Source organism: Rattus rattus, chromosome 3, assembly GCF_011064425.1.
Source record: "Rattus rattus isolate New Zealand chromosome 3, Rrattus_CSIRO_v1, whole genome shotgun sequence".
Lineage (NCBI taxonomy): Eukaryota > Metazoa > Chordata > Mammalia > Rodentia > Muridae > Rattus > Rattus rattus.
The window spans coordinates 49461677-49522624 of record NC_046156.1 but is presented as its reverse complement, the minus strand read 5'-3'; the positions used below and the strand labels follow the sequence as shown (position 1 = coordinate 49522624).

The window sequence follows — 60948 nt, the reverse complement described above, 5'->3', positions numbered from 1 at the left end:
TTGGAATTCTTAGAAGAATATGGATATTTTGGAACCTGGATATTTTAGAGAGGTTTGAACTTTGAAAAATATTTCTGATGTTTTAAAATACTGAATTTCTAAAGCATTTGAATGTTTAAAAACCATGGGATATTTAAAGTTTGGAATGTATTTTATATTGTACTATGGTTAATATGACATCTTGGGACAAGGAAAGGTTATGGTTTACCAGTGATGCTTTTGTGTGTCAAGCTAACAAGGTGTCAGTTGAGCTGTCTAATTTTATGCCCTCTCAACACAGCTGGAATCATTTTGGAAGAGGGAGCCTGTTTAAAAAGGCCTCCGCCAGACTGGCCTGTGGGCCAGCCCGTGGTGTATTTTCTTGATGAATGATGGAGAGAGTCTAGATCACTAAGCAGTGCCACCCCTGGTGGTCCTGGGTGCTATAAAAAAAGCAGGCTGAACAAGTCATGAGAAGAAAGTCAGAACAGTATTCCTCCATGGCCTCGGTTTCAATTCCTGCCTCTTGTTTCCTGCCACCAGGTTCCTGCCCTGCCCTTTCTCAGTGATGGAGGAATGGGTGACCTCAGAGCTGTAAGATGAGATAAACCCTTTCTTAGGCAATTTGGATGTTTTACCATAATAATAGAAACTCTAACAAAGACAAAGGAGAATCAGAAGTTCAAAGCCATTCACAGCTCTGAAGGTTGTGGGGTAGCCTAGTGGTAGGATACTTGTCTAACACACACGAGTCCCTTGCTTCAAACCCCAGGTACTAAAACAAAACAAAACAAAACCATGATGAGAACAGTCCTTCCACGATGTGGAGTTGTGCTATCATTAAACCCACCTAGTAAAGTAAAGAGAAGAAATACCGCCTACCAGCGGAAACAAGGCTGCCCAACCTTTACCGCCACACTAGGCGCTCCCCATCCCCAAGACTGAATAGCTCTTTGATTGATTCCTCAGCATCCAGCTACTCCTGCTCTCATCTACACAGGCAATGGAGTGGCCTTAGGTCAGCACTTCAGCATCCCGTTGGGATTGTATGGTGTCATCAGCCACACTGGGAAGAGCTGTTGGCATGGCGGGCACTTGCACCCCTCTGCTCAGGGCTGGCTGGGCACTGGGGCCCCTCTGTTCTGCACAGTGACTATGAGCTGCAGCTGAGCACACAATGCTCTGGTCACCTGCGGGGACAGCTGTGTCGCCAAAAGTTCTGTTGGGTTCTGATCAGAATCTCTCAGAAGACACCTTCAGATTCCAAGACTAAGCCGGGTGTTATCAGGAAGATGTTCCAGGCCTTTCCAGCAATCTGTAAGGGCTCATTGTGATGCTAAAGCTAAGGGCATGGGGTGACTTTATTTCCTAGAAAAAGGCCTCGCCATGTTTGGATGCACACATGGGGACACTAATAGTTCTGAAGCTGTTTTTTTTTTGTTGTTGTTTTGGTTTTTGTTTTTTGTTTGTTTTTCTTTTCTTTTCCCCTGTGTGTAATGAGAGAATACCTTGGGCTTATCTTTGTGAGGTCTTCCCTTTGCTTTAGACAAAGTGTGTGTGTGTGTGTGTGTGTGTGTGTGTGTGTGTGTGTGTGTGTGTGTGTGTGTGTGTGTTGTACCGTATCATGTGTGGGGTGGTCAGAGGACAACTTTCAGGAGGTTTTCTTTTTAATCCTCCTTCATGTGGTTCTCAAGGGTTGAACATGGGGCTTGGTGGCAACCATCTTTATCTACTGAGCCATCTCCTCATCCCTTATCTTTCTTATTTGTTTGCCATCTATCTGTCCCTGTCTGTCTGTCTGTCTGTCTATCCATCTATCCATCTATCTATCTTTAGAGTCTAAGTATTCCTGGCTGGCCTGGAACTCACTGTATAGACCAATCTGGCCTCACAGAGATATGCATGCCTACCTCTGCCTCTCTGCCCCTCTTCCCCCTCTCAACTTTCTGCCCCTGCCCCTGCCCCTGCCCCTGCCCCTGCCCCTGCCCCTGCCCCCTGCCCCTGCCCCTGCCCCTGCCCCTGCCCCTGCCCCAGCCCCTGCCCCTGCCCCTGCCCCTGCCCCTGCCCCTGCTGAGATTAAAGGTGTGCATCACCACACCTGCTGATCTTTTATTTATGTGCTGGCTGCACTCACTCCATGTCACATGCCTCACAGGCCTCATGTCCTGCCATCATCTAGAAGCCTGTGAGCTGGGCACTCTCATGCCTACTTTTTCAGAAGAGAACCAGACTCATAAAAGTTAGAGGTAGGGCTGGAGAGATGGCTCAGTGGTTAAGAGCACTGACTGCTCTTCCAGAGGTCCTGAGTTCAAATCCCAGCAACCACATGGTGGCTCACAACCATCTGTAATGAGAACTGATGCCCTCTTCTGGTGTGCCTGAAGACAGTGTACTTATATATAATAAACAAATAATAAATCTTTTTTAAAAAAGTAAAATAGAAACCAAGCAGGAGGCTGAAGCAAAAGAACCACTTAAGCCCAGGAGTTTGAGGCCAGCTGGATATATCTTATCATGTCTTATCATCAGGCTTATATGTCTTATCATCAGAACAACAGAAAAGGTAGAGGAGGAGGAGGGAGGGGAGGACTGACTCTCTAGATGTCATGCGGTTAATGAGTGGAGGTGTAGGAACCAAATCCAGGGTGGACTACAGCTTTCTCACTGTGTCTTCATCTCTCCAGGGAAACTTTTCTTTCTACCCCTTCAACTTGGGTGTGAATAACCAGGAACTCTGCTCACACAGGCCTGCCTTCTCCACTCTGTGGTAAGCATTCGTCTCTATAAACAACTTAAAGCAATCCTGTGGCGATTTTCTCTTCCTCCCCTCTCCAGAGCAGTCTTCACTCTTTAAAGCCTGGCCTCTGTACCACTGGCATGCAACTACGCCTGTTTGTGTTCCTCTTTCCTTGAGGAGCTTTTTCTTCAATTATTTTTCTTTGTCAAACGTATTATTTTAGCCTTTGAGGTTAACTAATAAATCACAAGTTCTTAGACGTAAAAATTTGGATGAAGAAGGACCTCAAAGATCTGTTCACCAAACCCCATCGACCAGATGGGTGGGGCCAGCAGTGATTATGGCCGTCCTGAGTGAGTAGAGCTCAGAACCTGGCTGAGGTAGCCCCCGTCGTCCTACCTAAAAGCTGGGATGCTTTTATTACTTGTAAGGTGCTGCTCACCAACAAGAAGAGTGCTTGCTTCTAAACGGATATTGTGGCTTTTCTGTAGCAAAAAAGGATTTGAACCCAGTGGCAACCAGCTATGTCCTGGCCATTTTCAAAAATACCCCCAAGACACTCCACCACCCCTGGGCTGGGGCAGCTGCTAAGGACTTGCCTCACTGGCAAACTTCCTTCCTGGGTCTGAGTAGAAGAGGGATGTTTGGCTGCAGCCTGTCTTCTACATAGTCAAAAGACCTCCCCTGGCTGTATGTCAATCCTTCTATGGCAGTGGTTTTCCTTCCTAATGCTGCAACCCTTTAATATAGTTTCCCATGTTGTGGTGACGCTAGACGATCCCTTTATTTTTGTTGCTACTGTAATTTGTCATAACTGTAATTTTGCTACTGTTATGAATTGTAGTATCAATATCGGATATGCAATCCCCAAGGGGTTGTGGTCCACAGGTTGAAAAGCACTGTTCTATGCTCATTTAAGAAATATAAGAGGAGGGGTTGGGGATTTAGCTCAGTAGTAGAGCGCTTTCCTAGCAAGCGCAAGGCCCGGGGTTTGGTCCCCAGCCCCGGAAAAAAAAAAAAAAAAAAAGAAAGAAAAAAAAAAAAAGAAAAGAAATATAAGAGGAAACCACTGGGAGATAGCAGGGGGGAGGGAGGAACACTGAGATACAGGAGAGGTGAAAAGAGCCGGGTGCAGAAAGACAAGTACTCCATCTCATTGATATGTACAACCTGAAAAGGCTGATCTGAGGCCGGGAGATGGCGCAGTCTCTTGCTGCATGGCTTAAGAACCTGGCTGCAAGACGCACGCATGCAAGAAGCCAGACATACTCATTTGTAGTACACTGCAAGGAGACAGAGACAGGAGGGTCTCATTGGCCAGCCTGTCCAGTCAAATTGTAAGCACCAGGTTCCGTGAGAGACCCTGTCTCAAAAAACAAGATTGAAAGTAAGGAAGACTCCCGATGTTGACCTATGGCCTTTACGTGAATATGCACATGCATACATGTACAAGAATTACCACACACAAACATATACTCATGCAGCAGGCAGGCAGACAGACAGACAGACAGACAGACAGACAGACACACACACACACACACACACACACACACACACACACACACACACGCTGAGCTTATTGAAGCAAAGAGCAAAACAATGGTTGGCAGAATTATTACAGGGACCAGGAGGACCCGTCAATGGCTAGAAAGATAGGCTCAGAAGAATACATCCTGGTATTACTGACATTCTATTGCACAATGAGGCACTTAACAGTGATAAGTATTTCAAAGTAGCTAAAAGAGAAGATTTTCTAATATTTTACTTAAAAAAAAATCCAAGTTCAGGTGATAAATAAGTCACACTTAGGCCCAGCATGGGGTGCACACCTTTAATCCTACCACCTGGGAGGCAGAAGCCGGCAGATCTCTGAGTTCGAGGCCAACCTATTTAACACAGTGAGTCGGAATTATACAGTGAGACCCTGTAGTCTTTTAATGGCATTATTTTATATACATATAATAAAACACCACATTGTGTGCCACAGACATCTACAATTATGTGTCAATTAGAAAATAAAATGCCACTTTACAAAAGGCAACAGAATAGAAAACTTGGCGTGGCCATGTCCGAGCTGAACTACCCTCCAGCATTATGTGACTTAGGGATGCTAGGGAGGCGTGGAAGAAAAAAATTCCACATTTGATCTTCACTAAAAGGGCTGAGAAGTGATGAGAACAAATGCCAAGCACTATTGCTCTCTCTGGGGAGAGATAAAGATGTGGTCATTAATGCAGGCCACGCCTCCTTAGACTTAGTGGATAAAAACGGCTACCCTTCCATCACTCCCTTTCGGATGACTTATTCTTCGGCTGAGCTTTGAGGCTTGCAACTGAATGACTCTAAGTGAAAAACATCTGCTGTGTTCCTCGGAAGAAACCAGACTAGGCACCGCTTCCTACATGATTCTGACATGTTTACTAATGAGGCTGTTTTCTCTTCTTACAGCATAGAACACACAGTGCAGACATTCAATGAAAACTAGACAACATATTTTGAGCAGCCAAGGCCAGACAGCGGAGGACCACAGATATCAGCCCACACCATCATGGACGAAGCTGACTTTTCGGAAGATATGACTTATAAACAGCAGGAGGACTTGCCTTATGATGGGGACTTCTCTCAGATGAAGATATGCATGTCTTACAACTTCACCTTAACAAATGACACCTTTCCTATCTCACGGGCAGGAGAAGACCCTCAGGAAGCGGAAGCAGTTGTTCCCCGTGAGGCGTTCCCCACAGCTCTGCCCGAGACTTGGGATAGGATGACTGTTGCCAGCAACAGGCGTGATAACGATAAACAGTGCGCCTTGGCTCCTCCTGTTCCAGCCGATAGAGAAGATACCTCCAAGCCCCACGTCTCAGACACTTTACTCCATCATCTCTCCAGACAGCAATTCTTCAGGGGTCAAGGCGCTGGCTCTGAAACTCTCCCAGAGCCCTTGAATGCTGAGGGTCTTGGTGACTCAGATGCTCTTACAAATATCATTTCGCGTTATGCAAAAAATTATTACCCCAGAGAACAAACCCCAGAAGTCACTGGCCAGCCCAGTCCAAAAAAGGGTGCGTCAAATAGCAGCAAACCCTGTTGCTCCCCTGGCACAGAGAGGGAAAATACCTCTCCCTTAGTGACTGCTGGGAAGAGCAGCCATCAGAAAGATCCGAGCCTTCTAACCGGAACTAAAGGTCCAGGTGATAAATACAAAAGCTTCCTGAGGCAGACGCCTCAGAGACAGCTGGCTCACAAAGCTAGTTCAGGCAACGGGTTCAGATACAGCCAGGCTCAAGTGCACTACCAGTTTCCAGATGTTTCTAAGGTTGCTCCGGAAGTGAAGATCCCTAGGAACATTGTAACTAATAAACCACTCACAATAGCTAACCGAGGCAGCTGTTCTCTTAGGTTGAGAAATAAATCAACAGTTGTGCAAGATAATGCAGGAACCCTGTCTGGGTCAAATCGTGTTGAAAAACAACCAGAGCAAAAACGGAAATTTACCGAACCTTTGCAACAAGTACAGGTAAATGAGAATGGTCCCCATCAACCCTAAGCCAGGGTGGTCATCCCAGGGTGGGCTTGTAGCTGGAGCTTCCATGTAGTGCTGAGGTGCAGGCCCCTGGGTTATCCTGGGCAAGAGAACCGACCACTCAGACGCTTGGCGATGACCTGATGAAAAGAATCAGAGGCTCAGAAAAATATAGAGGAGGATACAACCCCAAAGGCCTCAAAAGTCTCCCAATAGCCTTCTTTCTTCTTTGTTTTTTATTATTTTAAGTTTTGGTTTGGGTTTTTATCGGTGGTGGTTTTGTTTTTGTTTTTGTTTTTTTGAGACAGAGTTCCTTTGTGTAGTCCAGGCTAACCTGGAACTCAGGTTTTTTTTTTTTTTTTTTTTTTTTTTTTTTTTTTTTTTGAGCTGAGGACCGAACCTAGGGCCCTGCGCTTGCTAGGCAAGCGTTCTACCACTGAGCTAAATCCCCAGCCCTGACCTGGAACTCAAAATGTACAACCAGGCTGGCCTTGAACCCACAGAGATTCTCTTGCCTCTGCTTCTCAAGTGCTGGGATTAAAGGGATGTGCCACCATGTCCAGTCTCCAATATATTTCTTAACTTGATCTAGAATTTTTTAAATTTTTATTTACTTTTATTGAGAGTTCCACACACACATATAATAGAGTCTATCCCATTTCCTTTTTTAGCTCCTCCCGTTTCCTCCACTAATTTCCCCGCCAACTCCTATCTGCTCTTTTTTTAATGTTAATCTTTATTATTTTACTTTATGTGGGGAGGTGTTTGCTGCACGTATGTGTACCACATGCATATCTGGTGCCTGCAGAGGGCATTAGGTCCTCTGGAACTGGAGTTACAGATGGTTGTAAGCCATGATGTGGGTACAGAGAATTGAACCCAGATCCTCCGGAAGAGCAGCCAGTGCTCTTGACCATCAAACCATCTCTCCAGCCCTTATCTAGGCTTCTAAACTCAGTCTTTCCCTAAGAGTCTTCTTCAAGTGCCTGGCTCTCTCAGACTCAAGTTCTCCAGATTCCTCCTTCACAGGGGACACCCGTGTTTTGTTTGCTCTTTTAAAAAAATTAATCTCATGTAGCCCAGGTTGGCTTTGAACCTCTGATCTTCCCAACTTAACCTCCAAAAATTGGGACTACAGGCATGCACCAGCACACGTGTCTTAGAGCAGCCTAATCTGATTGATCAAAGAATATTATTCATTTACATAGCTCCATTAAAATCTCCCTCAGGCCACATAACTCATCAGAACTACCAGCTCAAAGCCTTCACTTATCAGCTGCTGCTACTTCATCATCATCACCACCACCACCATCATCATCATCTATGCCCATCCCACATATGCCCACTCACACATGCCCACCCCCACACATGCCCACCCCCACATATGCCCACTCACACATGCCCACCCCCACACATGCCCACTCCCACACATGCCCACTCCCACACATGCCCTCTAATTTCTCTTTCTTCCCACTCTCCCTTCCCCTTTCCCTAGATCACCCCACTTCTACTTTCTGTGATCTGCATTATATGACATTACATATTTGTATAAAATCTGTAGAAAACGTGATAGTTGTCTTTCTGAGGCTGAGTTTGCTTCATGTGATTATCTCTAGTTCTACCCATACTGCAAGTGATATAACTTAATCCTTCTTCATGGCCAAAAAATCCATTATATATGTAATCCATGCTTTCTTTATCCATTTCTGTTGTTGGACACTGAATTAGAGTTTCTGAGAAGAGACCCCATGACCATGGAAACTCTTATTGAAGAGAACATTTCATTGGGGCTGGCATACGTCCAGAGGTTTAGTCCATCATCATCGTGGTGGGGAGCATGGCAGCAGGCAAGCAGGCATGGCTATGGAGGAGAGTTCTACATCTTGATCTGCAGGCAGTAGGAAGAGAATAGGACACACTCCCTTCAGCAAGGCCACACCCACTCCAGCAAGGCCACACCTCCCAACAGTGCCCCTCCCTATGTACCCTTCTGGGCCATTCAAACCATCACAAGACACCTAGGCTAGTTCTGTAACTTAACTATTGTTAACAACATTGCAATAAACTCTGATGTACAAGTACCTCTGTGAGCCACTGACTTGGAGTTTTGGGGTGAACATTTGGGCTTGTATAGCGGTTCTATTTTCAGATCATCTTAGCCTGCTTTGAGTCTTCTGCCAGATCTGTAAATTCTGAAGAACCTTATCTTCAGTTTTCCCATTGCTACCTCCCAGAGCCTGGCCGTGTGATCCACACATATCATTCCCTCAGTTATCCACACCCAATGAAATAAAACTAAGCCCTTTGCTACCACAATTCAAACAGTATGTTAGCGCCCATTTAGGATGACGTTTCTTCATGGCTGATCTACACTATTTCTCCCTTTTGTTTTCCTGTCTTCTCATCTATACCTAACTTCTCTTCCTGTTGAGGTTCTGGATCTCATTGATTACTTAAGATTCAATAGTTGTGTAAATTCATCTTTAAAAAAAGCACAGGAAAAAGTTTAATTCTTTGTTACTTAACTGAATGGTCTTCCTCTTACACCTTGTGTTATGGTCATTCTGGGTGGAATATCTCTGTCTTGAGTGTTTCTATTTCTACTCTCATCTACAACATCCTTCCAGTCCAACTGAACACACTGAGGATTTGAGCAGATTCCCAATGCTACCCAGCACAACACACACACACACACACACACACACACACACACACACACACACACACACGGAAACAGCAGACTACCTGGCCTGACTGGGCTGTTTTCTGTCTTAGAGAATTTCTTATAAGAGAGTGTTTATGCATAGCCAGTTCTTGGTGGCCCATGGTTTTGTGAGAGCAAAGCAGATGTCCACGCATGTTTCCCTAGCAATGCTTGAATTTGTCAAGGAGCTTCAGGCCAGGCTTCTGCTCCCCACCCCACACCAAAGTCCTATGAGACTAAATTGGAGAACTGGATCCAATAGGTTTCTTATCTTTCTATACTGGAGATATCCATCTTGGTCATAGTCGATTTTGAACATGGTCAATTGTCTCTCTGGTGGGTATGTTTCTCAGCTGGGAGTCGAGAACAGTAAGACCCTAAAAAGGGAATCAATCAATCAGGAGTTTAACTCTGTCCAGTAGCAGCAGGAGCCACCACCATCTCAACACATTTAGCACTTAATGCATGTGGTATTATTCCGTAGGTCTGGCTGCCATGTCTGGATTAAGTAGAGCACCAGCAACAGAGCTGTGCCAAGGTTGACAATGGCCCTTGCTCTTGTGGACCATATTATGTCTAGGAGACATGTTGGAGTAGTCTCCATGTAGCATGAAACACAATCATAATGTCAGCTGGATGGCTACCCCAATTATCCATGACAGCAGCCCTATAAGATACACTATCATCCCCCACCTTACCACCAAGACATCTGAGGCTCATAGTGATGAGCCATTTCCGGTGTCAGCCACTCACGGTGTCACAGTGACGTTCACACGGCAATCACAGCTTGGAGCAGAGCACTGTGCTGCCGCCCCAGTGACAGGACACAAGGCATTGTGAACACTGTGGCTGATTAGTCTCAAAACCAATGCCTCCTTACTCTTTAATTTTGCAGGTGCAGCCTGCCACACACACCTGCCAAGAACCTCTCACAGGTAGTATCTTAAAACTATTTTTATTCAGAGAAGCATTTTGAAAAACTTTAAGGAAAAAAAAATCCAAATGGCGCTGATTGTCACAGACTCCTATTTGTAACATTTAGTAAAACTGAGGAGAGAAGAAATGAGTGGGAGCCAAACTTAACCTTTTTGTTCGTAGGACTGGAACCTGAGAAAGGGTGCTTGAATTTGACACCGACACCTCCAAAAGATCCTTTCTCGAATTCTTACATATTTCAAAAGATCTCCCAAGGAAAACAGATGTGCCAGAAACTGGAAGAACAGACTGAGCAACTGAAGAATAAGGTAATCCTTACTAAGAATATATTAGGGCGGGCTGGAGAGATGGCTCAGCGGTTAAGAGCACTGACTGCTCTTCCAGAGGTCCTGAGTTCAATTCCCAGCAACCACATAGTGGCCCGCAACCATCTGTAATGGGATCTGATGCCCTCTTCTGGTGTCTGAAGACAGCTACAGAGTACTCGTCATACATAAAATAAAATAAATGTTTAAAAAAAAGAGTGTATTGAGAGAGAGAGCCAGACAGAAGGTCGAGGACAGCTTGAAGGAGCGGATTCAGACTCAGGTCGTCAAGCTTAGCTGAAAGTTACCTTTGCTCACTGAATCGTCTCACTAGGCCCAAACTTGTTTCAAACTTGTTTGTCAGTAGCATTAGAAACATCAACAAACAACAAACAGGAGAGGCTGTTCTGTGAATGAAATGTTGCATTTTTTTTTTAACTGCAGGTACAAGAATTTTCCAAAAGAATAAAACAGAACTCTCTCTGCTGTTTGCGAGACATAAGGCTGGTAATGAACTTAATCTGGCTTTTTAAATCTTTATTTGGAAATTCCAGTGGGAAAATGCACACCCATGAATAGTCTGCCCAGTGGTAGGGGAGGAAACGGAGAAGGAAAATTAAAACCATCTTGGTTTCTGGAGCTACACGGTTTAGAGTTCTGCTTCTAGATGGATTTATCCTTCTTTTCTTCCCAAGGAAGCTATTTCTTACCTCACCAGTCATTGTATAATAAACCCCAGACCATGAAATGTTCCAGAAAATACATTAAAGCCGCTGTAAATGGTGAATCTGTCCATAGCGGAGGGCCCAGATAGATTTCAACTGTAAAAGTTGCTGGTATCTGGCAGCTCGAGACTTAAGACTCTGGAAATGCTTAACAATGAAACTCAGTGCACGGCTTTCAGACCCTAACCTTTACCACACTCTCACACCCTCGCTTGTTATCACAGTCCATTGGATGACTAATTCGTGTTGTCACCAGAACAGCTGTGCTCTCATAGGAGACAGAGATAGAGCAAGGGGGGGCAAAGGTGGAAACCGGGCAAAACAAACGAGCTGAAGATGCGGAAGACGGAGTTCAGGCCACAGGGTCAGCACTGGGAGCAGCCAGAAGACCCAGTGAAGGCTTGAGCAAGATTCAGGGCAAACTGTGTGCAGAATCCCCACACTACGGGCCAAACCCAGTGATTATTCACTCATCGCATTAATTAAGCGATCCATCCTCCATTTGCTCACCACCTTGATTAACTGCTCTGTTCATCCAGAAAACACTTATCAAGCATTTTTTAATGCCTGGCCCCGGCACCAGAGATTTGGGGAAACACCTCCTTCGCGAGTGTCTCTTATTCTACTAGGAACAGATTGGTGAACAACTCATTAACCTGCAGCTTCAGGGGTGAGAGCTGATGCACGGCCAGCAGGAGTTCATTGTTTGCCATTGAGGGGAGACACTGGATGCTCTGGAGAGTCCTACAGGAGAAGCAGCGTGCTGGCAGGATAGGGAGCAGGAATCTTCCAGGCCAGAAAGGAACAGCACATGAAACAGCACAAAGGCTGTATACAACTAGTGTGAGGACACACCAGGCATAGGGCTCACAGTGCACGTGGAGACCAGAGGAACAGGCAGGGGCCATGTCACGAAAGGGGCTTGGATTTCATCCTGAGTTTGATGGTGCAGCAACAGAAATTGAAGCCAAGGGGTAGCAAGCGCCATGGGGCTGAGACTGTAGGCAAGGACTGATAAGAAACAACACCAGGCAAGTTGTAAGGGTCTGGAGGATGGACAGGGGGTGATAGACTTAAAGGAATGGAATCAAGAAAATGAGGTGTGGATAGGTAGAGAGTCCTGGGTTGGAAAACTGAAGTCAGAAATCAAAGTAGAGAATCCAGTTCAGAAAGGGCATGGAAAGCAGGAAGAGGCGGGGCATCAAGGATAGCTTAGGACATTGAGTTTGAGGTCCCCCTGAGGACCGGCAAATGAGGAGGTCTAGCTTCAGGAAGTCAGAGCAATGTCCTGACCTTGGGCAGCATTTGGGTCAGAACTGACACTTAGGCAGAGCTGTGGTTTGAAGTTCTGGTGTGGGTGAGACGCCCCAGCCAGTCTCAGGGCGATACATGGAGAGAGTCAAGGATGGAGGCCCAGTCAACAGGAAAACAGAAACCCACAAAGGGGACTGAAGTGGAAGGACTCCAAGGGAGTTTTGAGAGGCAGGAAATGGGTAACACAGCATCACATGCTCAAGAAAAGACAGGAACATACAGATGGGTTCAGCAGCGAGATATCCTAAGGGCCCTCGCCAATCTTGAAAACCAGAACTAGAAGCCAGAGCACAGGAGCCGCAGAGTAAATGATTGACAAGGGGCAGGGTGCAAATGGACAAGGCAGACTTTTAAAGGGCTCAGCAAAGCGGAACTGGTCTGAGTCTCGGGCTTTCAGGGGCCACAGTTCGAGACGCTTCTTTCTTATCGTACAGGCTAGATGGCCTTTTAGACTGATAGGTGTCGGTCGGTTTGTGGTCTGAGAGTTACAGGCCCACAGCATTCAGTGTTGGAAGGAGAGCTAGATGCAGCTAAAACCAACCTTCTTAGTACCACACAGTGGAAGACATTCGGACTTTAAATATATAATCTTAGATACAGTATAGCATGTCCTTCACCTCGGTGCTGTTACAGAATTGAATGAGATAAACCCTGTCTTCTGAACTGTGGTTTAGATACCTAGAGCCCTTTGACCTTCCAGACTGGGTCTGTGTGTGTGTGTGTGTGTGTGTGTGTGTGTGTGTGTGTGTGTGTGTGTGTGTGCATGCTAATGGGTTAGCTTAGAACCCATTGTATTGACCAGTCTGCACTTGAACTTAAAATGATTCTCCTGTCTCTGCCTCCATGTATGGAGCATCATGAGTGTGCACCACCATGCCTGCTTTCTTGTTTTCTCACCCTCTTTATTTTGACCACCTCATCTCCTCTCCTAGCTTTCACTGCCATTTTCCTGCCTCCCGCTCCCAACGGCTAGCCCTCACTTTTTACCTGTGGCTCTCGGTGTCTGGTTCTTCTTCTCTTGGACATTCATGCTCACCGAGAACTCTACCTTGCCCCTCGTTGAGAGAGAGCTGCTTCACCCCTGGGCCTGAGGGAGGAGCTGCAGCTGCAGGAGTAGCTGAGGACTCCTGTGACTTTCAGTAGAAGGATGTAGCCAATGTGTGATGGCACACGAATGGGACAATCAGAGAAGTCAGGACTCTCCCCAGCTCCTCTCTCCTGCTGCTATCTTCTATTGACAAAAACCAACCGAAGCCAGAGTAGAAGGCTCCTGATGGTGTAATGGAGCCAGGGCCGGCCTTCTGCAGAGAAAGACAGAGGGCAGCTATAGGGAGAAAATGGAAAACACTCACCAGGTCAGCCACATGTATATCTAATCATCCGTAAGTTTCCAGAGCCATGTTTGTTCATTTTTAGTATTGTTTTTTTAAAGATAAGGCTGACTTTGAACTCACAGAGATCTTTCTGCCTCTGCCTCCAAAGTTCTGGGATTAAAGGTGTGTGACACAATGCCTAGTGACTTCTATATCATTAGGAATTTGCAGTATCAGCAGCTACGATCTATTGAGGGTACACAGTACTGACTTGAGGTAACTTGACTTTTAAGTTTTCAACTTTCCACGATGCAAATGGGATAGCCATTCAGTAGACGGCTTAGACTCCGGGTGAGGGACCCAGAGATCCTGACAAAAGAAACGTAAAGCTTCAAGTTAAACAATGGCCTTCGTTGCCACAGTAGATACTTGGATTCACACTCACGTGAACTTTCCATTTTAAAGGAGTCATTCTCTTCTCTCTTCACTCCACATGATTTTAAAGCTCAGTGCAGAACTCCAGGCTGGGTTTGCTTTCTTTAACCTCCTGGTACGAATTAAAAGAATCCATTGAGTAGGTTTAATATGTGTCAAGTCCAGCTCTTTCCACTCACAAGATTTTAACAGGAAATCTCGGTGCCAAAATATTTTAACAATTCTTGTTTGGAAACAGCATCCTGAGGTAATTTTTTCCCTGAGGCCTCATTTCAGTTTTTAGAAAAATAAATGAATGCTGTCTACCTTAGGTCAATATTACGTAATTAGCCAGTAGCAATTAGTTTAGTGTTGGTTTTCCCCCCAGAGGCTCTTTTTCTATATATAAGAGAGTAAGTATATTTGTTTTCCAAGGAATCACTCATTTTGGCAGCCATTTTCAAGACAGGCCTCCGTCCACATTGAGACCAAAGTTATACAATGTTTATTTATATCCTAGCTACAACCACACTGTGTCTGGCATGAATATAAATCAAAAGAGTTTGAACTGCAATTATATCCCATATACGGGAGAAGCGCTCTCGCTGGGCTAAGGGAGGGACCAAGTCTCTCCCCACACTTACTTGAAGCCACATCAGGACAAAGAAGGACCGATAGCTCAAGAGGAGCTTTCAGTCTTCTGTGAGCTAACAGGGCAAGGAGTGGCAGCCTATGAAACTTCAGGGTCTTGCAGAGTACAGAATCATCTAGGATCCACCCAATGGCTAATGTGGGTGACGTCTCTCTGCAAGGACAAGAAATCGGCAAACCTGTTGAGTAATCCCATGCACCTTTATTAAAACCATGTTACCGTTGAAGCCAGGTGTGGTGTTGTTGCACACCTGCAATCTCAGCACCCAGGAGAGGGAGACAGGGGATCCAGAGTTCAAAGCCAGCTTTAGCTACATAGTGAGTTCAAGGTCAGGCTGAGCTACATAAGATCCCATCTCAAAGTCAAAATGGAGCAGCTACAGTTGCATGCACTGGGAGACAGAAACAAAAGGCTTAGCAGTTCAAGGTCATCCTCAGCTATTCCGTGAATTTCGGGCCAGCCTGGGCTACATGAGGCATCATCTCAAGTAAAGAGATGCATAAATACATTTGAAAAACAGAAGGTTTCTCAGTGACAGTGCACCTAGTAACCTAGCATTTACAAAGTCCTAGCAACACACATCACACACATGCACACGCACACACACACACACGTACACACAAATTAATATGCAAAAATAACTTTAGGCTCTGATGTTTCTTGCTCATTAGGATAAATACAATGTGTTAGCATTTTTTACACATTATCAGAAGAATCTGGAGTCAAGACCTGCGTCTACCTGCATAAATCCCTTTCCCTGATATTTCCAGAATACAATCTTGTCTTCCACTTTACAGAAACGTCATGAACTTCCCCCAGAATTTATTCCCTATGTCTCCTTGTCCCTTTTCCCTTCAGTTACCATCTATTGTCCAGGCGTGTCCTCGAGCCCCCTACTTTACACCACCTGGGGGGCTGCTCTCCATCTTGGTTGTTATTCCCACCGGGGCTTGCCTCTGGCCTTGTGTAGGCTACGTGTGATGGCTGGAATAGAATGTCCTCCACAGGTCACATATTTGAGCACTTGGTCCCCAGAGGGTGGCTCTGTTTCTCTGGGGAGATTTAGGGGGTGCAGCCTTGCTGGAGGAAGTGTGTCCCTAGAGGCAGGCTTTGAGAGTTTAAGATTCATGTTATCCCTGGTTCCCTTCTTGTTGTTGTTCATGCTCTGGCTACCACACTTGCTGTTTGCCCCCATGACGGACTCTATCCCTGTGGAAACGTAAGCCCAAGTAAACCATTCCTTCTGTAAGTTGTCTTGGTCAGGTATTTTATCCCAGCCCCAGAAAAGTGACTGATTTCCTAGGCAAGCACTTTACCCCTGAACTGTCATCACCTTCACTTCTTGTTCCGAAGTTATGGCCTCTTCTGGTCTCCATTTTTCATTTTTTTTAAGAGTGTGTGTGTGTGTGTGTGTGTGTGTGTGTGTGTGTGTGCGCGTGCGCGTGTGTGAATGTCCATACATGAGTGTCATGGCATGCACATGGAGGTCAGAGGGCAACTTTTGGGTGTTGGCTTTCTCCTCCTCCTTGGGTGAGTCCATGTCTGTGCCAGGCTCCTTGGTCTGAAGGCTCTGGATGATGCTCCCGTCTCTCCGCAGGTGTTCCAGTGTTCTGGGATTACAGCTGTGAGTCGTCACGGGCATCTAGCTTTTCACTCAGTGACTCAAGTCGCCAGGCTTGCATAGCAAGTACCTTTACCTGTTGTGCCATCTTGCCAGCTCTGACTCCCATTTTCTATTTCCAACTTAATCCAAAGTTATTTAGATGAGTGTTGGATAAAATATTACTTTATATAAATACGTACAGAGATTAATAAAAGACTCGTTAATTAGATTGTAGATTTTTATCTACCCTCCTATAATGTTTATGTAATAATTCTTTCCTCAGAATCCCAGCTTTTAGAACTGTGAGAGTAGGGGGGAGGGTGTGGCTCACTGAGAACCACTTCCACTGAGGCTCACTTGGGTTTGGTCCTCAGTGCAAAACTGGGGTCCCTTTCAACAACTCATCAGAAAGACTTGGCGTTGAACTCAAGGAACGAACATCCTCCTTAGCAGCTGGCCAGATGACTCAGCATGTAAAGGCGTATGTTGTCAAGCCTGACGGCCTAAGGGTATAACCTGGAACCTGCAGATAGAGAGAACCAGCTCCCACAAGTTGTCCTTTGACCTCCACACAAGTGCTGTGGCACACTTGGACACAGCCACAGAAACACACACATACAAATAACAGTGATGATGATGATGATGATGATGATGATGATGATGATGATGGTGGTGGTGGTGGTGGTGATGGTGGAGGTGGTGATGGTGGAGGTGGTGGTGGTGGAGGTTGTGATGGTGGTGGTGGTGGTGATGGTGGAGGTTGTGATGGTGGTAGTGGTCGTGATGATGATGGTGGTGGTGGTGGTGGTGGTGGTGGTGGTAAAGCAACCCTGAGGGATCTTGACATCATCAGATCCAGGGAAGCACTAGGTCTATCATGCCGTAGAGCAGAGATGTTGGAAGCAGTGAGTGAGGATTAGTGCCTGGAGCACTGGGATGAAACTCTAAACAGGATGCCACTCAGGGCAGATAGATGTATCGTTTCCATCATGCCATCAATAGCACAGCCCAGGGTCCCATTGATGAGCTGGTGTCCCAGGTTGGAAGGCTGACTGTACAGCCCAGAAGACACCTGTTTGTTTTTGTCTACTCAGAGCGGTGGAAGGTGACATTTTCAAGTTGGAGATGTTGCTACAATACATTGAAGGGAAAGCTGACACACGCAGTGTACTAGGGCCCCTCTCTTCCTGGAGGCTCGACAGTCTTCCCAGAAATTGTAGCATTCCTATCCTCTTCAGCCTCAGATGAGGTAATACAGCTGCCAACAGCCTAACATGGCACCAGGAGGAAGGCTGTGTATGCACACATAGACTCCCAACTCAGGGACATGCCGGATTCTGTTTTGATCCTTCTCGGCTTGCCAAAGCTTCGTGAGTCATATCGTTTAAAATGGAGCCAGCTTCTCAGGATTGGAAGCTATTTCAAGTGTTAATTTTTGAAAGACTTCATTAGCTTAGGATCCAACGCTGCAGTTCAAAATGACAAACCACTGAAGAGCTGGCTGGGTGGGATGAATCACAAAACTCTCATGGATGACGCCTGGGCAAGCTGCTTCCTCTTTATAACATTATATTCCCTCTTTAAAAAGTTATTTTTAGTTATGTGGACATGTCTGTGTGGATATGTGTACTTGATTGCAGGTACCCTGGGAGGCCAGAGGCATAGGATCTCCTTGGAGCCGGAGTTAAGACGAACCAAGTTATGTGGGTGCTGGGAATCAATTCAGACTCAGTTCCTCTGTGAGAGCAGCTAGTGCTCTTAACTGCTGAGCCAGCTCTCCAACCCCTATGCTCCCTCTTTTAAATAAAAAAGGCAAGCTCAGTAAAGTGAAGCTGCCCTCTGGGTCATCTCCATATTCTGTCTCCCAGTTCTTTTGCATTTCCTGCACAAGGTTGAGAATCAGCCACCAGTGGATTTTTGGATTTTAGGTTTTACACCGCATGCACTTTATCGGCCGAGCATCCTCCCAATCCTTGTTCAAAAAAAAATCTTTAACGACAGGGTCTTACTGTGTAGTCCGGGCTGTCCTAGAATTTAGCACAAAGACGAGGATATCTTCACACTTGCAGAGTGCGGGGACTGCAGACTTAAGTGAGCTACCACACCCAATGGAGCCTTTTGTCTTTGTAGCCTCGACTGTCAGCATGACTCAGTCTCCATTAACATTCAGAGAAACTGAGTCAGGCAAATCGCTGCCTTCAGTTCTCTTCAGTTCCCTACGGTATTGAAGACCCGGCCTGAAGTGGAGATTCGAAATCTGAATGGGACTTTTATTGGCTAAAGCCAAGACATCACGTAAACATAAATCCTGCATGGAAGTATGTCTGCTTCCTCAGGCCCCTGCTCCCTGGCAAAGCCTCACTTATCCAAAGCCCAGCTTCAAAGGTTGCTATCTCTGTGCCCCTAGTACTGAGCAGGCTTCCTTGCCCCAGCTTTGTAGACTGTTAGCCCGAGTCCAGCTTTATCCTGAATACCAGACATGATGTGAGGACTGCATATCGGAAGCTCGTATCTTGGCGCTCCACGAGATGCTGGCATGGTACCCTGCTGGGCCTGAACTTGAGTTAACTTTAGGGCAGTGGGAGGGAGTCTGAGTAAGCCCAGCCATTGCCCAACAAGCCTGGATTTGCCTTGACAACTTTGTTCTCAGCAACTGTTATGAAGTGATGACGCCCGCAAGCCCAATGTGTAGCCCTAAGAGAGAGTCTACTGATAACACCGTGCATGAAGTAGTTTATCCATTCTTATAGCAGTGATTGGTGAATGCTAGGCACTTTTCTATGAATATAGGATAGGACCAAAAATCACCTGTCATGGAGATGGGTCTGCCTCTGTGAGGAAGTCATACTTAGCAAACGGAATCAGAATGGCAGGATGATAAAGGGCTTCAAGGGGTAATGATAATAAGTACGTTCTGCACGACTCTGAAGCCGGACCAACTCAGTTCAAATATCCATTCCATCATTTATCTGCTTTGTGGGCCAGTTATGCAACCTTTCTAAGCCTCAGTTTCTTCCTCTGGAAAATGGGGATAATAGTGCCTGCCTGGCAGGGTTGTTAGCACATTTAAATGAGTTAATGTATGAAAGGTACTTAAAACAGGGCAGGAATCTGAGTAAGCATATTGGGTGTTAGCTTGTCATGCCTATTAAGTAATGGGATATGACCAAAGCTAAGCGTGGGAGGCCAGCGTCCTAAGGGACAGATGGTGGCCAGGGACATTTAAACTAAATCCTGAGGGGAGTGAGACCCCAGCTAGGTGAAGAGTCTAGGGCAAGCGTCAGGAAGTAAAAGCACCTGAAGTGTTTAGGTTCAGACTTCATTGAGTCATTCTCTGCCTAATGGGTCCTTCTGTGTGTTTGTGCAGATGACCAAGGAACATGTTGGCTGTCTTCCAGAGCCCTGGGTCTCACAAGGACGTGAGGTGAAAGGGCTGCCAAGGGGAGAGGCCACCTCCAAGGAGCTCAGTGAGCTGACCCCAAAGATGTGAGTCCTCCCCCGCCACTTGGTATCAAGCCTGACATATGATGGGGTAAGGGTGGGGGTCTGCCTACATCTGGCCACACAGGCCAGAGGCAGAGGGTGAGAGTGCCACACAGCAAAGAATGACAATGGTCGAGTAGCTGCAGGACACTCACACAATGTGGCTCCTTCCATGGGTCGAGGCGCACTGAATTAAATTCCCATGGGCCTTCCACCAGCTGGAGAAGAAAATTCAGAATTGTTAACATGCACACTGACTTTTCTTCCTTTTTATTGAAACCAAAAACAAAAACAAAAACAAAAAGGCCCATAGGAAATAGGTCAAGTATGGTGGTAGCTGCCCAGAATTAGACAGCTCGAACGGCCATTAGGCTGCTGTGGTCCCTCAAGTGTCACCTGGAAACTTTCTGTTGCCATGGTGCATGCCTGCAATTCTAGCTGCTCTGGAGGCCGAAGCAGATGGGCCCCAAATCCAAGGCCTACCCAGTTTGCAGTATGAGTTTCCGGCCAGCCAGGGCAACTTCATGAGCACCTGATTCAGGATTTTTAACAAGTGGAAAAGACTGGGGGTGTGATTTAGGAGTGAAGCACAGAGTTAGCATGCAACGGCCTGGGTTCAACCCCAGTGCTTAAACCCTCAAATCCCAAAACCCTGTGCATGACTTGGCTAGGCAATGACCCCAGGGCCTCAGAATTCTAGATTCAGTTCCCACTACCTCTGCCCCAGGCTCTAGACCTTGTGGGCAACCTGAGGTAGCACTGCAGCTATAGGTGTTCCCCACCCTTTCAGTTCTGGAGGAACTTGGGGGGTACCTGGACCTAGACCAGGGCTTCCCACGTTCTCTGGTCCTCATTTTATTGTTCCCATCTGGAGATAGCCATTTGAATAGCAAAGGTCTAGGGGTCACTTCCCTGTGAATGAATCAGGAATTCCTGGATGAAGTAAGTACCCTGGATCTGAATTGTGGTTGGATGTCTATTGCTGTGATAAAGACCGTAATCAAGGAGGAGGGGAGGGCTTGTTTCACCTCACAGACTGCAGTCCATCATCGAGGGAAGTAAGGGCAGGAGCAGATGCAGAGACCATGGAAGAATGCTGCTTACTGGCTTGCTCCTCGTGGGCTACCCAGCATACCATACACACACACACACACACACACACACACACATATATATATATATACATATATATATATATATGTATATATATGTCTCACCCAGGACCACCTTCCCAGAGATGGCACCGTCCCAAGTGGGCTGGGCCCTCCCACATCAATCATTAATCAAGAAAATGGTCTACCAGCTTGCCTACCGACCAGTCTGATGGAGGCATCTTCTCAGATTAGAGTCCCTCTTCCCATAGGACTGTAATTTGCAACCAGCACTAATTATAACGGGCAGAAAATAAAATAATAATAATAATAATAATAATAATAATAATGCAATAATTGTGTTGATCGGGAGCCTGAGTTTGAAAAGACTTTTTGCTGAGGAGAAATACTTTAGAAAGGTGAGGCATACGTGGGACAAATGACAGAAAATAAAATCAAGGTCTCCCAAATGGTTGGAGGGCACCTCCATCCTGCTACGGTCAATGTAGTTTAAATGTTAAGTGCAGAGATGCCTCTGTAAGTGTAATGGTAATAAAAGAAAGGAGAGAGAGAGATGGGAGGGAAAAACATTCTTTTCAAAATTATAAATATGAGACCCGGGTGTGGTAGTGCATGTATACAAGCCCAACATTTGGGAGGTAGAGGCAGGAGGATCAGGAGATCAAGACTAGCCTAGGCTTCATGGAACAGCCTGTCTCAAAAAAACAACAAACAAATTAATAATGTACCTATTACAGAAATAATCAGAAAGTGGAAAAGTATAGAGAAAAATCCCAGCCAGGAAGGGTAACGTATTCCCGTAATCCTAACACTTGGAAAGTGAGGCAGGAGGATTGCTGTAAGTTTGGTGTGCACAGTGAGTTCTGAGCCAGCTAGGGATATATAGTAAGAACTTTTCTCAAAAATTTCCCTGAGAAAAGTCAAGTCTGTGGTGTGCAGCCTTTCCCCTCTGAAAGTGCCCTTCACATCACATGGCTTTTGTCAGGTAGCGTCATGTCGCTTGCAAGCTTAGGTCCAGGGTTGACTAGTTTCTTAGAATCACATCTTAGTTAGCATTGCACGGGAAGGATCCCAGTGCACACAGAACCTTCTCATGAAGCAGGTAGGGACCACGTGCAGGACTCAGCCCTACACGGGAATGCCCGCCTTCTTACCTCAGTCCACCCAACAGTCTTTTCTTCCTAACCTTTGCTCAGCTGGAAGTAAAACCTGGTCTCTCCCTGTTCGTTTTTTTGACTGTGAAATTCACCAGTGTTCATTTGTTTATTGGCTGTTCACAATTTCTCTTGGACACCAACCCTGTAACTACATTTGTAGCACCAAAGCCTGTTATTTTTTTAAAGACAGATGGTTCAGAAAATAGGAAGAGCGTGTAACACTGGTGTGGAAATCGTTATTCTGTTCAGTGCTCTGACAAAGAAAGCACAATTGGGATCAAGAGCTCAGGAGTCGCGCAGTAAAGGGGCAATCACAGCTCAGCGATTCTCCCTTCTGTGACGACCCTAAGATGTTCTCTGTGTCAGTTGTATTTATCACTAGAGTGGAGGTGTGGGAGCTGGAGTGCAGAGTCACAGAGAAGGCTATCTGAGAAGCATCTGGAAACGCAGTGGGAAATCAAACACTGTAGTTGTCGCCACAAAGGAAAAAAAATAACAAAACTGAAGCCCTTCAAAAGAAAATGAATGAGCAAATAGGATGTGAACTAAAAGGTTGTAAGTTGGAAAGAAAACCAAAAAGTGACCCTAAGGAAAGCATTCACCTTTGACACTAGGAAAGACGCTAAGCAACACTGCTCCCCCACCCCCACGTTAAATGAGCAAAAACACTTTCCAGTGATAATTCTTGGTATGAGAAACGTGTGGCCAAGCCGAGCCGCCCACGCCGTTGGCAGCTGTGTGATCCAACCGAGAAACGTGTAGAGAGCAATCTGGCAAATGTGTCATCACACAAACACATTCAGAACCTTTGGCCCAGATGTTTCCTCGGGAAGTAATTCAGAATGTGGAAAAACCTACATGGTCAGTAATGCTTGGATCAACGCTGTTTATAATGGAGGAAAAGGGACCCTTATGTTCTGTTTATATGAAGAGTAGGGCCACGGTCAAACTACATGGCAGGGGCTTCAGCCCATTGTGCTGTTGTTGTATGTGTTTACAGTGTTTAAGTGTGTTTCCAGCATTTAGGATACAGGTAGCCCCTACATCTTGTATTAATTCACTATGAATATGTTTCTTTGGAAAGCCAAAAACCAAAATCAGCTTTGGGCTGGAGTAGCTAGTGGTCACACTGCTTTAAAACTTATCTTCTGGAGGCTCAGAGATAGCTCAGTGGGTAAAAGTGCTAAGTGTGTAAACCTGGCGACTCAAGTTTGATCCCTGGAACCCATGTCAAAGGACAGATGTAGTGACTTTCCTACAGAGAGATGGGAAGCAGAGACAGGAGAGTGGCCTGGGCTGGCCAGCTAGCCTGGACTACACACAACATCCACAGGAACAAGAGGGGCCTGTCTCTGCAGGGTGGAGGGTGGGGAGGGACACCTGCAGCATGTCTTCTGACCCACACACATGTGCTGTGGCATGTGACACACACACACACACACATACACACACACACATACACACACACATACAGACACACAGACAGATACACACACACATACACACACACACATACAGACCCACCCACACACACACACATACACACACACACACACATACAGACCCACAGACAGACACACACATTCAGACCCACAGACAGACACACACACATACAGACCCACAGACAGACACACATACAGACCCACAGACAGACACACACATACAGACCCACAGACAGACAGATAGACACACATACACATACACACACACAGACCCACAGACAGACGGACACACATACACACAGACAGACAGACAAACACACACCTGTAAATACTAGGGATACAGACACCTGTAGCCATGCCATGCATATGGTAGGGGTTTGGGGATCCAAGCTCAGATCCTCATGTTTGAATGGGAAGTATTCTTACCCACTGAGCCATCTCCCCAGCCCCAGGAAAGACTTTGCTCACCACGGAGAGCAGAGAAAGACCCAAGTTGGCCAATGTTCAACCGAGGATCCTGCTGCGCATGCTCGGGCGTATGCTGCCTTAGGGAAACGCTCATCAGAAGACAGGGAGACTTCCAAGCATGGCTCCTACAGAACTAGCCCCTCCTAGCAGTGCTGGCACGGTAGGTGGGGTAAGGTGTGTTCGTCATTTTAAAAACTTCAAGGATTTTGATGCTCTCTGAGGTAAAGAACCAGCAATGGCAGATTTTCAAGGTGAGGGCCCAGCCCCTTGGCCCAGGCTTCAGTAGCTGCCAGCGGCTTGGTTTAGCTGGAATCCACTCTCACTGGATTCACCTGGGCCACAAAACATGCAGTTCAGCACACAGCTCAGACTTGGATGACCTGGCCACATCAGGACCAGAGACAATTGCCAGGCAACTCTTACGGACAAGAGGAGGAGCCCAGGGGGACCTGAGGAAGGAGCGGGGGCTCCTGGCGTCCTTGTGAGCTCCTCCTTAGCTCTGACGTCTCACTGTGGACAGAACCTCTCCTGGCCTGGTTGATGAAAAGGAAGCTTCCTTCTTCCTTCAAATATACTTTGAAATCTGGAGTGCAGTTGAGAGAGAATTCTTTCCCTTCCCCCATGCTCACCTTGCTTTCAAAGCCCTCCACCCTCCACCCCAGGATGAACAGATTTGGGAAGATGTAGGGATTTTCTTTTGTTGCAAGGATAAAATGAATCAAGGCTACACAAGCGTTCTGCCACATCTACAGCTCTCCCAGAAGAAGGTCGGCCAGCCTCCCAGTTCATCCGGGACCCTGCCTCAAGGAGATAAGGTGAAGAGCAGTCTCTGCTTACATTGCCATTGACACACTCCATCATGTGACACACACACACACACACACACACACACACACACACACACACACACACACACACACACAGTCTTTCTTTCCTATTGGGTCTCACTGGAAGCAAGCCCCATTCCTCTTCTCTGGGCAGACCTTTGAATTCCTAAGGAAGAAATCCTCCGGCATTAACAAGCTGTAAGCTATAAACCCTAAGGGAGGTCAGTACCGCTTTGAAACACCCATGGAGCACCAGCTGGCCTATGTGGGTGGCTTCAAGACATTTGTTTATAGCGCCTATCAGTCAAGAGAGGCCCCGCCTCTTAGTGCTTTACCTGGGCTGCTTTACCTGGAAAGGTCAAGAGTCAAGGAGGGACGAACTGTTTTGCAAGCACTGCTTAAGTCCATAAGCAGCTCCGATAAGAGTAAGTGACAAGGTCTGGAGGACTGTAGCTTCCTGTCAGAGAGCCATTTTCCACGGGAGCCACCTGTCATGAGCGCTTTATTACGGTTCTGCCCCTAGAAAAGAAACAGCTGGGTTTGGGCTCCAGAGCCCCATGCATTGCCTGGCACGGACTAGTGAGAGCTTCAAGCCTTTGGGTCTGTGTTCCCCTTGAGCGGTCCCTTAAACATAGGGCACCCCTGAGCCTTACTCACCTGGGCAGACCGGGCTTGCGATTTTTAGTGGATTGAATTAACTAGCAATCCAGATTTGGGATCCTTAAAAAGAAGATTTTTATTAGGCCTAATGAAATACTTTGACATTTATAAAGGATTTTGATTGCTGGGCGTGGGGCCACACCTTTAATCTTAGGAGAGGCAGGGAGATCTCTGAGTTAGAGGTCAGCTTGGTCTACACAGCTCCATGATGAGACTGACTGGAAAAAAAAAATTCGATTGAGCGTTAAAGTACCAAGAAGGTGGGAAGAAAGTGTAGAATCACACAGGCGACTTTGCGGCTTCGCTCTGGGAAGCCACTGTATACAACATGACTTGGGAACTGGAATCACAATCTCTGTAATAGTCCTGAGGAATTAGTCACTGACCAGAAAGCTGTGCCGTCCTCACAAAGCCCAATGATACACCCACTGTAAACTGTCTAATGTAAATATCCTGATGGGATACATTAATATACATCCAAGTGCTGTTTCCGATGCAGGCCTTGGGATGGGAGAGTAAATGTTAGCTGCTTTGTCTCGCTGGAAAACGGCCTGCTCTGGGCTCTTCAGTTTGGCCAGATCTGAGTGCGGAGAGGAGTCTAAAAGCAGCAGAGAAATGTAATCGATGTGTTGGCCTGAACTCCCTTGAACGATATCCAAGCTTCCCATTCAGAGAGCAGATGTTGACAGGCCTCAGCGGCAGAGGGTGGAGACAGAAAATGAGGTGTGAGGAAATATATGACTCACGAGGAGGACATGTTTTTCCAAGAGTAGCAGGCAGCTGGAAAGGGCCTGGCTTTCCAGTCCCATCCCCGAAACCCCAAATGGGGTCCTCTCTCCGACTACAGTCGGACTTTGGCACAGCTGGAGGGAGGGAAAGTGCTTGTTCAGCAAAGCTCCAAGTTCTTCAACCAGCCCTGGGCAAGCCAGCCCCATCTGTCCCATGATGTCCTAGACGCCGTGCCTTTCACACTAGAACGTGCACTCCCCTCCAGGGGCTTTTACTGTATCCCAGGGCTGAGCAAGGGAGTTGTTAAAAGCTGTTATTAGTTAAAATTCTTTTGGAGGAGTTAGAATCTGTGTGAAGGGAGGCTTAAACTACAAGGGCCAAAGACGGCTCCAGATAGTAATTGTGTCCTCTGATGCCCCCTGGTGGCCAAATGCTATTAAGCGAACTTTAGGTTCCTAGCCATTAACCCCTCAGACAAAACCCACCTTGCTGGACTCTGTTTAGTTTGTACTTAGAGCCATTTGAACCAGTGCTAATGTATAGCGTGCTTTCTTCCCCGAACCAGTGCTAATTAATGTATAGCGATGTATAGTGTGCCTTCTTCCCCAAACAAGAATTGTTCTTAGGCAGGTGTGATGGTCTCAGTACTGAAGGTTGGAGGCAGGAGAATTGTTGTTATAGGGCAGCCTGGATTAATTAGTGTGAGATCTCTCCTGAAAAATAAAACCAACAAAAAACCCACAAAACACACCACACCACACACACGCACACCGATTTTGATATATTATGAAGAAAACACCAATTGTTATAATTCTGTACTGCAAATTGATTTTTAAATGTGTATTCTTTTTACATTGAAGTAGTGTGTGTGTGTGTGTGTGTGTGTGTGTGTGTGTGTGTGTGTGCGCGTGCGTAGGCATGTGCCATGCCTTATATGTGGAGGTCAGAGGTCAACTTGTAGATATCAGTTTTCTACACGATGTAGGTTCTGAGGATCAAACAAGCCATTAGGCTTGGTGGCAAGCAACCTTACCCACTGAACTATCTCACCAGCCTGGAGAATACCAGAGAAATTTTAAGTCTTCAGTTTACCCACATTAGTACTAAAATTTTGAGACCTTATTTATTTTTTTAAGGAAACAGAAAATGGAGAAGAGGGGACACAGAAGGACCAACTGTGGGAAGTTTTCCAGTAGCAACCACGAAAAAACACCACACCAAGACTGGCCTCTCGGTAAGCTGGAGGGGTTGGGTGTACGGAGTTGTTAATGATCCCTCTCTGTTCGATCTGCTGACTGCGAGTCCCAGCTAGCCATCTGCCATTGTGATAGCATGACATTTGACTAGAATGGTGTTTGTTTCCCTTTTTCAAAAAGCGAAGAACTGTAATGGGCTGTTTAGGGAGTGGTTAAGCAGAGTAAAATCCAACACATGCTTCTAGACTATGCCCGGCACCGGCTCTAAGCTGGACCCATAACTGCACCTGGCAAGCTTACCAGCCTTGTGGTAGGTGCTGCTGACTCATCCCCACGCATTACACAGAGGCAGAGAGAGCTGGGGGCGGGAGCAGGCAAAGAGGGCACGAGTATGTGAGACTCCACGACGTTAGTCATAGGAGCCTTGCTCTGTAGACGGTTTAAAGCTGAGAAACGTACCCTGGCCAAGCCGCCGAGGGTGATAGAGCGGTGACCCAGAGGCCTGCCTGCTCAGGCAGCTTCTGAGCTTGCCCGCATCAGTTCCTCATAGCTGAGTTGAAGTGCAGGCCAGAGAGCTGACACTGTGTGCTTATGCGCATGCTCCCTGTGCCTAGAGCCTTGAGGGCACTCAGCATCCTGTTAGATCCCACTTGGTTCTGAATTTACTTCTCTGGGGATTGTATATTTTCAAATAGGAGCTTTGGAGGACTGGAAAGGTGTCTCAGCAGTGATGAATACTTACTGGTCTCGCAGAGGATCAGGGTTTGGTTCCCAGCACTCAAGTTTGGGAGGCTCGCCTGTTCTGGTCTCCACGGACGCTTGAGTATGCATGCATACGCGCGCACGCGCATGTACATACATTACATCTTCAACTAATAGGCTTCATGGACTGAATGCTCGCTAAACTTGATGCTTATACCAGGAATTTTCAAAGCCCTTTCAAGGAGGGTCTTTCCTTTTCTCAATTGTATTGTAGGGATGTAAGGCCAGCATTGTAACATGCTGATAATGACTCTTCTCCTTAGCCTTGGGTTTCATTTTTTGGAAAAAAAAATTTTTTTACTGAAAATATATCAAGATGAACTCATTACGTTTATTTCTTTTTCAAAGGGAATGTCTTGTATGTTACCTATGCTATCCCCAAACTCCTGGACTCTCCTGCTTCAGTTAGGCAGTTAGGATGACAGGCAGGTGGCACCCTGCCCACTTTCTGTTGCTGTCATTGATGGTGCAGAGGCTTGAACACAACTCAGGGCCTCACACATGCTAAGCAGGTCTTCTGCCACTGACCCACATCCCAGCCCAGACCTTTTTATTTTTATATCAAATAATAAAGTATTTGTAATGTCTCAATTCAAACTTTAAAAAAAATCCTCAGAACTGTTCATTTAGCCTTAGGAAGATGTGGGCACTGATATGTTTTACACTTTACATATCAAAATACCTTCTCGAATCTATCTGCAGCCAGGACTAAATATTCTATGGCGGTTTCTTATTGGGGAAGGCTTTTGTGTTTTGAGACAGGGTCTCATATGGCCCAGGCTGGCCTCAAACTTTCTATGTATCTGAGGTCAGCCTTGAACTTGATCTGTCTCCCAAGTGGTAGCATTATGGGCTTTAGTAACCCGCCAGCCTTTATGGTATATAAAATGATTTATGTTCTTATATATAGTAGATTAAAAAAACATATGAACACAGTTTTTTTTTTTTTCTTTTTTTTTTTTTTCAGAGCTGGGGACCGAACCCAGGGCCTTGTGCTTGCTAGGCAAGCACTCTACCACTGAGCTAAATCCCCAACCCCACAGTTTTTTGTTTTTTTTTTAAAGATGTACTTATTTATTTGAGGCATGTCTCTCTATACAGCCCTGGCTGTCCTGGAACTCACTATGTAGATCAGGATGGCCTCAAACTCACAGACTACCTGTGCCTCCAAATGCTGATATTAAAGGCATGCACCACCATGCCTGACTTACTTGTTTTTATGTGTATGAGTGTTTGACTGTGTGTTTATGCACACCACACACATATATCACACTGGTGGAAGCCAGAAGAGGGCATCAGATCCCCTGGAACTGGAGTAACAGATGGTCGTGAGCTCACGTGTGGGTGCTGGGAACTAAACACCCTTCTGTGAGGATAGCAAATGCTCTTAACTTCTGAATTAGCTCTCCATCCCTGTGAGCCCTTGGTTGTTACTGTAAAGGGCATTGATGTGGTATCTTTTCATTATTACAACACCTTTGTAGGATGAGAATTATATTTATTGTACTGGTAAGGAAATACAACTCAGAGAAATTAACTGGGTCAGAGACCTGGTGTACTACTTCCCTACCACTCGGTAACAATGTCCCCCAGAACTAATGGCTCCAAATAATAGCCATCGTTACCTGGCACTTTCTGTGGCTCTGGTATTTGGGAGCAAGCGAAAGGTTCAGGCAGGCACAGAGTTCTCAAGAAGGATGTGCATCAGGGCTAAGATTGCCTGAAGGTTTCACTAGGGACCAGAGGATCTGGCTTCAGAGAGGGTCACTCACGTGGTCTTTGACAGGGAGACTCAGTGGAGCATCCAATAGGCCATTCTGCTTGTCATTGATATTTGACAGACAGCTTCCTCACCGGCAAGGATGGGGGCGGGTATTAGACTGTCTTTGCTGCTTTGTTAGACACAAGCCCATACCCAAGGATTTCAGACCAGCACCTTCGTTTTCCCTGTAGTTCTGAGCTGGAACCCAGGGCACTGTGTATGCCAGGCAGCTGTTTTGCCAAACCCTAACCCAGGTGCCATCTTTCAAAGCGAGTAGTCGCTGGGTGTGGTGGTTCACCCCTTTAATCCCTGCACTCGGAAGGCAGAGGCAGGTGGATCTATGTGAGTTTGAGGCCAGCCTGGTCTACAGAGTGAGTTTCAGGATATCCAGGACTATGTAGGGAGAGCCTGCTTCAATAAATAAATAGAATATATATGTTTTATATATATATATATACACACATATATATATACACATATACATATACACATATGAATGATATGAAGAATCAATGTAGATATTTCAGCCATCGCAGCTAATAAGTGGCAGAGCCAGGTGTGAGCCCCAGGTCTTCACCCTCACCCCATTTGTGATTCATGCCTGCCTGGGCCTGTATTTCTAATCACCTTGGTCTTCTCTGGTCTCACCATAGCCACAGTGGGCCCAGCACACCGGCGCTCTACGCTCCACACTTTACCTGACTGTTTGACAAACCTACACTCCGGCTACCTTTTTAGGTTCTGATCCAGGGCCCAGCTTCCGTCCTGATTCTGGCACTGGGCTGCAGAGTAACAAATGTGAGGCGGACGGCAACAAGACGCAGAACTCCCAGAGAGTCTGCGAGGAAGACCCACCGAAAGGTGAGAAGGCTTTGCTCCAGGAGGGGTCGGCGCAGTCACGGTTCCCAGGCTACAGGCTGTCTCTTCAACCTTTCCCTTCCAGAATTTTATTATAGATATGACACTCCAGGACAAGATGACTTAAATCACAGAGGAGGATTCACCTTTGTCCAGTCTCACGTCTTACATGAAAATAAAATCTCTTCATCTTGTAAGTAGTCTCCTGTATGACCCCGTCTGTGTCAATAACCACATTTCCCCGCCCTCTCTAGACGGCTGCCTGGGTCTCCTGCACTTACAGGAAATTCAGGCTTGCCTGGGGGTGGCAGAGAGCCTGAGCAGGGGCTGGGAACTGGGAAATGCTGTCAGTGTAAGTTAGAGGTGCTGTACCAGTTAAGTCAGGGGCAAACGTACACTCCAAACCGACGGATGGCTGTCTCCATTACTCTCCCTACTCAGTGTCCAGAGTATACACGTAGACATGTTAATTTCCAGTGTACACTTTTGCAATCTTAGGGGAAAGTGGAAACGCCACATGTATGTATAGAGATGACACAAAAAGGCAGGGCACCTCCCTCCCAAGACCTTCCTAATTTAAAGGGACTTGGACCTAAGAAAGGAGAACTCAAAGCCAATGTGGTAAGTACTAAAAGCAAGGCCCAAGGATGCTGTGAGGACAGGGAGACGCTACATCCGTTTCATTCAGCAGCCACTCACACCCACTTTTTTTCCCCCTCCATCTTTATTAAATTGGGTATTTCTTATTTACATTTCGATTGTTATTCCCCTTCCTGGTTTCCAGGCCAACATCCCCCTAACCCCTACCCCTCCCCTTCTTTATGGGTGTTCCCCTCCCCATCCTCCCCCTTGCCGCCCCCCCCCCAACAGTCTAGTTCACTGGGGGTTCAGTCTTAGCAGGACCCAGGGCTTCCCTTCCACTGGTGCTCTTACTAGGATATTCATTGCTACCTATGAGGTCAGAGTCCAGGGTCAGTCCATGTATAGTCTTTAGGTAGTGGCTTAGTCCCTGGAAGCTCTGGTTGCTTGGCATTGTTGTACATATGGGATCTCGAGACCCTTCAAACTTTTTCAGTCCTTTCTCTGATTCCTTCAACGGGGGTCCCGTTCTCAGTTCAGTGGTTTGCTGCTGGCATTCGCCTCTGTATTTGCTGTATTCTGGCTGTGTCTCTCAGGAGAGATCTACATCCGGTTCCTGTTGGCCTGTACTTCTTTGCTTCATCCATCTTGTCTAATTGCACACCCACTTCTCTAACAGAGAAGTCCTTTCCTCTATCCTTCTAGAATTCTTCCTCTCGGAGGCAAGCACTAGGCAGAATGTTTCTCACGTTTCACAACTGTCAATGCCCCACACCAAAGAATGCCACTTAGGTAATTTAGTCAGGCTCCTCTCCCTCCTCCCCATCTGACAAATCCTCAATTGGACATATTTTCCCGAAGTGAGTCACTTTGATCCTGCTGAAGGCTCCTTGTGGATTTTTTTGCTGTATTCTTGGTCTTTGGGCCTTTCTTCCTCCTCTACATCCCCCTCCTCCTCTCATCCCCCTGATACCCTCCCCCTTCCTTCTTCCCCTTCTATGGTACAGGGAATGGAGCCTGGAGCCTCACACAGGTAAGTCAGGTGCTCTATTACTGAACTACAGCCCGGCCCTGGACTTCACATATGAGAAATGCCACGGACACACTGAAGGGTGATCCTGAACTCCCTTAGAGATATTTGAGTGGCTTAGGGGCAGATGCCATTTTTCCCTCAGTCTTGGAAAAGAACCTTCAGTAAAGGGAGCTGTGGAAACACCGTCAGGTTCCTCATCTGAGAGACAATGGAATCTGGTGTCGATCTGCAGTCTGGTCTAGAACTGAATCCCACGGCACTGGGCTCATTTCAAATGTGTATTTCTGGTTCCAGTAAACTCCAAGCTACATTTAGAGACAACTGCCACTTGAGATCGAACTCACTAGCATCTGTGTTAATGGCCCAACACTGCTTAAATCCATACCTTTTGACATCCGCCCTGTGTCCTGGGACTGAGGAACAGTCTGGGCTGATTGTCCTGGTCTGGTGGAAAGGAGCAGAGCCTCTCTCTGAGATACCAGTGACTTAGAGCAGAGTAGGAAGGGCAGAGGGCGGAGGAAGAGGAAGGGAAAGGGGGGTCCTCCGCAACTGAAGTGTTACTTATCACAGCCATGTTACTCCTGACAGAACACTCAAGGGAGGATTTATTGTGGCTCATGGGCTGAAAGAGTAGAGCAGAGAGAGCTGGTGGTTGGGGTTGGAGAAGGCTGGTTACATCTTTCCTAGTCAGGAAAAATAGTGCTGGCTGGAAACAGAGCCAGCCTCTTACCCATAACACGCACCCTCCGGTGCTCCACTTCCTCCAGCTAAGTCCTACTTCCACCTAAAGGTTCTTCACTTCCCAAAGCATCCCTGTTAACTGGCAACCAAGTTTTCAAATGTGGGAAGCAGGTTGAGGTGGAGCAGTCATGCATTTCATATACACTCTGTAACAGACAGGGCACACCCCATATACACTCTGTAACAGTGCACACCCCATATACACTCTGTGACAGACAGTGCACCCTCCATGTACACTCTGTAACAGTGTACACCCTCCATATACACTCTGTAACAGTGTACACCCCATATACACTCTGTAACAGACAGGGCACTCACCCATATACACTCTGTAACAGACAGGGCACTCACCCATATACACTCTGTAAGGATACTCACCCATATACACTCTGTAACAGTGTACACCCCATATACACTCTGTAACAGACAGTGCACCCTCCATATACACTCTGTAACAGTGTACACCCCCATATACACTCTGTAACAGTGCACACCCCATATACACTCTGTGACAGACAGTGCACACCCTCCATATATATTCTGTAACAGTGTACACCCCATATACACTCTGTAACAGACAGGGCACTCACCCATATACACTCTGTAACAGTGTACACCCCCATATACACTCTGTAACAGACAGGGCACACCTCATACACACCCTGTAACAGACAATGCACACCCCCATATACACTCTGTAACAGTGTACACCCCATATACACTCTGTAACAGACAGGGCACTCACCCATATACACTCTGTAACAGTGCACACCCCCAAATACACTCTGTAACAGTGCACACCCCCAAATACACTCTGTGACAGTGCACACCCCCATATACACTCTGTAACAGACAGTGCACTAACACATATACACTCTGTGACAGTGTACACTCCATATACACTCTGTAACAGACAGTGCACTAACACATATACACTCTGTGACAGTGTACACTCCATATACACTCTGTAACAGACAGTGCACTAACACATATACACTCTGTGACAGTGTACACTCCATATACACTCTGTGACAGTGAACACCCCATATACACTCTGTGACAGACAGTGCACACACCCATATACACTCTGTGACAGACAGGGCACTCACCCATATACACTCTGTAACAGTGCACACCCCCAAATACACTCTGTAACAGACAGTGCACACCCCCATATACACTCTGGAACAGACAACGCAGACCCCATATACACTCTGGAATATTGTAGGACCCCTGCCCCCCATACACACTTGTCTCCTTCCTTGGCTGTTTCCTTGGTTTCCACGGTAACCCTCCATGTTTCTCTTCATCATTTAGTTTCTCTTCTGGACTTAGTTTTTGTCTCCTAAGCCCCTGGTGCTAAAATCCGTGAAGAGTCTAGAATGCACTTGGGTTTCACCTTTTGGAAGTGGTTCCCTGCCTATGCTCACCAGATGGAGTGGCCTGCAGCTGAAAAAAATACCGATCACATATGACACCCAGGGACATAAATTCTTAGTCTCTTACTTGCTAACAAACAAACAAACAAACAAATATCTGCAAGTAAATTAAATAGAAATAAATATTTATATAATATATTTTATAATAATAATATATCATTTATATAAATATGTATAAATATCTATTTATTTTGTATTTTGAGGTGGGGTTTCTCTCTTCAGCCCAGGCTGACCTTGGGTTTACGGCAATTCCCCTGACTTAGTCTTCCGAGCGCAAGAGAGTTTTATGCTGGAGTTTCCTGTTGGTTATCATGGTTCACATCTGCACTACTAACAGTCAAGAGTACTGCTGCGAGTTCAAGGCCAGCCTCGGATACAGAGTGAGAACCAGAAATGGGTGCCACTAAGGTGCCTTGGCCAGTGAGGGTCCTTGCGGCCATGCCTGCCGATGTGAGCTCAGTGCCAGGGACTTGTGGTGGAGGAGAGGACCGACTCCTGCCAGTGTCCCCTGACCCACACATGGGCAAGGGGCATGGCGTGTGTGCACTGCATATGATAAATCAATAAATGCAATACAAATGCATTTAAAAATAAAGCTGAGTTTCTTTTCATGAACTCAGAGTTCTTGAAAGAAAATTGTTTTCTGTGTTCTTTTACTCTGTTGCTTACACAGTTGTCACGTTTTTCTGAACTATTTCACCCGTGCTGCAAAGTTGAGGAACACATCCCCACCATTGGGAGTTCTCTGGCTTTTTGTTTTTGGCAAAACTCCTCTTGCTCCCTGTTTTTGTCTCACTCCTGCTGCCTGGGACTTGCAGTGTATACCAGGCTGGCCCCCACCTCAGTGAAGGCCATTTTGATACTCTGAATTTAATCACAGCTAACATTTTTCAGCTTGTTCAAAAGCAAAATGGATCTGGTCATGGAGGGCGAACTCAGAACCTTTTGGAGACAAGCACGGTTCTGCAGCAGGGTAAGTGTTTTCATTATTACTAAGAACAAAAGCAAAGCCAGGTGTGGCGGCAGCTCTCACCCATGTTCTCTAAACTTGAGGGGCCAAGACAGGAGGCCTACCGAGAGCTGAAGTCTAGACTGGGCTACATGGTGAGTGTGAGACCAGTGGGTGCAGAATAGGACTCTGTCCTTAAAGTTAACACACACACACACACACACACACACACACACACACACACACACACACACCCACCCCACCCCACGTGTGCACGCACACACAAGAAATCGAGTTTCTGTATCCAGGTGCATACACTATACCACTTAACTACCTAGACGAGATTTCTTGTCCTGGACTGTCACTGGTAGAGCTGGAATTCAAGCCTAGATCTAACTGGTATTTCTTCAGTCACTGACTTGTTCATTCAGCCAATGTCTAAGTGCCCAGGGCAGGACTCTGTGCTCGGTGTGGAGGCAGAGCCAGCAGCAGTGTCTGCCCCTGAGTTTGGTTTTCTGATGGAGGAGTCGTGAATGTCAGAAGGGAGCACGCAGAGTGCTACTGGCCTTATTTGGTGGTTTAAGAACCTGAGCTCAGAGGCAAAGTATCTATGACTGAACTATCACAGGATGTCAGGAGGGATGTGAAGAACTCTAGATTAAGGCATTTTGAGGAGAAAAGGCCCGTGAGCAAGTTCAGGAACCTGTCAGTCAGTGTGCCTGGAGCCCAAAGGGAGTGGCAGAGGCAAGACGAAGCAGGCAAAGGCCTGCTTCAGATTCTTCGGAACAACGGGAAGCCAAGGGACTTTTAAAACAGGGACTTTTATAGAATTATAGGAGCGCACTGTAGCGGCCAAGCTTAGTGACTTGCGTCTGCAGTCCCAGCATTCAGAAGGCTTAGGTAAGAGTTCTGGCCAGCCTGGGTAACATAGTGAGTTCTGGGCCAGCCGGGAGATGGTCTCATAAACCAAAACAAAACTAAATACAAAACACTGCTGCAGCCAGTGAGAAACAAGGAGTGGATTAGAGGAACAGACACTGGAGCCAGAGGTCAAACAAGGCAGCAGTGGGAGACTCCACTGGGGTCGTGGAAGATTGGCTCAGGGAGATACTGGGAAGCTGTCGTTGGGAGTTTAAGATAGAACAGATAACAGGGCAGAGTGGCAATAGTCCAGGCTATTCACCCAGACAAATTCAAGCCTGAGCCTGCTACCCAGAAAAATACAGTGATTTAAAATATAAAATTTGAAGTCAGGCATAGCACGATCACCTGTAATCAGAGCTCGGAGGCTGAGGCAAGAGAATGGGTGAGTTTGAGGCAAGCTTGGACTACAGAGCAAGACAGGGCAGTCAGGGCTGAATAAGGTGACTGTCTGAAACAAAACAGAACAGAACCGAACAGAACAAAACAGAACAAAAGAGGACTGTAGTCTGACTCCCAGCACCCACACCAGGTGGCTCACATACGCCTGAAACTCTAGCTCTAGGGTCCTCTTCCGGCTTCTATGAGTGTGCGAACACACATACACACACATTCTCTCTCTCTCTCTCTCTCTCTCTCTCTCTCTCTCTCTCTCTCTCTCTCTCTCATATACACAAATATAAGTCATTAAAAAAAGGAAGCCAAATCAACAAAAGAATGTAGTTTTTGGAGACATCTTAGGTTTATGTCATATCTGTCCTTGGAAAGGTGACTTACCCTCCCCAAGCCTCTACTTTAAAATGGGAATAAGAGGACCAGATTCACCAAGACTACCTAGAAAACACCAAGAATGGTACTTGGCTTAAAATTATATTAGATTTCAAAATAAAACCAAACAAACAAAAAACAAAAAGCAAAACACCAAATTTGAAGTGGGATGGGGACTTGGTGGTAGGAGGGGGGAGGGAGCTGATGGGAGGAGATGGAGTGGGATCAGAACGCATCATACAAACGTATCATATACATGTATGACGTAACACATTTTAAAAGACTCACACGTGAAGTACTTGACAATGCTGTGCTCCTGTTGGAGGCAGTGGGAGCTTCATATGGGGAGGGCTCCAAAGCCCCTGCACTTCCTGTTGCACCACACTGCCACCCCAAGAGGCAGAAAGCCTCTCACCTGGAGGATGGCTCCGATGTGCTAAGTGAACTTCAGAACCAATTGATATGAATGTGATAGGGGCACAGAGACTCTGAGGTGACATGCATTTGAAGCGACATCCTGGAGGAGATACTCCTCACGCATGTCAGTCCCAAAGCTGTGTTTAGCAGAGGGACCAAATGCATGAGGCTCTGCCACAGACCTATGGGCCAGTACCTGTAGCAGCCCCTCTCCATATAGACTAGGGAACAGTTCAGCAGAGCTATGCAGTGGTCGGCCTGAACCCAGTGTCACATGACAGACACAGGACAGGAGGTAGCATAGAGAGAACCATTGACTTAGAGTCACTGCCTTCTTTTCCCTGCTGCCTCGTCATGCATGATTGGTGCTTGGGTGAACTCACGCCAAGGTAGTATCATTGGCTTTTGTGTGCATTTGTTTTATAAATATGCAGGGTAAAAGGTTGGCCCCAAAAGAATAACAAGTGAAGAAGAATCTCTTTGGCTCTTTCTGTTCTGGAGAAACAAAACAAAACAACAAACAAGCAGTTCTGGAAGAATGGACCTCATTGGCTGTAGTAACCACTTTTCCTTCAAGTTAGCTGTGGTTCCATGGGGTTATGAATATTGTAAAAGACAGGGTCCCTCAGCTACAGACAGACAGACAGACAGACACACATGCACACAGGCACACACTCACACATGCACCCAGCCATCATGGAGCCTAGAAGGAGAACGTGCATGTGTGTGTGTGTGTGTGTGTGTGTGTGTGTGTGTGTGTGTGTGTAGGGGCCATACATAGGTTAACAATATGCTTTTGTCTTCTAGAAAACATCCCAAGACTTACCTGACCCCTACCTCCGACCTTGCAACACCGTCACCCCACCTCTGCTTCTTCAGGATTCCTAGAATCCAGTCCTTATGTGTCAGCAGCAGCACGGAAGAAATAGAATCTAAGGTGAGGACCGGGAAAATCCTCGCAGCCCAGGCACCTGGCCTTCGTGAGCACAGACAAGCTAGCTTTCGAGCCAGTAAAGGACAGGCCTTCAGAAAATGTTCTAAGAACAATTTCTGCTCAGCGCTACCCTAAAAGTGCAGGGCCTCAACAGCCACATGGTTTTCATTATTCCTAAACTAAATCCAAAGGAAACTTCCTGGAGAAAGCGTTTGGTGGGTGGGACCTCCTCTGCAGGCTTGCCCTGGCCCAGGCTCGAAGGCCCCCGTCTGTCGCAGTGACTGTGGTCAGGGGCGCCTACTGTGTTCAGACTGGTGACACCAACCTCGGTTACTTTCATATGCCTGTGTGGTGTCAGTCGGTGCCCACTCTCAGTCCTTGTCGATGGGCCCTGAGAGCTGTTCTTCTCTGTGGCAGGAACAGGGAATCGGGCTGCTTTCCTCCCCCTCTGACTCACTCTCATCAGTCGTGTGTTCATCTCTTTCCTCTCCCTCCCCTTGACAAATACATTCCATCGCAGACTGGTTGCCTAGGAGACCAACCCTCAAAAAACAGAAATAAAAGCTTGTGGAGACAGAATGCTCCAAAGATTCCGTCCTGTAATGTTTAATAATGAGTGGATCCAATGATCAGAGACATTAGTAGATTTATGTAACTAAAATGTGTGGGCTTTCTCTCTGTAGATTTTAAACTTGCCTTTGGATCATGCCTTAAGGACAGCAACCAAACTGAAAAAAACCACCGACCAAATGATCAAATCCATTGCAGAAGACCTCACCAGAGCACAGCGATGGAGACAGCAGCTAAAATAGCACTAAATCAACCCCGGGCAGCCAAGTGTTAGTGTTGGGTCTTCTCCAAAATATCTTACTTGTGACATAATGTAGGAAGATGATTTTCTAGAGAAAACACTAAAACTTTAAGAAATGAATTATGCAAAGTGTTTAAATGGAAAAAAAAACAACGCAAAGTAAGCCCTCTGGCATTTATGTATTTATGTGAAAATAAATCTATGTTCTTCCTAATTCGTAATGAAATAAACACAATAAAACGAATACCTTTCATCTGTTAGCCTGGGAAGTTTCATGAATCTGGGTCAGTGAGATGGGAAACAGATCTTGTGGGCTGCTACAGAGGGAGGTGCTGCAGATCCTGATAAAACCACAAATAAAGTCAAGGGGTTTTCAGGTAAAAAAATGCTTGGAGTCCAGCAGACAACACGCTGAACCCAATTGCTTAGTAACACACGTAACGTAAAATACTCCGCTTCTCTCTGCGATTGCGCACCTGCCTGGGAGGCGTCACTGCGGTCCAGGATCAGTCCAGGAGAGTACTGGGCTGTCTTCTCATTGGCCTGGGGCAAAGATAAAAATCCAAATTTCAGGCTGGGGAGATGGTTCAGCGGGTATTTATTGGCTGCCAAACGTTCGACAACCTGAGTTTGATCCCTGGGACTTGTGTGGTGGAAGGAGAGAACCAACTCTTGAAAGTTGTCCTCTGACCTGGGCATGCCACAATGCTACACACACACACACACACACACACACACACACACACACACACACACGCACGCACACGCACACTGAAGGTCCAAGAATCTAGCAGCCGTTCAGTCCCCGAGGCTGGATGTGATCTCGACTGGTCTTCAGTGTCTGCCAGAATCCTGAAGGCGCAGCACTAATGCCAGTGAAGGACTGGGCAGTCGCTGGCGAGTGAGTGCAGGCCGAGAGAGCTAGCCTCTTCCTTCAACGGCCTTATCTAGACTTCCAGCAGAAACCCAGATTAAAGGTGGATAGTCCCAGGTCAAAAGATCCAGATTAAAAGTGGGCCTTCCCACTTCGAATGATTTAATTATGAAAAAAAAAAATCCCTGATGATTGTACCTAGATGCTTGGGTTTTAATTAATTCCAGAGTAGTCAAGTTGACAACCAAGAAAAGCCATCACAGGGCTTATGAAAATTTGTAGCATTCCCCTTAGAATACCACAAAGGCTTTTGAGTTGCCTTTTAAATGTCTTATTGTTGTTATTGGCTGGTGTGCTGGTGCACTGTGGCCCTGAGGTACACATGTACAGGTCTGAGGACCTCTCTGTGGATTTGCTTTTCTCCTTCTACCATTACACGGGTTCTGGGAATTGAACTCAGATCATCAGGCTTTCAAGGCAAGTGTCTCTACCCTGGGAACCATCTTGCTGGCCCTTGAGCTCCTTCTTTATAATGACAGAGTAGCAGATCATTGACCTTTGCACCCACTGCAGCCTCCCAACTCCATCACCCAAACACTCAACTAGAAGTTTCCCAAGCCCCAGTTTGGATTGGCAGCTCTGAGAAGGCATGAACACCTCACGTGAGGTTTTCATACTGACTAAGGCCACTGCTATTTGTCTAACTCAGGGCAACTATTTCTAGCTTTGGGACTTGGGAATTTATCTAGAGATAAAGCAGAGGCTGGCCTGAAGATAAGTCTATTTGTGGCTTAGTTCAGTCTGCAGCATTGCAAGAAGAGAGCAAAGACACATGGTGGTAGCCTGAGAGAGGACAGGGAGCATCAACTGCACTGTCAGATTTGATGGGAAGTAAGTGGGTGTGACCAGGGCACACCTGGCACGCCAGCACTCAGGAGGCAGAGGCAGGTAGAGCGAACTGGTGCATGTCTGAGGCCAGCCTGGTGCAAGTCTATAACGAGACTTGTTGAAAAAAGCAACGTGAGGGTGGGGGTCATTTATTTTCCCAAGTTCCTATCTGGGCTTCGACAGAGCAAACCAGAATGAGGCCACTCATGCTAGGAGATACATACTCAACTGAAGGGTAAAACTGGCCACTTGTTATTTAATTTTTAAACCAGACGATTCAGTCACCACTCAGACAAAGGCTAGCCAACCTGCTTTAGCATGCTAAAGAGATCTCTGCTTTGCCCCACACCAGGGACAGGACTGAAAGGCCAGCTGACTTTTCTCCCTTGCTTTCTGCCCGTAAGGCTCACTTGCTGCACTTGACTTCTCTAGGCTTTTAATGCTACCCAATTCACGGCTGTACCAAAAGCCAATTTGACCATCAAACTTAATTTACTGAAAAAACCATGCTGATGAAATGTTTTGTGTTAGTTATGTTTTGCAGTTATGATCAAACACTTATAACACAAATAAGATACCTATGTTGTCATAGAAACAGCTCGAGGGAGGTAAGCTTATTTTAGCTCATGGTTTCAGAGGCTTTCGGAGCATCCTAGCTGGGTAGGTATGGTGGATCAGCTCACGATGGGGAGTGTGGCAGAGCCTGATCTCACCATGGTGGCCCAGGAAGCAGAGAGCATGGCAAGGACCTCAGGCCATGAATCACCCTCAAAGGCTCACCACTCTCAGTAGCCGCCTTCTGTCAGGTCGGCCCTACTTCTTAAAGGTTCCCAGCTCCCCAACACAGCACCAGCAACTAGGGGATGAGTATTAAGACTTGGCCCATTATGAGCACTTTATGTTGAGACTGTAACACGGGCAATGACCTCAGAAAGCCTGGGGAAGTGCCAGGCTCTGACTGACGAGGACTCTGTAACCTGGGCTGTCTCTCCTCAGAGCATAACTGCATTAGCTATGACTCGGCAATGCTTGACAAGTATCATTACCCCATCCCCAAGTTTAGAACTGCACACTTCTGGGCTGCTGAAATGGCTAAGAAAGGGCACCTTTGCCAAGCCTGACAACCCAAGCTGGAATCCACATGGCAGAGACACTGACTCCTACAAGCGGTGCTCTGACCTTCGCCAACACTAGTCCCCCTATCCCCAATAAAATATAATTGCTGAAAATGTAAAGCTGTGCGCTTTGTGCTATGCTGGAGAGAGGTCTCGGCAGTTGAGACCACTCCTCCAGGGGGCCTGGGTTCAATTTCTATCACCCACAAGGGAGTTCAGTCTACAACTCCGTTCCAGAGGAGCCAACTCTCTCGCTGGCCTCTGTGGGCACAGGGCAAGCACGTGGTGCACAACCATGCATGCACACAAAATACACATACAAATTAAATTAAAGTTATAATAAAAATGTTTTAATCGTACACTTCTCTGGCTCAGTTTAACCTTTTTCATATCCCTCACCAGTTCCTAATCTGTTTGGGGTCCTGCCTTTGAGACCCTGACAAAGTCACCAAGCCTTTCTTCTCTTAGGCTCTATCTCCTACACAGAGGTATATCCACACTTACACAATTTTGCACATTTTTAAAAAGCAGTCATGGACATGCTGAGGAGACGGCTTGGCAATTAAGAGCACTGGCTGCTTTTCCAGAGGGCCCAGGTTTGATTTCCAGACCCACACGGTAGCTCACAATAGTTTATTTCTGTTCCAGGGTATCTGACGCCCTCCTCTGGTCTCCACAGGCACTGCATTCACATGGTACACAGGCTCTCACACAGGCAAAATAATTAAAATAAAAATAAATACATAAATAAAAATCATGGATTCCTTGAAATAAGAGCATGGAATCCCAGGTCCTGCAAACTCATTTTCTTTTTTTGGTCATTAATGCCCACTCACCGAAACTCAGCTAATTCAAGAAATAAAGGCATGGGGCAATGCCATTAAAGAAAATCAAGGCTACAGAGTGAGACCTTAGTCTTCAAGAACAAGTTCTGGGAGAGCACCCACCAAGTTCTGACTTGTCCAATCTGTAACCTGTGCTCTCCTGTCTCCTAGCTCAGGGCTGTCCTCTTTTAATTCTGCCCCATTAGCAAACCAGAAAGGCCAGCTCGTTATGTAAGACTGTATCCTTGACACTGAGGCCAGGGGCTTGTCCCTGCCTGAGGTTGGGGCTGCTGAGAACAGCCAGCTTCCTGATGAGAGGGAAGCCACATCATGGAGTTTCCATGGAACAAACTCCTTTAAAGATTTCTTGACTAACTTTCGTTTGAGTGCTCTGCACCCTTGTATATAAGTTATCATAAGCATGTGGCAGCCACCATGTGGGTGCTGGGAATTGAACCCAGGTCCTCTGGCAGAGCAGTACATGCTCTTAACCTCTAAGCCATCTGTCCAGCCCCATCCTCTATTTTAAACAGAAAGGGATTTAAGAGAAAGTATAGAAAATAGAAATATCACTGTCACAGGTTATATTTAGGATTATGTATTTACACACACACACACACACACACACACACACACACAGATGCATGCAGTAACAGAAAATAGAAACTACATCACTGTCACAGGTTATATTTAGGATGTGTATTTACACACACACACACAACACACACACACATGCACACACACATGTATTCATGCAGTAACAGAAAATAGAAACTAGGTCACTGTCACCATCTATGAGCAAAGGACAGGGAGTGAGTGCTTTGTTACAGGCTGGAGGTGGGTAACGGCATTCACATCGGGTGAAGCTGCTACAACTGGCTTCACCAGTGCAGCTGGAGAGGAGCTCCGCCTTCCTTCCTGCCTTCCAAATTTTGACAAAATAAATGCCTATGAGTGGCAGGCCTGTGCTTCAGAGTCTATAAAACTTCACTCCCAGGGCAAGGCACAACAGTGCCAACTGCTGGAAGACAGGATTAGACATACACATTCATACATTAACATCAACTCCAGACAGATTGAAGTAACTGTAAAAGTCAAGACGGTCTCGGAGAAGACCGTCGTAGAGTGCAATTCTGAAGCCCAGAACAGAAGAGCTATGTTTGCATAACCACTGTGATGGCTACTCAGGTTATCACCTTGACTATATCTGGAGTTTGCTAAAACCCAGAAGTGGCTGGGCACACAATGAGGGATTTGTGCTTAATTAAGTCACTTGAAGCAGAAGATCCACTTCTAACCTGGACCTTTGAGGTGAGAAGACACTTTCAATCCAGATCTTCTGACCTGGGAAGACCCACCTCTAATCTGGGCCCCACCTTCTGCTGGAAGCCTATATAAAGATCATGGAAGAAGGAAACCTTGTGTTTTTGCCTGTTTGCTTTTGCCCTTCCTGGCAAGTCAATTCCTTCACAAGCAAGAGAGCCTACTTCTTCAGGATTCTGGCATATATCCGATCTTTATGAAGATCGGATCATCTTCATAAAGCCTCAAGGACTGGACAACTACTGTACTGTTGAGCCTTCATTGTTGGACAACACAGGCAAACATTGCTGGATTAGCTGGACCAAATGGCTTGTAAGTTATTCCAGTAAATCCCTTTGGTCTCTCTCTAATCCATCCATCCATCCATCCATCCATCCATCCATCCATCCATCCATCCATCCATCCATCCATCCATCCATCTATCTATCTATCTATCTATCTATCTATCTATCTATCTATCTATCTATCTTAGTCTGTAAGTCCTGTTACCCTAGAGAACCCTGACTAATAGAACTGTGAAGTAGTGCTGGGACGTGGCTCAGTGGTAGAGCACTTGCTGAACATGGGTGAGGCCCCGTGTTCAATCCCTAGCACTGGAAGAAACAATAATGGTAACAATATCCACGAACAGTGTAAGCACGGATATGCTATGCCACTGGTAGCAATTTGCATTATGGAATATTTATGTAAGTTGGCAGATGTTCACAGAGAATGCAGCATTACCTGTAAAAACAAAAGTCTGAACAGGATCCATTCAAAGTTAGGATGCTGAGGTCAGGCAGAGATCTGAAATAAAGACTCCTGTGGTGATATGAATAGGTTTGGCCCCCATAGACTCATGTGCTTGAATGCTTGGCCTAAAGGGAGTATTGCTCTTGGAGGCGTGGCCTTGTTGCAGTGGGTGTGGCCTTGTTGGAGGAAGTGTGTCACTGAGGGGGAAGGTTTTGAGGTCTCATACGTGGTCTAATTAGGCCTACTATGGTAGTCTTTTCCACTGCACAAGGATCAACATGAAGAACTCTCAGCTCGTCCTGCACCATGTCTGCCTGGATGCTGCCATGTTTCCTGCCATGATGATAATGGACTGAACCTCTGAATCTGTAAGCCAGTCCCAGTTAAATGTCCTTTTAAGAGTTGCCTTGGTCAGGGGGTCTGTTCATAGCAGTGAAATCCCTAAGTAGGATCCCTTCTGTAACAAACATAACTGTAGGCCTATCTGTATCACCCAACCTCACAGACAACACAGTAGAATATTACAGCATCTTCTCTCTCCTTTGTGGTTCCAATTCAGAGTCAAAAAAAAAAAAAAGAAAAACTCAGAAAAATTTGACAATATATTTATTTTCTCTTAGAATGTTCATGATTATTTTTGGTTTCTAAGTTAAGCAGACACGATCTCAAACATATAAAACTGTGTTCTTTAGAATTATCTTGCAGGTAATATACATAGTGAAGTCATCATATTAATAACAAATTATTTTATACATAAAAATTATGAATTTCAGTCTTAAGAAACTGCATTATAATAACTCTATCATACATACATTTACAGTTTTTACGTTTATGATCTCTTCATTCAAAGTCGTTTTCGCCCACACTGTATTTCAGCATAAGTATCCAGTGAGTAATTAGTGAGCACATATACAGCTGGCTGTGAAAACACCCACACCTCAGAACAGGTTCTGCTCCAAGGTGAAAACTTCCTGATTACAAGGCCCGTTAACATCATGTCTTGAACAAAGCAGCAACAGTACTTAAATTATTAGAAATGGCAAATCCAGTAACATAAGCTTCCTCAAGGTGTCCACCTGAAGACCGCGTTCCTCCACACACTACACCGCTTCAGTGACCGCAGCAGCATCTGCTTTAGCTGTGCGTGTTAACAAAACCTCTAAACCACAATAAAAAAGCTACTCATCCTTAAGAAAGGAAACTTTATCCTTGGATTTATTTAGCATTTTTATGTCATCCAGCAGCTTTCTGGGTGTTAAAATATGTGTGGAACCTGGTAGAAGAAATTGTAAATGGTTAGAATTAAATAATTTTCTGACTTACAATCTTGTCGCTTTCATACACAAATGTCTAGTGCATTTGAACAATGCTTCCAACAGCATTTCTCCAAAATTCACACCAACCCTTGCCACTGAGCATGCTCAGTAACTTCAGAAGTCCTGCCCGTCACAGTGTTTTGTCTGATTTGTACTATATATTGGTGTCTAGAAAGAGAAACATGTTCGCCATCCTCATAACAGGACTGCAGCAGCTGTCACTGCAAACAGAGGACCTCTGAGCAGTGCTGTGACTCGAAGCCTGTCACACAATCCTGCAGGTTAACCCCTGGGTTAGGAGGCTGCCTGCCTGCAGCGGCTTCAGTGGAAAATATGCTAACTTACTTTACTATTAGCGTGTGTGCACATGCATGCACACTTGCAGGCACACGAGTGCCGTGGCTCAAGCACGGAGGCCAGAGGATGACTTTCAGGAGGAGGCTTTCTCCTGCCACTGAGGGTTCTGGTAGTGAAGGCTGTCACACTTGCTCAGCAAACGTTTTTTTACCCACTGAGCCCTTTTGCTGGTCCAGACTGGTGTTTTAAATTCAGTTCCACATAGGCCTCACTAATGTCAGATCCATATACACAAAAACAAATGCTTCCGAAGTAAAAATGTTTTATATGTCACAAAAGCATTTTAATGATCAGAGCAAATAGTCAGAATAGCAGTTTTAAAGGAACAAGCTCAAGTCCCTAAAACTGGAATATTGAAAAATAAAACTATTCCCCACAGGAAGGACAAACAATATCAACCAATCTGATTCCCCAGAGCTCCCAGGGACCAAACCACCAACCAAAGAGTACACATGGAGGGACCCATAGCTCCATCTGCATTTGTAGCAGAGGATGGCATTGTCCAGCATCAGTAGGAGGAAAAGCCCTTGGTCCTATGAAGGCTCATTTCCCCAGTGTAGGGTAATGCCAGGGTGGGGAGGTGGGGGTGAGTGTGTAGGAATGGGAGCATCCTCATAGAAGCAGGGGGAGAGGGGGGCAGGTTATGGGAGAGGAGGGAAAAGGGATAACATTTGAAATGTAAATATATAAAATATCCGAGAAAAATTTAAAAAATTATTAAAATGTGAACCAGGAAAAAAATCTTCAAGTAATTTTACAAAGAATGTTTTATAATTAATTTTTTTTCTGTATGTAATAATACAGTCTTAAATTTTCCCATACATAATTTTGCCTTAACCATTAAGAAACAAAAAGATGAAAGTCTTACCAATAATAACTTCACAGGATTTATGTGCCTGAGAAACTTCATAAGCACAACGCATCTCAGAGTATGTAATTCCTCCAATTACAAAAATAATCAGCCTCGAGCCATTTTTCCGGTCCAGCTCTAAATAGTTAGTTCTGGGTTTCTGTCGAGCACTAGAAAGTAAAACACAGAGCAAACGCTGTGAACACACCCAGAGCCACGCTGCGTGTACCTCAGACTCCCTTTGGAAGCGACTGTCTTGATTTGAATGAAATTACCTAACCGCGGTACGATTTCCCTACAGCTAACTAGGCAAAGGCTGCACATCTCCCTTTCAAATTTCAATTTGAATAAATCATGTAGAGTTTTATTTGTAATGAGACAGTAGGAAAAAAGAGATAATATATATATATAAAACCGTGGGGGGGGGGTGAACCATGGATTTCCAAAAACTATAATAAAAACCACTTCGTCTAAGCTCAGTATTTTTATCTATAAAGTTAACATTTTATTTTAATATTTAAAATATTTTTTAATTTTTATTTTGTGTATGGGCATTTTGCCTGCATGTAAGTGTGTGCACCATGTGTGTGTGGTACCTGTGGAGGCCAGAGAAGGGAATTGAGTCCTGTGGACAGGGGTTACGGATGGTTGTGAACTGCCGTGTGGGTGTGGGATAAACCTGGGTCCTCTGGGAGATCAGCTGCAGCTCTTAATCTCTGAGCCACCCTTCAAGCCCCCTGTTTTATTTTATATGATGACTTAATGCTCTTGAAATGTTTAGGAAACCAGGGGCATAACCTTGCAAGAATGAGATCTGAAGACGGGAGGACAGAGTCTGACTGACTAGGGCCTAGCATGGCACTGGGACAGCCACTGCTGGGATGCCACAGCAGGATGACGGCTGCAAAGTGTCTGAACTGAGCAAGGTCACCTGCCATGGGCCACCACCTCTGTCAGAAAGTTATCAGGGAAGGCCGGAAGTGAGGACTGGATGCCGTCGCTGCCGCCCCAAATAACCCTAAGGTTCTGCCGTGCAGGCGTTGTTAGGTAACCGCCCAGCTCCTTCCATGCAGGGAGGCTCAGGGACATGTAGGGAAAGGATGGGAAGGAAAAAGGGAGCCTGCAGAGCAACCCTTAATCCTCAGGGTGACCAGAGGGTGGAAGGGACAGGCCTGAGGTGTCTGACAATGTCTGCCCAGGCAACTGGCTGAAGGCTGACTACACAGACAGAAACAACCACTAAGCCAAGATGAAAAATTGAAAAACTCAAAAGACAAAAGTGGCTATACACACAAGAGAAAGCCCAGTTTACGTCTTCATAAACTGCCGCCACAAAGGGCAGAGAGCTAACTCAGAGAGCATCACTGTCGCAGAGGGTGTGGTTCATGCCTGTGACTCCTGTCCCAGGGGACGGAGGCATTTCTGGGTTCTGTGGACCTGCACACACATGCACATACTTCCCCCAGCCCACACATATCCAGCACTAGGGCGGCAGAGGTAGGCAGATCTCTGAGTTTGAAGCCAGCCTAGTCTACAGAGTGAGTTCTAAGACAGCCACAGAGAGAAACTGTCTCAAAAAACAAAAGCGAAAGAGACTAAGCTTGAAAACTCGCCAAAGGAAGTAACTCAGAGCTGCTCTACTCCGCTAGCTAAAGGGTCCTTCTCAATAAAAGGTTGTAGATAAAGAAACGGTGTGGCTGATACTTCGGTAGAAACTTAGCTTTGTAAAAGTAGAGATTGATGGTGAAGGAGCAGTCAGTGCAGCAGACATGACAGGGGGCTGACGGTGAAGGAGCAGTCAGTGCTTGCCGGGCCCCAGGTTTCAACGTCAGCCCCACAAACACAAACAAAAGCAGAAGCGGAAACCACAAAGAACCTCCAGCAGCTGCACAGCTGCCTGTCAGATGATGCCACAAGAGCACTGTGAATCCAAAGGGACTAAGATAAACAGGTACAAGACAACTGAGAACACAGAGAAGGTGGAACTCCAGTGACTCTAGAGCACGGGGACCAAGAAACAAGAAAACACCCCAAAAATACAAACCTGAAAGCCCCTTATCTGATGAAGATGCGGGCAACACAGCAAAGCCAGGAAGAGCACACAGGGGAGAACACAGCACGGTCAGGCTGAAGGAAGCCAGCCAGTGTCAGGACAAAGCCCCACATGGGCCATGGCCCCCAGTGGTGGAGGGAGGGAACTGTCCCCTGTGAGTTGTCTTCTGACCTCCGTACATGCTCTGTCATGTGTGCATCCACACACAGGAACAATTCAATACCTTACATAGGCCAGTAGAAAAAGGTATGGACATACAGGTAATGAGTAAACTAAGACAAACACGAAAGTTAAAAGGGGAGACTAGACTCAGAGCATGATCCCGGGAAGCTCCAATTATATTTCATCTGTTAACTGGGCTCTGAGTGCAGGAACATGCATGAGAATATTGTCTCTCTGGAGTTAAAATACTAAAAATTATCAAAAGGATTAAATCAAGTTGGATGTATTACTTAGCACTCTAGATTACACAGTGAGATCCTGCCTCCACAAAAAAGAAAGAAAGACAGAGAGGAAGGGAGAGAAAGAAGAGAAGGAAAAGAAAAGAAGAAACCAGAACAAGCCAGAGGGCGGTAAGGAAGCAACTATGCTATGGAAGGAAGAAGATGTGTGGGGAGGTGATGTGTGTTTTTATGAAAGGATTCTGTATTGTAACGTATGCTTTCCTGAATTTACTGAGTTAGATTACGGTTGAAGAAAGGCTACCTTCTGCATCACTGTATGTTTCAAAGAGAACTCCTGCTCAGAGAGAGTGTCGTGCACATTTAATCTGCTGTTCTACAGCATCCGAGCAGACTCGGTTCAGTGGCTCTGTTTTCAGGTTTACCTTACAGCTCCAGAGCCATTCCACACCGCTGGGCACCGGGAACAGTATGGCCATTCTTTGGAATCCAATCTATTATCAATGGCATCCTAGGGAAGAAAATTATTAACACCGTCAGGAAAATTTTGGGAATTTGTTTCATACACGCCTTGATGAACATTAAAGGGGCATAAATATTAAGTAAGACTAGCCCTTCTTTACACCTATGAATGCTAACTGCAGTCAAAATCAATACATGAGGACTAGAGAGATGGCTCAGTGGTTAAGGGCATCACAGTCCTTCTGGAGGATTGAAATTCAGTTCCCAGCACCCACTTCATGGAGCTCACAATGGCCTGGAACTCCAGCTTCAGAGCTCAATGCCTCTCTGTCTTCCATGGACACCTGCACTCATGTGCACATACCCACATAGACACGCATAGTTAAAATAACAAAGAGAAATGTAAAAATTAATATACTAGTTTACTTGCATAGTAAACATGCATTTCAGATCTGCCTTTCTTTACTGGAAGGTTCTGCAATACTATGAGGACCTTTCAGCTCTAGGGAAGCTACAGGTTTCTCAAGGGCATCACAGGCCACTGTCCTTCATAGCAGCTCCCCTAAAACAGAATGCACACAGCTAACCTTGAGACACTGAAGACAGTCCAATGACCACAGAATGTTTTCCTGTTTATTTTCTCAGCGCTGTGTTTTATGATACACTTTTTGCATATGCTTATGATGAATAGACAGACTATGAATGCTTTATTAAACAGTAATACATATTTGGTCAATCAACAGGTCATGTTCATAATTGGTTATGGTTATACTTTCTATTAGCCACTCAACTTGCTTTATAGATGACAGCACAAAGGCACTCAAAAGCAGACACGAGAAGGAAAAGCAACTCAGGAAGGTTTTACTATGACTGCCAGAGGAGGGGTTCACTGTTAGGAGAAATCCTAAAAGCCTGAGATGGCCACAGATCCAAAGTGCAGTCTCTGGATTTAGTATGCAAACCTTGTTAGAGAGTTTAAACAGGTTGATTTTCATTTTAAAAGCCATTAACAATTATAAGAAAAACTATTTGGCTTGGGGGATTGGGAAGGGAGATGGCTCAGTGGTTAAGAGCACTGACTGCTCTTCCAGAGGTCCTGAGTTCAACTCCCAGCCACTACATGGTGACTCACAACCATCTGTAATAAGAGCTGAAGCCCTCTTGTGGTGTGTCTGAAGACAGCTACAGTGTACCCATATACATAAAATAAATCTTAAAAAGAAAAGAAAAACTACTTCTGAAAATTATGCGGGGGTGGGAGGTGACCTACATTACAGAAGACAAAGTCTAAGTTCTTTAGAGACTTTTCAAATATGTTCATGCATTTGCACATGACAGACAATTTTGAAAAATAGAAAAACAGTAAAATCATTAGCACATAAAGGAAAGTAGAAATTAGAACTATAATTAGTCAGAGGAAAGCTACAGTGAATGTTTTTCATTTAGTTCCTAAGGCAATTTTAAAATTCAGTTTATAATTCCTACAAATTAATATTATTTTCTTAAGAGCAAGCAGCACTAACAGCATATTCACCCAGTGACTTTTCATGAAGCATGTGTGTGCAGAGTTTTATTATTTATTTATAGATAGTGGAGAATTTTTGGGGGTCCTTAAGACTTCACGAAGCTTCTTTGCCTATAAAATCCTACCAGATACAGATGGCTGTCCTCTGTGAACCTCCCAGCCCTCCAGAGCTCCTGCCTGTGAGCCATGCTGCAGTGGCAGATGACCCGAGTGGGAAGAATAACCCACAGGCGGCAGTGGGGTAGCAGCGAGGTGGGGACTTTTACCTCCATGATATCTTTGATAAAAGGTGTCCATCGAGAAAGCTGAAAAGTCTCTTCGGCAGACCGATCTTTTCTTGGTGGTTTGGCTTGTTGGGACTAACATAATTGAAGAAACAAATAATTTCATTCAGTAATATAATTATATTTTCTAACAAAGCTTTAATTACACCAAAACCAGCTACTTTAAAAAGGAAAAAGGAAAATGAGCCACTGGTGCATGGCCACAGTGGGCTGGTGCATGGGCACACTAGGCTGGTGCATGGGCACACTAGGCTGGTGCATGGGCACACTAGGCTGGTGCATGGCCACAGTGGGCTGGTGCATGGCCACAGTGGGTTGGTGCATGGCCACAGTGGGCTGGTGCATGGGCACAGTAGGCTGGTGCATGGCCACACTAGGCTGGTGCATGGGCACAGTGGGCTGGTGCATGGCCACACTAGGCTGGTGCATGGGCACAGTAGGCTGGTGCATGGGCACAGTAGGCTGGTGCATGGCCACAGTAGGCTGGTGCATGCTGGTCCCTGCAGTATGCTGTACCTCAGCAGTGCTGTATAAAGGCCTCATGTAAATAAAATGCAACCATTGGCACAGATAGATCTTGAAGAGGCAAGTATAAGGAGCAACTTACAATAGAAGCAGAATACACACACTCACTAGAGACCTCGTCTCAGAAAATGTAAACAAACAAACAAAAAAAACCAAAAACCCTAATTGCTTACTTAATAATCAAATTCTGTAAGATGAAGTCAAGATTCCCATATACAAAACCAGTTCACACAAGGACCTTGTGGAGCAATGGTAGTATGTCTGACTTTGAAAGTACCCCCACACAGACTCAGACAGACAGACAGACACTCTCCCTTACTGGGGGAACAATGGGAACACCGAGGTGACTCCAGTTCCGAATCATATCACTGTCATCTTCTATCTTTACATTGTGGATCAGTCTGTCCAGGTTTTCTTCAGTGGTTCCTTAGGAAGTGAGACAGGAGTGCAGTCAGACACCTGCTTGTGTGATTACTTCTAGGACTGGGTTCTTACTACAGGGACTAAAGCTTAAGGGAAAGCTATAACCCTCAGGCTTCTCTCAGTTTCTAAGGAATTTCCTTTGTCTCCACCTTACTTAGGCATTTACTTTTGAGGTCTCCACAACTCCCTTACATTGAGTAGTAAGAAGCTCATTATTAAACTATGACGTGAGGGGTAGGAAAGGGCTCAGAGGCTAATGCACTTGCTGCCAACACCAACAGCCTGGGCTTAATCTCTGGAACCCACATGGTGAAGAAAAAGTGGAAACTCAAAATGTAACCCAAACTTCGAGATCAAGATACCATGTGGGGACCTGGCCAGTGTCTGTGGTGCTATAATCTGAATACAGAATCACCTCCAGTCAGTCTGTGACACATCCCTACCACACACGTAAATTACAGGTAGCAACTACACGTAAAGTGAGTCAGGACTTTAGTACCGTCCTAGAGCCAAGCAGGCGCCCCATTACCATTAACGCCGAAGATGTAGAGCAAGACTGCCCGTATTTTGTCGCAGTTGTCGTGGTTTTTGTTGAGCAGCACTGGGAGGAGCACCAGCATGGAGTCCTTCACCCGCTGGCCCTCTGCATCTGTTCCAAGTGCCAGGTCCTAATGACAGTCAAATGCAGACAGTGCTCTACAATCCACATTTGCTTTTCTGTTAAAAGTATCTATTATTAAACTGTCAAATTTTGGTGGAACAGATGATATTTCACAGGAGACAAGAATGTTAGATGCGTACTACTCATTGCACAAAATACAAAAGGTCACAAAGCAAATCAGAGGGAGAGGATTCATGCAAACCTGAGCTACACACTGTGGTGGCCACTAAAAACCAGAGTGGGTACTGCTGATGTGCTCAATCTGAGTCAGGATGTACTCTGGGTGCAAAGCAATGGATTTTGGAATATTCATAAAAGAATGGAAAATATCTCATTAACAGTTTTAGTATTAACCACATATTCAAACAAAAGTGTGAACACATTGGGTTGGGTTAAATTTATTACCAAAATTAGCTGCACTCCTTTTTAACTTTGTAGTAGGACCATCATAATAGTTAATACTGCATGCAACTTGCATTCAATTTCTGTTAGTGTAATATTCTGAACAGGTTAGGAATACTAAAAAAAAATTCAAAACAGAAATGTGGGGTGCCGAGATCTGCGGGACGGCGCACTGCACTGTGCCCCTGGAAAGCCCTGACATAAGCTCCACTAATGCAGCATTGTGCAGCTCAAACTGCAAGACCACAGGGAGGGGACCACCATCAGTGTTGGGGGCCACAGGTGATCTGAATCACCCCAGGGCCCACGACAGGGATGACTTTGGTGTTTCTGAGAGGTGGAGGAACTAAGAGCAGGACCTAGAGAGAGGACTTGAGGTCTTTGTGGTGCCTTTGAAGGGGACAGTGGAACTGCTGTCCTTGCTTCTATCTACCTCTTGGTGTCCTTGCCATGAGGTGAGGTCCTGGGCTCTGTCAGGCATCCCTGCTATGATATGGCACAAGCCTAAAAGCAGTGAAGTCAATTGTTTATAATACTACAAGTCTCCAGTATTCTCAGTCAAGAGTGCCCCAGCACCAAACCCAACCAAGCAAAGCTGAGCCAAAATACGCCTTCCCTCGGTAAAGATTATCATTCCAGCGTTTGTTAAGGCAACTCAGCCATCAGGCGTCAAATACTGCCTAGGTGAGTCCCCTATAAAAGTCTATGATTTTGTGGAACTCAACTGCTGTACTGAGCCAACCTTTTATGTGATAGCTTACAAAGCCGCTCTGGAAATCTGTTACAGACGTGGGCATTTCTGGCTCTGTACACACCTGCTCAGCTTTGTACACACCTGCTCAGCTTTGTACGCACCTGCTCAGCTTTGTACGCACCTGCTCAGCTTTGTACACACCTGCTCAGCTTTGTACACACCTGCTCTGTTTTGTACACACCTGCTCAGTTTTGTACACACCTGCTCAGTTTTGTACACACCTGCTCAGTTTGTACACACCTGCTCAGTTTTATACACACCTGCTCAGTTTTGTACACACCTGCTCAGTTTTGTACACACCTGCTCAGTTTTGCAGAGCTTCTCAATATTCAGCTTAAACTTATTCATGCAGTCTTCAGCTAGGTTAAGATGGACGACTTGCTGAAAACCAGAGGACACTGATTACTGACAACTCTCTAATTACTTTTTGTATAATTGATAATATTAAACTTTAAAAAATATGCATGTGTGCATAATTTCCATGCATGGGTGCCAGTTATGTGTGCTCCTAGTGCCCAGAGGCCAGAAGAGGGCTTCAGATCCCGTGGACCTGAAGTTACAGGTGACTGTGAGCCACCATGTGGGCACTGGGAACTGAACCAGGATCTTCTGGAAGAGCAGACAATGCCCTTAACTGCTGAGCTTTCTCACCAGCCCCAATGTTAACGTTTTAAGACAATATGGGTTTCAGTGTAAGAAAGAAACATTCAATAAAGAGAAACAGCTCAAGACAGACAGACAGACAGCAAACACAGACAGACAGAGCACAGTGCTGAACCTGTGTGGGGGCTGAAGACTCATGAAGCCGTGGGTAAATGAAAAGAAGAGTCACATCCTAAAGGGGGCAGTGAAAGGTGTCTTCACATTATAGGTTCTTGACTGCAGTAGGTTATAAAAGTGTGAAAAGACAGTGACTGCTAGAAAAGGCTGGGCTAGGCACGATGGTCACACCTACAGTCCCAGAAACCCCAAGGACGAGGTAGGAGGACCTGCCACAAGTGTGACAGTAGCCTTGGGTAGAGGGAGTTCCCGTTCAGTCTGAACTAGAATGAGATCCACCTCCCCCTATCAAAGATGAATGGACAGATGGATAAATGACAGATGGACAAAAGGAGAGGGAGGGAGACAGGAAGGGAAAAGAATGGAAAGAAAGGGAGTGAATTTATCTAGACAGCTCTATACCTCAAGCAATTTTAAACCTAATGTGTAATTATTAATTTAAGGAAATATGTCTGTTGACAAAACATACACTAGTTTACCTAACACTGATTATTTTTCTACAAGTTTGAGAAATACTAAAATTATTCTGTTCAGCTGTTCAAGACATTTTTGAAAGCATTTAAAAACACAAATGATGAAGATGGAAACGTCAGTGGCTGCTTCAGTGGGTTTGGAGGTTTCTCAGATCTACAGCAAAGGGTGGGAGACAATCAGCAACTATGTCAGGGACAGACAGACAGTCAAAGGCAGGGCACGCACACAGGACCGTGCTTACCTTCGAGATCTGTTTCCGGAAGTGCGGCATCTTTTTCATCAGCTGGGTAAGCGCGCTGAGTGACGTCTGGAACCAAGCAAATGTAACAAACCCATGCTTCAGTTAGTCCACATTACAGCTTTCAACCCAGAACTCTGAAGTCTTAAGAAACTTAGCGGGTTGGGGGATTTAGCTCAGTGGTAGAGCACTTGCCTAGAAGCGCAAGGCCCTGGGTTTGGTCCCCAGTCCGAAAAAGAAGAAAAAAAAAAAAAGAAAGAAAAGAAACTTAGCTAATTTAATAAACGTGCTGGGTCGTAAAAGAACTAGGGGCTCTGACTGTCACAGCAAAGCAGCTGCTGTCGAGTTACTCTTCCCTGTGGGCAGACAAAGCGGGACCTTGAGAGCAGCTGATGCCAGGCTCAGCCTTCCTGTCCCCAGGGGCGTTTCCCTGGAGGGGGGGGATGTGGGTGGGAGAAGAGGGGGTTTGCCTAGGTAGGTAAAAGCATGAGCAGTGGCTGTCCTTACACCCCTACTCTGCCCAACTCTGGGGGCAGCACTCCAAGGCCTGGTAGAGAAAAGCTAGGGAGCCAAGCACCAACAGGGATTTCAGAAGAGTCTCAGTGCTGAGGGCATGGTAGCATTCTCTGAGGCAGACAAAGCAAAAAGACTTAGGCAAACACTCCAGACATCTGGTTCACTTCTCAAATAACTAACACCAAAAATGAAAGAAAGAGAAAGACCGCTCTTCTAAGCCCGGGGCCTTGGCAATGGTAACAAGGGAGTAACTAGAACAGAAACTGTGGGACAGAAGTTCAACATCAATACTCTAAATGTCCAACTCAAGAGGCCAGAGAAACTAAACCGAACAAGGCTGAGGGACATTAAAACTGTGTACAAGTAAACTAATCTAACACTAAAACCACAGGGCCACAGATGGCTCATCTATAAAAGTGCTGGCCACGATCCCCAGAACCCACCCAGAGATGGAAGGGGAGAACGGACTTCTGTCTTCTCACAGCACTCACTCACGCACTCAGGATGGAGCTCTGTGGGTTCATGGCCAGCCCTGTCTACAGGACAGCCAGGGCAACACAGTGAGAGCCCTATCTTTTTCATCTTTTTCACTGTCAACTGTGTTTATAATTTACCTTTGCAGGGCCTGCAAGATGGCTGAAGCACTTGTCTGACAGCTTTACTGAGGATCCACGGAAAGATGACAGAGAAACCAACTCCCCAAAGCTGTGCTCTATCTGCTCCTGTGTGGCACACACACACACACACACACACACACACACACACACACACACACACACACACACGACACACACACACACGAGGATAAAAATGACCTGTGTCCAGTACTGGAGAGGTGGAGACAGGGGCTCCTGCTCAGGGTCACCCTCAGGGACGTAGCAAACTCACCTGAGGGCAGGTACAAGGGGCTTTATCTCTAAAAATGAAAATGTGCCTTTCCATCACCTGGAAGGACTCTTACCTTCCCCTCTGTAGCTTTCTTTGTTGATGAAATTTCCTTCATAAGCTTTGGAATTTCCCTGTCAGGTTGTCAGAAAAATGTCTAAGTTAGTTCTTCACAAAACTATTGTAAGGTGTAAAATAGACTTTAGTATAATTTAGTTCCTAAAAACTACAGAACACAGTTAGAACAGGCTCACATACTCCAAAACAACCGCGATGTGCCGGTGCCGAACCCGCACCCACAGGTCATCATCTTCTTCAAGAACTGCCTCCTTCTCTTTCCCATCTGTTTTGTATCTATGAAAAACAGAAGAACATGTGGATTCTCTACCTCAGAAAGCAGAAGAAACATTTTTCCAAACTTCAATTCTGAAAAACAAACTGAAGTACAGACTCGGCCTGCTACGTAGGCTCTAACCCCAGGGCAGAAAACTCAGAAGTGTTAACACCGCTTTCCTCTCAAATGCTAGGTTTATAGTCTTGGCAGAATGTCACCTAGCAAAGCAAAACTTCAGCACCCTACAGTCAGTTTTAAGAATAAAAGTAGCTAGGTACAATGGCGCTAGGACGGCAGAGGTTAGAAGGACCAGAGTCAAGGCTATCTTGATTACAGTGTTCAGGGCAGCCTGAATTACACCACACACCCGCCCAAATAGCAAAGACTGTGGAGACCAATCCACCACCGCCAGCAGCACTGAATGCACAAGTGGCCGTGTCTGTAATCCACTGAGATGACTGACATGCTAACAACTGAGCTCAGCCATCAAACATCTGTAAGACAAGGACTGCCACTCCAGCTAGGCTGTTCAAAGTGTTTGACTCACAAACAACACACACCATCTGCTGCTTTACTCCTACCCAACCCTATAATCACACCCTTTAAAGAACAGAAAGAAATGAGAAAAACTAATACTGTTGTTAAAAAATGTTATGACGGCTTTAACAAGTTCTGCTGGCGTCCGCAGCAATGCAAGAGGTTCACTGAACCCATACACTGGGCTTTTTGACTGACTTCCTTAATGTAATTACTTTTCTTTTAATGCATATACCCTCCTTCCATTTTGGAGGTAGGGAAGACTCAGCTGTTCTTGGGAATGTTAATTTCCTGAGGCAATATTAAAGACCACAGTGTTTCCTTAGTTCTGAACTATGGACAATACATGTAGATACCCAAAGATAAAATGGCTGTGTTTAATTACAAGGCTGCCCTAAGGACGGAAGTCCTTTGTCATGCAGAATATCAATATGTGCTTACATAATACCTTTGCTGTTCAAGTGGCTTACAAGCAAACCAGGAGCACAGGGGCAACACTCCCAGCCCTTGGGAGGCAGAGGCAGATGGTTCAAAGCCAGCCTGATCTACATAATAAAATCCACACCAGCCAGGGCTACACAGTGAGATTAGCAGGGACGTGAGTCCCACCACAGTGTGTGAACACAGGTAAGTAACAGGCAACAGAATTAAACTACAACCGGGGTGGGAGGGAACACAGGTGATGTTCGGCTTAGGGGCTGCTGCATCCACTTTGCCTTTTTCTCTGAGGAAAATGGAAAACCCTTTAAAGGTTCTGAGTGAAATGAGGTAGCTTTCTTTCTCCCCTGGGCTGGGGAAAGACTGAAAGGGTGGTGGGGGGCAGAGACAGAAGCAGACTCTCAGAGATCAGTTAGAAGTCTGTAGAAGACCGAGTTGGAGGTCAGTCTGGGCAGTGTCAAGTACTCGAGGCTAAGGCTGCTCTCATGAGCCAGTGAAAAACTGGCGGGTCTTTGAAATGTGGCCATGAATAGTTACTACTCAGTTGAGTGTTTTCAGAACTCGATTGTCCATGGCTGAAATTTTAGCCTAGGTAACTATGAGACGGGAGTCGCATTTACTCTGGGGAGCACTGGTTGTGTACTTTGAAGGTACCAGCAACTGAGGTGTAGACACACAGGTTTAAGATGCTCACCAGGCGTTTCAGATGGAGACATTCTCTAGGGACCTGATGAGGTTGAGGTTCAGAATACACAAGGACAGACAAACCTCGAGACTAAGTGTGCTTCTCAAAGTACGCAAACGAAAGCACCAAACTAAACACTAGGACATTCCAGCCCTAAGAAGTAGGGATTAAGAAGGAACGTGAATCAGACTTTTGGATTTAGTAAAAGAGGGGTAGAGAAGGTATTTCTGGGTTGGCTCAGGGGATTAAAGCTCTCAAAACAGAAGGCTGACAGCCTGAGTTTCTGAGTTTGACTACTGAATCCTATGGGAAAGGAGGGAACTCATTCCACAAGACTGTCCTCAGAACTCCACATACATGGAGAGACATGTGTGCGCACACACGCACGCACACACAGAGCACACTAACACAATATTTCTATTTTTAATAAGAAATCATTTCCTATGTAAAAACTGATGGAGCAGAGGGAGTTTATATTCCCACATCAGTCTTCTTTCTGAATTTTTTGTCATTCAGTGAAAGAAGGTGAAACTGTCTTTTAAAACATTAACTCCCAGGCAGGAGAAATGGCTCAGTGGTTAAGAGCACTGACTGCTCTTCCAGAGGTCCTGAGTTCAAAACCCAGCAACATATGGTGGCTCACAACCATCTGTAATGGAATCTGACGTCCTGTTCTGGTGTGCCTGAAGACAGCTGCAGTGTACTCATATACAATAAATAAATAAGTCTTTTTAAAACCCCACTAACTCCCTCCCTTACTCTTAAGCGATTCCATCTCCCTTTGTTTGCCAGCACACCTGGGAAGAACACACTTTACTACTAGGCTGAGTACTGTCCAAAATTTCTATCCAGTCTAGAGCAAAATTCTCCATTGTCGGATATCAGATTCTTTTCTAAACCCACTGAGCGTCCTGCACACCTAAAGGTAACAAGGGTGTGGAAAACTCTTCTCAAAACTCCAAATGAACTGCAGAAAAACAATTTTCATAATAGAAAAATGCCTCTGCTTATTTCCTAACATATAAGCAATACAAAA

At 45.8% G+C, this 60948-nt stretch overlaps 2 protein-coding genes across 2 annotated transcripts in view; one reads left to right on the top strand and one right to left on the bottom strand.

Annotated features, from left to right (window-relative positions):
- Positions 1-1236: 1236 nt before the first annotated feature.
- Aknad1 (AKNA domain containing 1) lies at positions 1237-39506 on the top strand. Its single transcript, XM_032896657.1, has 13 exons — positions 1237-1296; positions 2664-2746; positions 5165-6236; positions 9842-9881; positions 10045-10190; positions 10632-10694; positions 19576-19694; positions 27223-27320; positions 30545-30667; positions 30750-30857; positions 35351-35429; positions 38319-38448; positions 39129-39506. Exons 3-13 carry the CDS (start codon positions 5265-5267, stop codon positions 39255-39257), a joined length of 2007 nt encoding a protein of 668 aa, XP_032752548.1. The 5' UTR covers positions 1237-1296; positions 2664-2746; positions 5165-5264; the 3' UTR covers positions 39258-39506.
- Positions 39507-45601: 6095 nt separating this feature from the next.
- The window catches only part of Stxbp3 (syntaxin binding protein 3), a 41266-nt gene continuing 25919 nt past the window's right edge, over positions 45602-60948 (bottom strand). The window contains exons 10-19 of the mRNA XM_032897457.1: positions 58177-58272; positions 57995-58052; positions 56521-56586; positions 55326-55406; positions 53738-53876; positions 53105-53211; positions 52243-52335; positions 50415-50500; positions 47554-47705; positions 45602-46285 (exon numbers count right to left, since the gene is read on the bottom strand). Of these exons, the coding sequence (XP_032753348.1) occupies positions 46191-46285; positions 47554-47705; positions 50415-50500; positions 52243-52335; positions 53105-53211; positions 53738-53876; positions 55326-55406; positions 56521-56586; positions 57995-58052; positions 58177-58272 (973 nt within the window). The 3' untranslated portion in view covers positions 45602-46190. The remainder of the gene's footprint in view (positions 46286-47553; positions 47706-50414; positions 50501-52242; positions 52336-53104; positions 53212-53737; positions 53877-55325; positions 55407-56520; positions 56587-57994; positions 58053-58176; positions 58273-60948) is intronic.

Coding starts and splice junctions, on each gene's coding strand:
- Aknad1 (XM_032896657.1), top strand. CDS start 5,265: ATGGACGAAGCTGACTTTTCGGAAGATATGACTTATAAACAGCAGGAG. Junction 30,858..35,350: donor AAATAAAATCTCTTCATCTT/GTAAGTAGTCTC, acceptor AACATTTTTCAG/CTTGTTCAAAAGCAAAATGG. Junction 38,449..39,128: donor CGGAAGAAATAGAATCTAAG/GTGAGGACCGGG, acceptor TTCTCTCTGTAG/ATTTTAAACTTGCCTTTGGA.